The 72,089-nt window shown below is 35.3% G+C and overlaps 6 protein-coding genes and 1 pseudogene across 8 annotated transcripts in view; 4 read left to right on the top strand and 3 right to left on the bottom strand.

Annotated features, from left to right (window-relative positions):
- The window catches only part of LOC123660688 (glutathione S-transferase 2-like), a 7,587-nt gene extending 7,146 nt beyond the window's left edge, over positions 1 to 441 (top strand). The window contains exon 5 of the mRNA XM_045595738.1: positions 132 to 441. Coding sequence (XP_045451694.1) covers positions 132 to 302 — 171 coding nt within the window. The 3' untranslated portion in view covers positions 303 to 441. The remainder of the gene's footprint in view (positions 1 to 131) is intronic.
- Positions 442 to 12,223: 11,782 nt separating this feature from the next.
- Positions 12,224 to 22,122, top strand: LOC123660689 (glutathione S-transferase 2-like). Its single transcript, XM_045595739.1, has 5 exons — positions 12,224 to 12,419; positions 14,477 to 14,613; positions 16,282 to 16,449; positions 16,869 to 17,011; positions 21,813 to 22,122. Exons 2-5 carry the CDS (start codon positions 14,481 to 14,483, stop codon positions 21,981 to 21,983), a joined length of 615 nt encoding a protein of 204 aa, XP_045451695.1. The 5' UTR covers positions 12,224 to 12,419; positions 14,477 to 14,480; the 3' UTR covers positions 21,984 to 22,122.
- A 2,525-nt stretch (positions 22,123 to 24,647) lies between these two features.
- Positions 24,648 to 26,102, top strand: LOC123660432. The gene is made up of 3 exons (XM_045595516.1): positions 24,648 to 25,084; positions 25,313 to 25,608; positions 26,052 to 26,102. The coding sequence occupies exons 1-3, from the start codon at positions 24,981 to 24,983 to the stop codon at positions 26,063 to 26,065; spliced, it is 414 nt and encodes a 137-aa protein (XP_045451472.1). The 5' UTR covers positions 24,648 to 24,980; the 3' UTR covers positions 26,066 to 26,102.
- A 1,331-nt stretch (positions 26,103 to 27,433) lies between these two features.
- On the top strand, positions 27,434 to 59,460 carry LOC123660271 (glutathione S-transferase 2-like). 3 transcript variants are annotated; one of them, XM_045595366.1, is made up of 5 exons: positions 27,434 to 27,442; positions 44,454 to 44,590; positions 46,253 to 46,420; positions 47,430 to 47,572; positions 59,175 to 59,460. In XM_045595366.1, the coding sequence occupies exons 2-5, from the start codon at positions 44,458 to 44,460 to the stop codon at positions 59,343 to 59,345; spliced, it is 615 nt and encodes a 204-aa protein (XP_045451322.1). In that variant the 5' UTR covers positions 27,434 to 27,442; positions 44,454 to 44,457; the 3' UTR covers positions 59,346 to 59,460. The 3 variants fall into 3 exon arrangements, with proteins under 3 accessions (XP_045451322.1, XP_045451321.1, XP_045451320.1); XM_045595365.1 differs by lacking the exon at positions 27,434 to 27,442 and adding an exon at positions 38,834 to 38,847; XM_045595364.1 differs by lacking the exon at positions 27,434 to 27,442 and adding an exon at positions 40,557 to 40,709.
- Positions 28,336 to 31,937, bottom strand: LOC123660190 (glutathione S-transferase 2-like). The gene is made up of 3 exons (XM_045595290.1): positions 31,912 to 31,937; positions 30,097 to 30,270; positions 28,336 to 28,519 (listed from the first exon to the last, which is right to left on the bottom strand). The coding sequence occupies exons 1-3, from the start codon at positions 31,935 to 31,937 to the stop codon at positions 28,336 to 28,338; spliced, it is 384 nt and encodes a 127-aa protein (XP_045451246.1).
- Positions 32,555 to 34,404, bottom strand: LOC123660189 (annotated as a pseudogene).
- A 10,252-nt stretch (positions 59,461 to 69,712) lies between the features above and the next one.
- LOC123660457 (zinc finger CCHC domain-containing protein 24-like) overlaps positions 69,713 to 72,089 on the bottom strand; it is an 18,110-nt gene continuing 15,733 nt past the window's right edge. Inside the window, exons 3-4 of the mRNA XM_045595534.1 lie at positions 70,744 to 70,908; positions 69,713 to 69,989 (exon numbers count right to left, since the gene is read on the bottom strand). Coding sequence (XP_045451490.1) covers positions 69,876 to 69,989; positions 70,744 to 70,908 — 279 coding nt within the window. The 3' untranslated portion in view covers positions 69,713 to 69,875. The remainder of the gene's footprint in view (positions 69,990 to 70,743; positions 70,909 to 72,089) is intronic.

Here is a 72,089-nt window from a genome sequence, read left to right as displayed (position 1 = left end):
ATATGTACCGAGTATAAATCCAATATGTATTTAGTAAAAAGCGGTTATTACAAACAGACACTCCAATTTTATTTATTTGTATAGATATAGATTTAATGTTGTTTTATTTTTGTCTATTTTCTGTTCTACAGCTCACATGGGCCGATTTCGTGTTCGCCGGTTTATTCGATTACCTCAAGTCGATGCTTCGTATTCCCGATCTGGAGAAGAAGTACCCGAGCTACCAGCAAGTCATCGACAATGTTTACGCCAATCCTAAAATAGCAGCCTATAAGGAAAAAGCGCCAAAGTCCGATATTTAAGCATTTGCGACATTATTTGTCTGTAATGTTTATAATTTTGCCCTTTTAGTCAGTCATTTTTGGATCATAGTGTGAATTATTGTGATCCACGAGTGATTTTGACATTAAATAAGGTATAATACTTTATAAAATAAAACAACACATAATAAGTATAAAAGTAAATGTAAGAAATATTGTTACTAATTCTGCTTTACAGAGCTGTTATTTTATAAATAAAGTTTCAAATATTAACGTTAGTTTTTTATTTGTTATTTCATCACTTTATCGTAATGTTTTCAGTTTTAAACTTTTATCAGTTCTAGTAAGGTCAGGACATTAATAAACAAATATCATGAGCTACATGCCTTAAAGGCTTAGTTAACTCTCACCCCCTGAGTCGGATTTATCCGACAAACGATTTTGGGCTTATTCCGCCTGAGTCGGATTTATCCGACACAAAACCCTGTGTACTATATATTTAATTTCTAAACGTATTATGATGTTTTAGCCTAAAATACATTTTTTTCTCGAAAGTTTATCTATTCAACATTTTAATTAGTGTTACAATTCAGATTTACTATATCAAGAAACAAAATAAAATACTATTTCAATTAAGGTAAATTTACTAATATTGTCCCGGAGAAAATTGACTTCCAACGCCTATGTCGTATTTATCCGACAGTAGTGATGAGACATAATGTTAGAATTTATAAGATATGGAATATTCATAAACAAAAATATTATATTAAATACCAAGTTATTGAATAAAAAAAGTACATTAAGTATTTAATTGTTATATGACAACTATAAATGCTAATTCACATCCCTAGACCGAGTCCTTTACGCCAGTATAGCCAGTACATAGCCAGCGCCTGTGTCGGATAAACACGACCGCTCATGACGTCACAATCGTATGGAATTCTCCATTAGTGTTGCGCCGTGCGCGTGTTTTTGTGATATAGTAGTGAGTAAGTTTTACGTTCGTGTTTTTAAAATTAAAATGATGACTGCTGAATGATTAATACGAAAGGTGATGACGATGACGAATTTGTGCCAGACGAAGAATTTGATATTGATGAAGAGGTAATTATATCTTTTATTAAATTGTTTTATTTAAATTTATTGTGCAGTGAGAAACAATAATCTTATCTATTCTATCTTCACAAAAACGGTGAAAACACGAGTTATACCTACGTTACTCGAGTTTAATCATGTCATGACATGAATGCTCCGACGCCGCACCGCCACTGAAGTGATAGGTACCTACAGACATCCGATTTGTGAATGTTTGATTGTAATAGGTGTATGAATGATAAAATTAGACGAAATCGGTTATACCTACTTCCTATTATTGTAAAATGTTACTTGTAATTGTTAGACTGATAAGGTACTACTGAGAAATGAAAAGGCAAGGTTCATTCAGTATAGTTATAGTTCAGTATAAGAATATTTAATTTAATTAAATAGATACCTACTAATAAATCGATCGATGTTTTATTTGCTCACAAAAAATGTTGGATATTTTCATAGAGTATTATAATACAGTAGTAGGTAAGTATAAATTTGTAAAAAATATCCTGGTTTCTATCAAACCATCAACTAAATTATTACAGCCTATACAGTCCACTGCTGGACATAGGCCTCCACAAGTTTACGCCAAAAATAACGTAAACTCATGTGTTTTGCCCATAGTCACCACGCTGGGCAGGCGGGTTGGTGACCGCAGTACTGGCTTTGTCGCACCGAAGACGCTGCTGCCCGTCTTCGGCCTGTGTATTTCAAAGCCAGCAGTTGGATGGTTATCCCGCCATCGGTCGGCTTCTTAAGTTCCAAGGTGGTTGTGGAACCTTGTTATCCCTTAGTCGCCTCTTACGACACCCACGGGAAGAGAGGGGGTGGCTAAATTCTTTAGTGCCGTATCCACACAGCACTATATATTCATTAAAATTTCATAGTTTTTTAAAGACTATTTTTTTTTATTCAAAATACAATAAGCTTAAATGAAATAATATTCAGAAATCAACAAAGAAATATAAATTAACGTCACTAGTGCAGGCGATCCGAGAACACCATCACCGTAATTTTACGTGCGGCTCAAGATCAACTCATATTATCACTCATATTTTGAATAAACATCGCGCGTCGGTTGCGCTAGCGCCGTCGCCGTGATAACACGTGCACACTTATGATTAGTTCTTTGCTAGTGTCTAGTAGTTGTCGATGATGTTATACGATGACGAAGAACTAATAAATATAGGTTAAAAGAACTTAACATTCACTTAAAATGAGATATATTTCAGAAATCAAACAATGCTATTTGTAGTAGTGGCAATTCAATGGAGAGTGATATTGAATCGGTAGGTTTTTTTCCATGTCTGTCATAGGTGTAGGTCAAAGAGCAACACGGAGGGGAGTAGCCATGAACAGGCGTTCCCCTCTGTCAAGGTATAAGGCCAAATGGCCATATGCAAACAATAAAACTAGTTGCCGCCGCACTGATCACTAGACTAAATCTAGTTGCGCGATTGAATCAACGTCCTTCAAAAAATGCCAAATTGTTCTGTTTTTTACTGCAAAAAAAGATCTGCCACGTCAAATTTACTAAAACATAGCGTTATCTTTCATACGAAAGTATTTTTTAATCACATTATTACTTGTATACTTCTTTTAAACCTTTTTTAAACTTAAAAATTACAAATATTATCGTTCGTGTTGACTCGATTTGTTTACCAACACAGGCCGCTCGCCCGCATACAATATGCGGATCAGGCGAGCGACTGATCGGAGTCTATTTCCGAGAAGTCACTGTCGCCGAGCGATAGTGTTGTTACCGGTTTGTTTGTAGATGGTTATCGATAAAAAGTGCAGAGGCAAAAGAGGAGACAGACATTTTTGAGATTTTGATTTATTATAATATTATATTGCTAGCTTTTTTTAATAAACATAGTTATATAATAAAATTGAATTAAATTAAATATAATACACGTATTACTTAATGTGAACTTCCACCATAATGTTTTATATAAAAATTTGGCAGGTTTTCTAAAAATCCAAATTTAAGGGATACATGGAAAAAAATTGTAATAACAGATTAACCTGGACGCCCACAAAAAATAGTGTAACTTGTTCAGATCATATCAATACCACTAACTTTTAAGTGTTGGCGAACAATAGAAGAATTAGTTGAGGGCACCAAACCAACACTAACGCCACACTGTTTTTGTCCCGTAAGTTTTTTTTTTGTCTCATGTACAAGGTAATCAAGATATGGTTCACCTTAGTCATAGTAGTGAAATGAAGCTTAGATTTATCAACTTTGAAAATGAACAATGTCCATCCTTTCAGAGTCATCAACAAATCATTAAATCTAGCAGATGACAAGCTATCATCTTATGATGCCATTAGTGTTACGCTCCTTACTCCCGATTCGTTGACATCACCGTGTACATCACCAACTCCTCAAAATGTATGTTAACTTTAAATCGTTTATTGTAGAATGGCATTATTTGGCACAACAACGTTGCACCAAACGTATTGTGACATAATTATAATAGTTAGACATAGGCTGTCGCGACACTTTTTAACTGACTTCCAAAAAGGGGAGGTTCTCAATTCGACTGTATTTTTTTATGTATGTTACTTCAGAACTTTTGACTGGGTGGACCGATTTTGATGATTTTTAATTCAATAAAAAGCTGATGTTTATCATGTGGTCGCGTTTAAATTTCATCGAGATCTGATAACAACTTTTTGAGTAACCTATGATAACGCGTATATATTACGTATATTGTATTACTTGTCGATGTAATTGAAGTCAGTTTTGTTTTCGTTTGCGAGCAAATACAATTATTGTAGATAATGATGTGTTCTACAAAGTCTTACTACATCTATTATTATATATACTACTATATATTACTATATATTTCTATTATCATTAGTTTTTGCAGCGTACGCAATGTAAGGAATTTTTTAGGTTATTTTTTTATCCCTTGGGTTACATTATTGCAGTTTTAGTAAGGAGGTATTTTTGAAAATATAGTATAACCTATGTCGCTCAAGGATTATGTAGCTTCTCAACGGTGAAATAATTTTTTGAATCGGTCCAGTAGTTTCGGAGCCTATTCAATGCTAACAAACAAACAATCAAATCTTTACTCTTTATAATCGTTTATTTTACATGAAGATGTTTGATTTGTAGTATATAATAAATTAACCCTATTTTTACAATAACATCTTACCTTTGTATCACTTTAAAAACCTTATTTCCCTAACCGACTACTTGAATTTATCGATAATGGATATCGACAGTTGTTACAACCATGGCTCTAAGAAACTTGTCAGTGTAGTTGCGGCGTGTCATTATACTGTAATGACACAGAATGTATCTATGTGTGTGTGAAAAATGTAAGTGTGATTTTAATTTAGTATGTGTGAGTTTCGTAGTGAGAGACGATTATTTTTGTGTGGGAATTAGATAAAGTGTGCATGTGTGTAATTTTCCCCCGCAAAAAATGACAGAAGATTTTGTATCGGTAGCAGACGCAATGGCTACTCCCGTCCGTGTTGCTCTATGGATGTAGGTATATGAACATCATTTTAATACGTAATGCTCGTGCACAAATTAACTCAAAATCAAGAGACTTTCAGCCCGTGCCCATCTCCAGAGCATTATTTTTTTTTTATGAAGAAATAACAATCAAGACTGATTAGGTGTGTTTAAAGACTAATTAACGTATGTTTGAAGATTAATTTATGTGCGGTACTATACTTTATAAAGAAATCATACCCTTGATTACAATTTTGTAATCTATAATCTATACATATATAAAAGCGAAAGGTCACTCACCACGAAATCTCCGAAACTATAACACCTACGAACTTGAAATTTGGCAGGTAGACTCCTTATAGGCCGTCGACATCCGCTAAGAACGGATTGTACGAAACTCGACCCTTAAGGGGGTAAAACGGGGGTTGGAAGTTTGTATGAAAGTCCTATGTTTTTGAAGTAAGAGACTTGAAAATTAAAATGTATGCTCTATATAAGATGAGAAGGTGTACAAATAATTTATCTTTAGAAATCAACTCCCTTTTGGTGTTAAAACGGGGAATGGTAGGTTGATTCACTTATCACGAAATCTCCGAAACTATAACAGCTACATATTTAAAATCTGCAAGTAGGTAGGTAGGTAGGGCGTAAACATCCCTAAGAATGGATTTTACAAAACTCAATCCCTAAGAGGGTAAAACGGGGGTTGGTAGTTTGTATGAAAGTCCTATGTTTTTGAAGTAAGAGACTTGAAATTTGAACAAAACTAAACAGAATAAAGAATAAAATAGAATAGAACAGAATAGAATAGAAGAGAACAGAAAAAAATAGAATAGAACAGGATAGAATAGAACAGAATAAGAACAGAACAGAATAGAACAGAACAGGCCAGAATAGAATAGAACAGAATAGAATAGAACAGAATAGAATAGAACAGAATAGAATAGAATATAACAGAATAAGAACAGAACAGAATAGAACAGAAAAGAATAGAACAGAATATAATAGAATAAGAACAGAACAGAATAGAATAGAACAGAATAGAAGAGAAGAGAACAGAACAGAACAGAATAGTAGAGAACAGAATAGAACAAAACTAAACAGAATAGAGAACGAAATAGGATAGAACACAACAGAACAGAATAGAACAACAGAATAGAAAGGAATAGAACAGCATAGAACAGAATAGAACAGAAAAGAACAGAATAGAACAGAATAGAATAGAAGAGAACAGAATAGAACAGAACAGAATAGAACAGAACAGAATAGAACAGAATAGGACAGAATAGAACTGAACAGAATAGAATAGAATAGAACAGAACAGAACAGAATAGAACAGAATAAGAACAGAACAGAATAGAACAGAACAGAATAGAATGCAATAGAATAAGAACAGAATAGAACAGAAGAGAACATAATAGAACAGAACAGAATAGTAGAGAACAAAACTAAACATAATGGAGAACAAAATAGGATAGAACAGAACAGAACAGAATAGAACAGAATAGAACAGCATAGAACAGAATAGAACAGAAAAGAACAGAATAGAATAGAAGAGAACAGAATAGAACAGAACAGAATAGAACAGCATAGAACAGAATAGAACAGAATAGGACAGACTAGAACAGAACAGAATAGAATAGAACAGAATAGAATAGAACAGAATAGAATAGAACAGAATAGAATAATAGAGAACAGAAAAGAACAAAACAGAACAAAAATAAAACAAAATAGAGAACAAAACAGAATAGAACAGAATAGAATAGAACAGAATAAGAACAGAACAGAATAGAATAGCATAGAACAGAATAGGACAGAATAGAACAGAACAGAATAGAACAGAATAGAATAGAATAGAACAGAATAGAACAGAACAGAATAGAATAGAACAGAATAGAATAGAACAGAACAGAATAGAATAGAACAGAATAAGAACAGAACAGAATAGTAGAGAACAGAAAAGAACAAAACTAAACAGAATAGAGAACAAAATAGGATAGCACAGAACAGACTAGAACAGAACAGAATAGAACAGAATAGAACAGCATAGAACAGAATAGAACTGAATAAAACAGAAAAGAACAGAATAAGAACAGAGCAGAATAGAACAGAAAAGAATAGAATAGGACAGAATAAGAACAGAACAGAATAGAACAGAACAGAATAGAATAGAATAAGAACAGAATAGAACAGAAGAGAACAGAATAGAACAGAACAGAACAAAAATAAAACAGAATAGAGAACAAAATAGAATAGAACAGAACAGAATAGAACAGCATAGAACAGAATAGAACAAAACTAAACAGAATAAAGAACAAAATAGAATAGAACAGAATAAGAACAGAACAGAATAGAACAGAACAGAATAGAACAGAACAGAATAGAACAGAATAGAACAGAATAGAACAGCATAGAACAGAATAGAACAGAATAGGACAGAATAGAACAGAACAGTATAGAATAGAATAGAACAGAATAAGAACAGAACTTGTGGAGGCTTGTGTCCGGCAGTGGACTGTATAGGCTGTAATAATTGGCAGGTAGGTTTCTTATAGGACGTAGACATCCGCTAAGAAGGAATTTTACGAAACTTGACCCCTAAGGGGATAAAACGGGGGTTGGAAGTTATGAAAGTCCTATGTTTTTGAAGTAAGAGATTTGAAATTTATACTCTATAGTTAGTGAGAAGGTGTCCAAATAATGTATCTTTAGAAATCAGCTCTCTTTTAGGGTTAAAACGGGAGATGGTAGGTCGACTCACTCATCACGAAATCTCCGAAACTATAACAGCTCCAATCTTGAAATTTGGCAGATAGGTTTCTTATAGGGCGTAAACGTCCGCTAAGAACGGATTTTACGAAAGTCGGCCCCTAAGGGGATAAAACGAGGGTTGCAAGTTTGTATGAAAGTCCTATGTTTTTGAAGTAAGAGACTTGAAATTTAAAATGTATGTGCTCTATAGATGGTGAGAATGTGTCCACATAATGCATCGTAATCTATATATATAAAAGAGAAAGGTCACTGACTAACTCATCATGAGAACTCAAAAACCGCTGGATGGTCCATCCATCCAGGATTGACAAAGATGAAATTTGGCAGGGAGGTAGATTATAGTTAGCAGACGTCCGCTAAGAACGGATTTTGCGATATTTCACCGCTAATAATTTGTAATTGGTAATTGGGGGTTGATAGTTTGTATGAAACATATACAGCAGGGTCGGTTTAAAGGAAAATAGCCGCGTTTGCAACCCTATATGTTCAAGAAACATTTATATTGATCACTTATAAGTAATAAAATAAAAATAAAATTACAATATCTAACGTTTACGTTACTAGAATACTTTTTTTTATTCCTGTTGTCACGGAGGAGCGTACGTTACTCTATTCCGTAGCATATATTTACGTAGAACCATATTAAAAACTAAATTGCATGCAGTATATTTTGAGCATATTTACACTACAATACTATTATTTAATTATTACTACATTGTTTCAGACCACAATTCTGACGAATTCAACGAACCATTTTGTTCGACGTGACGCGCGCTTCATGCGGACGTAGTCGCGGGCAACAGTTAGTGTATTATAAAACAAAGTCCCCAACAGTGTATGTGATCGATTCCCTCAAAATGTACTGAACGGATTTTCATGCGGTTTCACCAATGGAGAGAGGGCTTCAAGGCGAAGGTAACGGCTAAGCCGATTTTGATGAGAGTTTCACTGGAAATTTGCCGGGAAAATTTGTGACACACTGATTTTGATCTGTATATATATATATTAAAATAAACATTTTAAACAAATGGTAACAATTACAAAAATTCACTTATGTGTATATGCACAGTGTGTATACACAAAATTTTTGAGTTCAGACTGATCTCCTATATGGATTATAGATATAATCTGTGTTAAGGATGATCAAATATATATATATATATATACATATTTAATGTATGTTTGGGGATAACTTCGTTCTCAGAGAAATCGAGGGAAACTCAAAAATCCGCATAACTTTTTACTGGGTGTATCGATTTTGATGACTTTGAATTTAATCGAAAGCCGATGCTTATGATGTGGTCACATTTAAATTTAATCGAGATTTGATTACAACTTTTGGAGTCATCTTTGATAATGCGTATTTACTTGACTATTTTTTCGTTTACCTACGTTCTATTACTTGTCGATATAATTGAAGTCGTTTTTTTTTTCGTTTGCCTGCAAACACAATTAATAGTTTATCATCATCATCATGCATCAGCCGTCATCCACCGAGGTACCACGCCGGAGGCGCGGTCCAGGAGTGTGGTGGTGCTGTTCTTTAAGAGAGGCGATAAGTCTCTGATAAAGAATTACAGACCGATCTCACTTCTGAGCCACGTCTATAAGCTGTTTTCAAGGGTTGTTACGAATCGTCTCGCCTGAAGATTCGACGAATTCCAACCACCGGAGCAGGATGGGTTTTGAAATGGCTACAGCACCGTAGACCACACCCATACTGTTCGGCAGATTATTCAAAAGACAGAAGAATATAATCAACCGCTGTGTATGGCATTTGTGGACTCCGAGAAAGCCTTCGACTCTGTCGAGACCTGGGCTGTCCTGGACTCTCTGCAGAGATGTCATATCGACTGGCGATATATTGAGGTACTGTCTATGTACAACGCGGCGACGATGACCGTTCATGTCAATGACCAAAGAACAAGACCGATTTCTCTCCGGCGTGGGGTAAGACAGTCATAATAAATAAATCAGAATCTCAAATATATCTCTCTCCTCCTTTGCCTTTGCCGTTTTTATCGATAATTATCTACAAACAAACCGGTAACAACACTATCGCTCGGCGACAGCAACTTCTCGGAAATAGACTCGGATTAGTCGCTCGACCGATCCGCATATTGTATGAGGGCGATAGACCTGTGTTGGTAAGCAAATCCGAAACAACATGACCGATAACATTTGTAATTTTTATGTTTAAAAAAGGCTTAAAAGAGGTATACAATAATAATTTAATTAAAAAATACTTAGATATGAAAGGTAACGACATCTTTTAGTAATTTTGACGTGGGAGATCTCTCTTTGCAGCAAAAAAAACAGAACAATTCGGCATTTTTGAAGAACCTTGATTCAATCGCGCAACTAGATTTAGTCTAGTGATCAGTGCGGCTGCAACTAGTTTTATTGTACGCGTAGGACCATTTGGACTTATACCTTGACAAAGGAGAGCCTGTGCATGGCTACTCCCATGCGTGTTGCTCTATGCGAATGAAAAGTAATGACACTATCGTATTCGTACTAATTTTTCACCATTGAAATTTGGGTCCCGTTGCAAGACCTGTATACAATAAGACCTTGCATAAACGTAATGAATCCGATCAACAGACTATAAATTATTTTAGTTATTTTTTTTATGTAGAACTTAAAAAAAATATTTAATGTTGTTTTAAAAAACAGCAATTCTTATGTAATATAATAAAATATAAAATAAAATGTCTTGGATGCTAACCGATTGAAATCTGTCTATTTTGGCCTCGCTCAATCGGTGCTAACTTATTATATCACGTCCTTGGGCGGTACACCGAAAACCAGACTGATTGACCTGGTGAGAGCACAAAGAGCTATACTGAAGGTATCATTATTTAAACCGTATCGTTACCACTGTATTGTTATACAAAGAGTGCAAGGTCTTAACGGTGCGCCAATTGTTCATACTTGACACCCTACTAAGACAACACACACTTCTTGAATATCACCCGTCAGTGTCAGACGCCGTCTACGACGAAGGCGTTACAATCCTGCACAGTGTAGCAAGTTTTCCACAAGGTTCTCAAAGTGATTCTTTTGCAGCTTGGGTGGCTTTTTGTACAACAAAATCAATAGATTTCTACCTATATACAACCTCACTAAAAATAGGTGTAAACAGAAATTAACTGACTGGTTACAGAGGTTGAACTATGATGACACGAAAGCGATTCTTTCTGCCCTGACTTAGAGTACTTCTAACATACTAGCACACACACACACACACACACACACACACACACACACACACACTCACACTCACACCACCTAACCCATATCGTACCACGAATAACATAAAATATACTAGCCTTAGTTATATAAAGTTACTCATATAATATTGTTTACAACAAAATTGTGAATGCCCATATGATGATAATTGAAATGTACTTTTTTAAGGGGTGGAGACCTGGTGTCCTGAAACACAGGCCTCGAGCCTAGCTTAGGCACCAGTCTCCCACAATATTATTGCTCATGTTATTATGTACCTATCTAATGTCCTGTTAGCAATATTGTGGTAAGAAAATAAATAAATCTTATTATTACTTCTATACTACAATTCTATTAAAATAAAATATTTTACTTACTTTGTATTTTACTTATTTTGTTAATTACCACGCGGACGAAGTCGCGGCCACAACTAGTATATCTATACAACTGAAGTGTCTGTTTGTAATATTAAAATAAGCGCTTTTTACCAAATCCATATAGATACATACACGGAACATATACCATACTAACATTTTTTTCAATTTTTGTCTGTCTGTCTGTCTGTTTGTTGCGGCTAATCTCTTAAACGGCGGGACCGATTTTTACGGGACTGTCACTAGCAGATAGCTGATGTAATAACGAGTAAGTTAAGCTACTTTATTTTAGAATTTTATTTAACTCTGTGAACTGAAAAATAACTTTTTTGATAAATTCAACAATTAAATTCAATTTGTGCCTTCGGACGAAGCCGCAGGCACAGCTAAATAAAAATATAGTTTCATAGGGTCAGTAATATTTATATATTTTAATTGAGTTGAAACAGGCCCTACGAAATTTATAATAGATTAGAACCGATTATATATTTTAAGAGGATCTGCAACAAACCGGTTCTTATAATTTAGTTTTACATTATTCTTTTGTTTCTAAGTCTAATTAAGGTAAGTGGTTACGTCAACGGTCAAACTATAAATTAAACTTCGGTAACTCATGAGTGAGTGATACAAATGAAATATATCTTTTCAAGTGAGCTAGTCTCTCATCGGCTCACTTGTGTTTCAAATATATCTCTAGCTCACTAGGCTTATGATTCATTTTCGAGAGACTGACGTACTGAGCGGGAGTAAAAGAGACTGAGCTAGTGAACCACTCGATCGGATGATGGCGCTTATCATGCGAAAGAGAGAGATAGTTAGCTATGGCTCTGTATCTTTTCGATTCATATTTCACAAGGTCATAGACTCAATCGTCTTGCTTTGAACAAGCGAAAAAGTATTTTCTAACGACAACACAAGGTTGCATTTTGGTTGCATTATAAAATTATTTCACTGAGCTAAATGAGCTGAAGAGCTAAATGAGTGATATATATCCTAAGATTAAAATGATATATATCTCTCTTTTCTTTTCAGTGATATAAACTTTGCAGGGCTACTATAAATACAAAGATAAACAGCAATAAAACTTTAAAACATCTGGTCTGAGGCCGTCTCACTTGTACTTCTCATTCTGTGATCGGCTGTCACTGCGGTGGCTTGCGTTTTCGTTTATTTATAGCGTTTTGTGCATTATCTACGCCATATTTTGTATAAAAAGTAAGTAGATACAATATTTTGTCGAAAATTTACAAAATTATCAATAGCTTTTTTTGAATTTCGGGTATATTCATTACTAGGTATATTCATTACTAGACGAAAAACCGTTTAAAATAAAACGTATTTACATGCCGGCGAACCGGCGACGCTCTTTGAACAGTTAACAAAATAAAAATGAATACATACATCGACAAAATTTTAATGTATTTGTTTTATTTGTAAATAAATGAATGGCTTTGTGCTCCCGAAGACATACAATTGTAAGTTGGCCGACTATCGAACAACTAAATTGCGTACTTTTACAATTTAGTTGATCAACTTTATTTTATTGGTTACCAGCCGCAGACTAATCGATTTAATCAGTGACAGTGTTGCTAGCGCGGTGCGTGTGCGTGAAAATGCGAAAAAAAAACGCTCTAATAATAAAAAGAAGACGAAAACAAACGATAAAATTTTGGGTGCACCTATATTAAGTAATGGATTAGAATATGGAAGCATCATACATTGCATTTTAAACTCAGATGTTATCCAGATAATTTTTTTCATACTACAGAATGAGTATTTTTGTCTTTTGATGAGCCCGTATATCTAATCGGACCAGCAATAATCAAACAGGACACACCTTTCCGACTCCCTATAGCCGTTGAAGAAAGGATTTTTTTTAAATATAATTAATATACATCCACGGGCTTTTGAAACCCATGTCCTTTGTTGTTTCTAAAACATGATATTTTTTTTTTAAATCAAGGTAGGCATTATTCAGCAACATCATTGTTTAAGTTATGAAGAAAGGATTGGATTAATTCATCTATAAGTTCTTCAACTTTTTCGTTTGCAACAAGTGATTGGGAGGCAGTGGTTGTACCCGTCGACGAAGATCCCGGGCGTAGGGAAATCACGCGCACGCGTGTAGCCGTCTTCCATCTTGCCATGCGACCACAGAGTACATTGCAATAGTAGCGTGCACAGAGTACTATGGTATAAACAGGGTAGCGTGCGACTGACCAACAAAGTTGGATAGTCAGCGAGCTTGTATATGGTAACCGTGCTAACGAACAGTTGGCCGATAGTTGGACAACTTTTTAATTGTGCGTAATCGGAAGGGAATTTCGATTCTGATGCGGTCGATATCCAATTAATTAGTTGGACAATTTAGTTGGAAAAATGTGCGGGCTAGCATAATATGTCACTATACCTATTAGTATACTCTCCGATTTACTCGGCCAATTGTATATCTGCGGGAGCACTTATGAATTATTAACACGGTTTAAATATTATAAAAGGAATTTTGGGACTTAGTTATTGTCGAAGACCTTGTTTTTATTGAAACGAGTTTTCTATTTTTAACAGTTGTTTTGCCTATGTAGCCTAGGTATCTGTACCTACGTGTATATTTTTTTATTATTTAAAACAGAATACATCTACTGCTAACTCGTAAAATAGTAAACATTCTTCTTTAAGGGTAACATTTTTTTAGTCATTTTTACTTGCACAAAAAGGGTAGTAATATATATAATAGTATAGTAATGTATAGAAGGTAGGGTATTAGTAGATCACACAAAACCACAAAAACTGTTTGAAAAAATCGATATAAGATATTAACAGAATATTATAATATTAGGTCCCTTACATATGAAATTGGCGTTTTGTATGGTCGGAAGATAAAATCGATTTTTTATATATAATATATTTAATTATCAAAGTATGTACCATTGCTATCTATGTACTTTTGCCATTTTATAGGTAGTTCATTCATACCTTTACTAAAGTAGTAGTTTCTAACTTTGTTTGTTCGTAGGGTAGGTAGGGTAATCTTCGCTAATATTGATCCGATCATGAAAATTCTTTTACTAACAAAAAGCTACACTATTCGGGAGTGATATAGGCTATATTTTATTGTTGTGGAACAAAAAAAATCAGTAAAAAATAATAGTATATCAAGTCGGAGAAATACGAGCGAGATGGAAACTGCAATGTTGGTCAGCTAGTCTTTAATATAAAAATGGAAACGAAAACGTGTCATTCTAATTTTTTTTTATTTTTTTTTTCCTTCATAGCAAAATGCCGAAAGTAGTTTTCTACTATTTCCCCTTTAAGGCTTTGGGCGAAAGTGCTCGTCTGCTGCTCACATATGGCGGCCAGGAGTTCGATGATCGCCGCATCTCTATGGAAGAGTGGCCGGCTATCAAGCCGTGTGAGTACTTATTTTATTATACTAGCTGTGCCCTGCGGTATTTAGTTGAAAAAAAAACTAACTAAAATATTATATATGGCCTTCATTGATAAATGGACTCTCCAAAACATAATTGTGTTTGCTCGCAAACGAAAAAAAACCGACTTCAATTACATCGACGATTAATACAACGTAGATCGACGAAAAAATACTCAAGTAACTGCGCGTTATCAAAGATTAATCAAAAAGAAGTTATCAGATCTAAATGAAATTTATATGTGACCACATGACAAACATCAGCTTTCGATTAAATTAAAAATTATTAAAATCGGTACACCCAGTAAAAAGTTATTGCGGATTTTCAAGAATTTCCATCAATTTCTCTGGGATACCATCATCAGATCCTGGTTTCCTTATCATAATACCAAACTAGGGATATCTCCTTTCCAACAAAAAAAGAATTATCAAAATCGGTACATCCAGTAGAAAGTTATGCGGTATAATACAACGTAGGTCGACGAAAAAAGCGTCAAGTAAAAACGCATTATTAGATATAGCTCGAAAAGTAGTTGTTAGATCTCAAATAAATTTAAATGGGACCAATTAGCACACACCACCTTTCGATTAAAACAAAATTTGTCCAAATCGGTCCACCCGGTCAAAAGTTCTGATGTAACATACATTAAAAAAAAAAATACAGTCGAATTGAGAACCTCCTCCTTTTTTGGAAGTCGGTTAAAAACAAAAAATTCAATTCGAACTAGTTTTTACCTAAATGAGCGCGTTCACACAAACAAACTTCAGCTTTATAATATCATTATAGATTTGTATATTATAAAAAAAGTAATTAGGTTACTGTTTCAATTGTAATTTTAAGGCTTTCCCCGAGTCCCACGCATAAGTCAGTCGGAACATAATATTTTTAATCAATGCTATTATTTCTAATTGAGGAATATGTACTTAGGTCCGGTTTCACTGGTTACGGATAAGGTTTATCTTGCACATAAATTACGAATATGCTTTAAAAACAGGACGTAGAATAGGTCTTTAGGATCTGTTGACTGTAAATGTAGACTACCATTTAGAGTTTATTAATTTATGTTTATTTCATTAAACATTAAACATAATTACAATTCGCAACTTAAGAAATTAATATATACAGATGTATCCGTGGTATTATGTCATCTATTTTATCATCTAGATTAATGTTGCGAACAAAAACAACAATTTGTATCACTATTAATTCTGAAGTTCTAAAACATCTTAATATTTTGCAGCTAAAAAAAACATATCCGAATGCAGAGAGATTTGTTAATTGGAGAGTTTTATAATACCTAACTATAACATTCTGTTGTTACCTATAACACAAGCATTAATTTGCTTACCTTAAGAATAGACGATCTTATGTGTATATAATAAATATTTATTTATATAATATTTAGCGACACCTTTCGGCCAAATGCCGGTACTGGAGATCGATAGCAAGCAATACGCTCAGAGTATGCTGCTCTACAGATAAAAGTTACGCATTATACATAATCTTGTCATGCTTAATGATTTTGTTTCATCTACATACTGGTACTTAAATTTAGTTACATTAATTCATCATTTCAAGCGGTAGTCATAAAGTAAAATAGTCAGAAAAGCACTTATGAATGATTAGGAATCTAATTAATGCTAAATATTTAGCGATGCCATTTGGCCAAATGCCGGTACTGGAGATCGATGGCAAGCAATACGCGCAGAGTCTGGCCATCTCTCGTTACCTCGGACGCAAGTATGGACTTAACGGCAAGGACATCGAAGAGGCATTCGAGATCGATCAGAACGTGGATTTCCTGAATGACATTCGTGAAAGTAAGACAATATATTTTAAGAAAAATGTTTATACTCTTAGGAAATTAATGTGAATAAGACTGAGAGAAAAAATTGGAACGACCATCTAAAAGATCAGGACTCTTAGCCTGTCGAAGAAGACCTGTATGTTTATAAAATATTAAATCTAGCTAATAAGCATAAATATTAATAGTACGATAGTACCGTGTGTAGCACCGTCAGTGACGAATTTTTCCGTACTTATTATAGACAAAAAAGATTGTCTCTTCTTCTTAAATTTTTATATAAATCTAGTGTTCATAATCTTTAACCGTTTATTCTCACTTTTTATCAGATGTGAAGAAAACAATTTATAATATTTTGGTTATATGTCATGGCATGTAAAACCGTCTGAAATAAGTTGTTAAACAGTGGTACAAACAATTTTTATTAATAAACAGAAGCGGCAACAGTACAGTACGAGGCTGACAAGGTTTTAAAGGAAAAGAAACACGAAGATTACTCAAAGAACGTGTACCCAGCAATGTTGGACAAACTCGATGAGATTATCAAGAAGAACAATGGACACATCGCTGCAGGAAAGGTAAGAGTGTCTCCATAAATATCACTATACTGTCTGATCCTACAGACATTGTTTTGTCCTGAAAACTGTCAAACACGTGAAGTCAATATCATCGTCACATATTCTAAAATTTTAATGTTTTTTTTTAAATTTGACCTTACTCTAAGAGCTAATCTTTATATAATATCTATAACCTTTTGACCGCCGTAGTCACCTATACTTGACAAGGGCTCGCGAGTCCTGTGCGCCAGCGACGTCTATAGGTGACAAAAAACCCGGACCACAAAAATATTAAATAAAATTATTAAATAAATATTTCTAGTATTTTAATTACAACATTTATGAAAATAGAATATCCCCGCAACATTTGAGTATAAAAAACAAGTCTTTTAGAGCTACACGTACTGAGAAACATTGAAATAAAAACATGCATTTTTCTTCCACGTAAATGATATGTCCAGAACGCCGAAGTCGTCTATAGTTGACCGCTAGGGATGTGACGCAAGAGGTATAAATAAATAATAAATAAATAAATATTTACAACATACACACACGGTCATCTGTTCCTAAAGTAAGCAACTTAATGCTTGTGTTATAGGTAACAGCTGACTGGTATAGCTATTTTTTTTTTTTTTTTTGATACGCATACATATAAATAATACACATATAAATAATACACATATAAATAAATATATATTATACTCAGACTCGGGGTGGGAATCAAACCCATAACCACCGGAGCAGAAAGCACCGCCGACCTGTAGTCACTACAAACTGCGCCAACGGGCTAGTCAAAATGGTATAGATGATTTATATATTCTTTATTGCACTTTAAAAAAATCATAATTACAAGTCATTTTTGCAATTAGCTATTCAAAATTCAACTCAAACGTGTTATATTTTCTATAAATAATTTAATATTTGAATAAAACAAAAGGTAAAAAACATAAAACTATCATCAGCTAATCAAACTAAATAGCAAATGAATAAAAAATCAAATCAACTAAAATCAATTAAATCGCCATAATAAATCTGATATCTCAAATCTGGCGCATCTCTAGCGCGTAGTCATTAATCCGTTCTCTACACGCCGTTGTCAAGTATAGACGACACGCTGATGACGTCATAAGCGAATAGCGAGAAAACTAGTGAAGTGCAAGACGAGCGATACCTTAGAACATCGTCGCATTTTGGAAGGCATCGATGATTTTAATAATATACAATGAAAAAAAAAATTTTTTTTCATTTTTTTTATCTAAGGTTAAGAGCGAAATTACGATTTTCTTTCTCATTCTCAAAATCATCTGGCAGCATCAATATCATCTCTAACCCCCACTCTCATAAAAGCTTTTTTTCTAAGACCCATGTCGTGTCGTGTGTCGTGAAATATTTGATTTGAAATATTGCTACTTACTCAGTACTGTTTTAGTACTATTTGCTACCTAAGCAAAAAAATATTTAACGCATGTAAATATTTCTTTTAAACTAAGGCTGGCATCGACCGCACCGATTATATTAATTTGCTTCATCGGATCAACTACTGAGTTGGGGAACAGTGGAACACGGGGCACTATGGAACAGTGTTGATAAAAATTTGGATTCTAAACTAATCCGTGTGGTAACGCTTCGACTAATTACAGCGCGTAGGGAGTCTTGCAAAACCGTAATAACTTTTTACTGGGTGTACCGATTTTGATAATTTTTAATTTTATCGAAAGCCAATGTTTATCATGTGGTCACATATAAATTTCATTGAGATCTGATATCTACTTTTTGAGTAATCTTTGATAACGTGTAGTTACTTGACTATTTTTTCGTCGATCTACGTTGTATTCGAGCAAACACAATTATTCTTGTTCAAAAGTTGAGATTTCTTTTCAAAGTACTTTCTTTTTAGTAAAAAAGTTTAAAGAATAGGTAAATGATATTTTTTTTCCATTAATTTTAATCATTTGAGACAATTGTGTGGAAAGTTCAAAAAATAACCTAACTTTTTATAAAACTCGTTTGAAACGTTGGCCTTATGGGGCACTATGGAACGGGGCACAGTGGAATACTGTTTTAATGAACCTTAGATAATAAACTATTATCTATTAAGATAATAATTGTGTTTGCAGGCAAACGAAAAAAACTAACTTCAATTATATCGACAAGTAATACAACGTAGGTAGACAAAAAAAAGGCAAGTAAATACGCATTATCAAAGATCAATCAAAAAGTTGTAATCGGGTTTGGATGAAATTTAAATGTGACTACATGATAAACATCGGCTTTCGATTAAATTAAAAATCATCAAAATCGGTGCACCCAGTAAAAGTTATGCAGATTTTTGAGATGTCATTATCAAATCCTGCTTTCCTTAGCATGGTACTACACCGGGGTTATCTCCTTTCCAACAAAAAAAGAATTATCAAAATCGGTTCATAAACGACAAAGTTATCCCCGAACATAAATAAAAAAATATAAAATATATATCGAATCGGTCGAATTGAGTAACCTCCTCCTTGTTTGAAGTCGGTTAAAAAATTACAAATTTGAATTTGGTTAATTTTTTTCTAAATTACTTTTCATGTATATATCGATTCGATTCGAAATCGATATATAGCCTGCGGCTTCCTTGCGTGCGACACAGCACGTCTCTAAAGAGAGTTTCAAAACCGTAGGTCAGCTGCGCCGTAGTCGTCCAGTCGTGACAATGACGTCATGGCGATAGAAAAGAGTGTTGTGCTTTACTACGATTATTTTTGTAATGTTTGTTTTTTATTTATGTTGTTGTAAGTATATATAACGAGTACAAGATAACACAAGAAAAATATTAAAAAATAAACCTTCCTAGATTATATAAGTAGTCATTTATTGCATAAAAACCAGCAAAAACAAGTCGCTGTGTGGTACTCGATAACGACTCTTGGCAGCACTATTTTTTTCGTAGGTATTTTTGTTTATTTTATGCCTTGGCGTACAGGGCACGGGAATGGTTTTGAGGCGTGGCGGTCAAAAGGTTAAGGTATTAGAAACATTACCGAATCGATTTATTTTATCGCGGTTCATTAAATTTAACCATGCCATGGTTACCATGGTGACCATGTCACGGGAGGACTAATTTATTCGTTTTCGAATTTTGCGCACAGAATCACACTGCGATTCACTTTTCTTTATATAGACTAACTGAACAGATGGTTATCCTGCGAACTATCAAATGCGTGAAACAAATGCAATCATTTTCACTCCTTATAAAATGTTCTGCGCCATTTGCTTAATTCATCATGCTCAATACGAATCTTCTACAAAGTTTTAGAAAACTTATGAAAAATTAACCGAATTGAATTAACCGCTTTCTTATCTTGCGCATGTCTTGCGCTTAGCAACACCTTTAGCTGTGTATTTTTATTTATATAAGTAGACTAGCTAGCTCAACGGACGTTGTTTAGTCCTGCGAACTGTCATACCTGCTATGTTTATTATACCTAATTGTGTTTGCTAGCAAACGAAAAAAACCGACTTCAATTACATCGACAAGTAATACAACGTAGGTAGACGAAAAAAGTTAACATACGCACTAGTCGCCACTACAGTTTTTGAAGATTACCCTCGATTTCTCTGGGATGCCATTATCAGATCCTAGTTTCCTTATCATGGTATCACTCTTAGGATATCCATTTTCTTACAAAAAGAATCAGCAAAATCGGTTCATAAACGACGAAGTTATCCGCGAACACACTTAAAAAAATATGTAAGGTCGAATTGGGCAATCTCCTCCTTTTTTGAAGTCGGTTAAAAATCATTAGATTTATTAAAATTTATAAGGAAATAATTGAATTGAAAACATTTTTGGCTAAAAATAATGGTGTTTCTCATTAATACAATTACAATACGTCAAACTTATTTATAAGCTGCGTGTTTACGGTAGTAAATAATATAGCCACCCTCTCTCTTCCCATGGGTGTCGTAAGAGACGACTAAGGGATAACACAGTTTCACTACCACCTTAAAATTTAAAAAGACGACCGACGGTGAGATTACCATCCAACTGCTGGCTTTGAAATACACAGGCCGAAGACGGGCAGCAGCGTCTTCGGTGCGATATACCCAGCTCTGCGGTCACCAACCCGCCTGCCCAGCGTGGTGACTATGGGCAACACACATGAGTTCACGCCATTTTTGGCACGAACTTGTGGAGGCCTATGTCCAGCAGTGGACTGCGATAGGCTGAAATGATGAAGCTTATCTATACAAAGAATTAAAAAATAAATCGCTGAACCAATTTGGCTTTCAAATATTTTTAGAACGTTCTTATGGTCTAAAAATTTAAGAAAATTGCGCAGAAAGTTTTGAATAACGTAAAGATTGTTTTGATTAAGGTGGCAAGACAGGACAATGTCAATCGGCTTAGCTAGTGATTGATAAAAGAATGCGTATCTATTTTACTTTGAATCTAATTTTAACGGTACACTAGCTGTGCCCGCGACTTCGTCCGCTTGAAATTTAACAAAAAAGTTATTGTTCAGTTCACAGAGTTATAAAATAAATAAATTTCTAATATAAAAGTAGCCTAACTTACTTCTTATTACATCAGCTATCTGCCAATGAAAGTCCCGTCAAAATGGGTCCAGCCGTTTCAGAGATTAGCCGGAACAAACAGACAGACTACTAGATATACAGACAAAAATTGTAAACTATATTATTTTGGCATATGTACCGAGTATAAATCCAATATGTATTTAGTAAAAAGCGGTTATTACGAACAGACACTCCAATTTTATTTATTTGTATAGATATAGATTTAATGTTGTTTTATTTTTGTCTATTTTCTGTTCTACAGCTCACATGGGCCGATTTCGTGTTCGCCGGTTTATTCGATTACCTCAAGTCGATGCTTCGTATTCCCGATCTGGAGAAGAAGTACCCAAGCTACCAGCAAGTCATCGACAATGTTTACGCCATCCCTAAAATAGCAGCCTATAAGGAAAAAGCGCCAAAGTCCGCTGATTAAACATTTGCGACATTATCTGTCTGTAATGTTTATAATTTTGCCCTTTTAGTCAGTCATTTTTGGATCATAGTGTGAATTATTGTGATCCACGAGTGATTTTGACATTAAATAAGGTATAATACTTTATAAAATAAAACAACGCACAATAAGTATAAAAGTAAATGTAAGAAATATTGTTACTAATTCTGCTTTACAGAGCTGTGTATTTTATAAATAAAGTTTCAAATATTAACGTTAGTTTTTTATTTGTTATTTCATCACTTTATCGTATTGTTTTCAGTTTTAAACTTTTATCAGTTCCAGTAAGGTCAGAACTCAGAGGCTTTGTTCTGATGTTATAAATATGCAAAAACTTTTTTCCATTATTTATTATTATTATATATTCAAAAATCTTTATATTTTGATGATTTTCTCGTTATCATTACAACTGATTTAATGTTACAACCTCATAAACACGAGATCTATAATTGTGTTTGCTCGCAAACGAAAAAAAAACCGACTTCAATTACATCGACGAGTAATACAACGTAGATCGACGAAAAAATAGTCAAGTAACAACGCATTATCAAAGATTACTCAAAAAGTAGTTATCAGATCTCAATAAAATTTATATGTGACCACATGACAAACATCAGCTTTCGATTAAATTAAAAATTATTAAAATCGGTACACCCAGTAAAAAGTTATTGCGGATTTTCAAGAATTTCCATCAATTTCTCTGGGATCCTATCATCAGATCCTAGTTTCCTTATCATGATACCAAACTAGGGATATCTCCTTTCTAACAAAAAAAGAATTATCAAAATCGGTACATCCAGTAGAAAGTTATGTGGTATAATACAACGTAGGTCGACGAAAAAAGCGTCAAGTAAAAACGCATTATTAGATATAGCTCGAAAAGTAGTTGTTAGATCTCAAATAAATTTAAATGGGACCAATTAGCACACACCACCTTTCGATTAAAAGAAAATTTGTCGAAATCGCTCCACCCAGTCAAAAGTTCTGATGTAACAAACATAAAAAAAAAATACAGTCGAATTGAGAACCTCCTCCTTTTTTGGAACTCGGTTAAAAATAGGTAGGTAACTTAATTAGGTCAACGACATGTTAAAAGCAATCAGCTTTCGATACATAAATAAAAATTCTACAGTGTTAAAAGTTTCATAAGAAACCCTATAAATATAAAGAAAGCAACAATAAACACTTATAAAAACAACAGAAAATTTATAACAATAATCAATTTTTAGCTTACATACGGCAGTTGTCATGTATGTCTCGTGTAAGTGACGTTGATATTACAACGTAGGCGTGGCAGGCGGTCTACAAGATTACATAATTTACTACAAGCATAAATAATTATCATAATACATCGACTTATTCACCTTTACTCATGTTTACGAGTCGAGATGATGAGCAGTAAACTTTTATTTATGGCATTGTCTGCATAAAAAATATATACAAATAAATAAAATTTGAGTGTCTGTAATATTAAAATAACCGCTTTTAACTAAATTCATATATATGTGTACACGCTACATACCATACCAAAATAACATTTTTTATAATTTTTTGTCTGTACACTGGCAGAGGCTGATGTACTAAGGAGTAACTTGGGCTACTTTTATTTTATAGCTCAGTGAACTGAACAATAATTATATTGTTAAATTCCATGCGGATAAAGTCGCAGGAACAGCTAGTTTATAAATAAAAACGATACACTGAAATGATTGTACGCGCGTGAACTTCGTACGATTGCACCAAATTGGGTAATTGTTTGTTTAATGGTTATTTTCAGGACAAGATTTATGTAAAATAAAGAAAAAAATTAATATAATTATTCACGAAAAGAAATATGAAGTTCACAAGGTCAAGTGGGTTAAAATAAAGAAACAAGAAATCAAAAAAATCCACTATATTTATAGCGTATTTCTATTCGCGTTTGTGAATCTAAAAGTTGTTTCTTGAGACGAAGCAGGTTCTAAGAGCAGTTCTAAGAGTAAACAATCTAAAAACATGGACGAATGCAGACCAAATTCTCATTGATCACACTCTCATAACTCGGTATGAGAATTTGGTCTCCAATTGACCATGTTTTTATGAGGTTAGATTAGGTTAGGTGCAGGGTAATCCCAGGGGACCAATTAAAGCGGCTGAAGGCTCCCGCAGGAGTTTGGTCGGTAGTGCACCCCCAAGTGTTGAAGCCGACAAACGGTCTAGGACTGCCTACCCGGGCGTCCTGGATATCACCCGTAAATGGGTTCCACTGCGGTAACAAAAAAAAAGGTGCAGGGTAATCTCTATCCACATCTGATAAAACAGGACCTAACACTTATTGCTGGTGTAGGCAAGTGACAGCTGTGGACGACATCATGTTACTGATAAAATAAGCAGTTCCACAAATAAGCAGAACTGCCGTCATTTGACAAAGGCTATAAAAACAACTTGTATGACTGAATTTGCTTATATAGTGTTAACCGCTCACGAATCATAAACGTGAATCTTAGCTAGATTAAAACACTCCATAGTAGATAGAGTTTTATATCATATTGATAATTTCTTATCGCGAGGACGGGGAGGATGTGTTAACATTCTCCCAAACAAATAATTGATGGTAATAATTTTTTTTACATAATACGAACCAAAATATATAGCGATAGTTGAGTCGTCTAGTATCAAAATCCGCCAGATCCATTTTTATTAAAAAAGAAGTTATTATGCTCAGTGGTTTCTTTTTCTTAAAATCTATGCTTCCAAAAAATAAATTCGTATCAATCCCAGACACATCTATAGTAAGTTGAGGTTAAAAACTTGTATTTAGTATCAAATCCCGCCAGATCTTTGACAATTGAGGTTCATTCGCCGCCAGATCCAAATAGGCCAATTAGAACACAGGATTTTGACGGATAACTTTCATGGCGTCCTCGATCTCAGTATGGACGCCCATACATTTTTTTGTGGTTTTCTTGCTGCGTTTTATGGTGAATTTAATAAGAAATAATGGCCGATTTCCTAAAAAAAATAGACAAAGTTCCGCCAAATCAGGCAAGGAAGCGAGGTGTGAAGAGAGAAAACTGGAAAAGAGAAAGAAAACGTCGAGAAATGTGAGTAAAAATTTCATTGAAATTGTTCTTATTAGGCTGTACAGGCTGTTAAATTAGTAACCGTTTTTGAGTCAAATTATACGTGTAATTTATTTTATTGGATTTGGTCTATCATAACAAAAGAGTCGATGACATTCAAATTGAAAAACGATGGTTAGGTTACGTGGATTTGCGTTTCGTCCGTAGTTGCTGACTCATTAAAATATTTACATTTTTTATACTGCGCAGGGGTCGACAGAACGTTAGCGTGCAAGGTGAAGAAAACTATCGGAGTGAAATTGGGCAACCTAAATATGTAACGAAACGAAGAAAGAAAATCTCTGACTTGGCACCCGTAATTTTGCCAAGAGGCAATAAAGTAAACATTAAGAAAATACTTGATGTTGCAAACCTTTTAAAGAAGCACTTCGGTGAAGACTGGTGGATTGTCGACCCTTTGAAATATTATAAAGACATAGAAGAAAATAATAACAATTTTGCAGAACATGAGTACATTCAGTGTGTCGCACTAGAAGAAAGTGAAAATTTTATTTATTTATTTTATTTATTCTTAATGTACACCAAAATACAGACACATATAAAGAAAGACACAATAGAAGATGTACAAAGGCGATCTTATCGCCAAATAGCGATCTCTTCCAGATAACCTTTGGGTACAGGACACGATACAGTAGCAGCGGTTAAGGTGTGCACAAATTAAGGAGTAAAGATCAATTATAAATAGGTAAAAACTACGATATGATAAACTTACATAATTATTAAAAAAAAAAAAAAGAAAAGAAAAAAACATATAAATAAGTAAATATTTTAGTATATAATGTATGAAACTCATATATACACACATACATACATACATACATATAACATACACATACATAATTACATTGAGGCATACATATATTTACATAATAATATGCATAAAAAAAAAATTAGATACATAAAATATACATTAACAATAATTATTTACATTTTATATTATAATTAATTACATTAATACAATTTCTTAATTTTCATTAATACGTTAATAGTTTTATTTATGACTTCTCAATGACTATTTCCTAACATCACTCATTAGTTTCACTTTTTAACCGACTTCCAAAAAAGGAGGAGGTTCTCAATTCGACTGTATTTTTTTTTTTTTTTTTTTTTTTATTTATGTTACATCAGAACTTTTGCCCGCGTGGACCGATTTCGACAAATTTTGTTTTAATCGAAAGGTGGTGTGTGCCAATTGGTCCCATTTAAATTTATTTGAGATCTAACAACTACTTTTCGAGTTATATCTAATAATGTGTTTTTACTTGACGCTTTTTTCGTCGACCTACGTTGTATTATACCGCATAACTTTCTACTGGATGTACCGATTTTGATAATTCTTTTTTTATTGGAAAGGGGATATCCCTAGTTTGGTACCGTTATAAGGAAACTAGGATCTGATGATGGGATCCCAGAGGAATCGAGGGAAACTCTCGAAAATCCGTAATAACTTTTTACTGGGTGTACCGATTTTGATAATTTTTAATTTAATCGAAAGCTGATGTTTATCATGTGGTCACATATAAATTTCATCGAGATCTGATAACTACTTTTTGAGTAATCTTTAATAACGCGTAGTTGCTTGACTATTTTTTCGTCGATCTACGTTGTATTACTTGTCGATGTAATTGAAGTCGGTTTTTTTTTCGTTTGCGAGCAAACACAATTATTGAATCTATAATGCTCATCATCATCATCATCATCATCATTATCATCATCATCATAATCATCATCACCACCATCACCATCATTTCAGCCTATCGCAGTCCACTGCTGGACATAGGCCTCCCCAAATTCGCGCGAAAAATTGGCACGAACTCATTAGGGGTTTTGCCCATAGTCACCACGCTGGGCAGGCGGGCTGGCTCCGTCGCACTGAAGGCGCTGCTGTCCGTCTTCAGCCTGCCACTTTGAATACTTCCTGTATATTAAGAAAGTGAATGTCAAAACCCGCTACATCCATTGAGTTGAGTAACGAACTCCGTCAGATCCTTATCTCAATATCAATATCCGCTACATCCATTTTTTTTACTTACATTTAGTTGTATAATTTAAAAGTTAAAAATAATTTTGCTTAGATGAGTCGGAGATTCGAATCAAGTAAATTTACTTTAAATGTTTAAAATGAGATGCCACTTGTAACTGTGACAGAAACGAAAAGTCATTTATTGTAAAATTGACCTTTCTGGATCTGGCGGATTTTGATACTAGACGACTCAGTTATTCAACGTAAAAAAATAACTTGGAACCAGCATATAAGTTGCTATTTCAATTAATGTTCAACAACGCAGGACACCAAGATATTGTGACAAGTAATACAATGTAGATCGACGAAAAAATTGTCAAGTAACTACGCGTTATCAAAGATTACTCAAAAAGTAGTTATCAATGTGACCAACATGATAAACATCAGCTTTCGATTAAATTATCAGAATCGGTACACCTAGTAATGTTAGTAATAGTAGTAAGTAGTAGTTTGCGGATTTTCGAGAGATTTCCTCAATTTCTCTAAATAAAAAAAAAATACAATCGAATTGAGAACCTCCTCCTTTTTTGGAAGACGGTTAAAAATAAACTTTTACTTGCATGCAACTAAAAAGTGTTAAATACAGCAAAATAGTATAAAGTATCTCTTCAAAATACAAGTACTTACTAACGGGAATATAAGATTAATGTTATTTTTATCTTCACTAAGCTCAAGTACCAGTTCAAGTAATGTGTTAGATAGTTTTCGTATTGTATAAATATGAGTTATTACATTATAAATTAGAAAGGAAAAATATTATTTGTCAGTTCAATTAATATTTAAACTCAACATGATCTCAACAGAGAATAAATTTGTCCAGAGTGGAACGGTTACTCAGAGCAACTACCTACTACAGTTTTATTATTAAAAGAATAATGAGATATCCTTTGAGCGTCCTCAAAGATAAGAAATTTAAGAAAATGCCTCTTTCAATCTCCCCTTTCCATTTCTCGTATTACCTTCTTAAAATATGAATTTATATATTTTTTATATATAAAATTCTCGTCTCACAATGTTAGTTACCATATTCCTCTGAAACGGCTGGACCGATTTTTATGAAATTTTGTGTGTATATTGAGTACGTCCGAGAATCGGCAAACATCTATTTTTCGTTCCCACTTAAACCCTAAGTTATAAGGGGGGAATTAAGGGGGTTAATAACATATATGGCAAAACAACGTTTGCGGGGTTAGCTAGTAACGTATATATTTACCATCTCATCAATACTATTCGGGTAATCCACGTTTTGGTCGATCTCAAATTCTTCCTCTATATTAGCACCATTGATTTTGAACTTCTTGCCGAGGTAACGGGCGATTGCCACGCTCTGAGCGTACTTTTTGCCATCGATCTCCAACACTCGAAGGGCATTGCTGCCAAACAAAAACATTATTGACTGGACTATCAGTGTCTTGAATATTGTCGATCTGATCTAACGGTATGAGCTTTAATGAGCTATTAGACTTGTCTCAGGCTTTGTGAAATAAACGAATTTTTGTTACCTTTTGTTTAATTTATTTGGCTTAATTTGTTAAATTGTAATAATATCTTTGGTTTATAATAATATCAGATTATATATAATAGGTCAGATTTTAGAATTTTACATGGCTTACATAATTTCATACATAATTTCATATTAAGTTTGCAGTTGAATTTTTTGTCTTATATGTTTGATTTATAGCCCCTTTTGCACACATACAAACGAAGCCTTAAGACCGTTTTTGTACAAAAATAAATATTTATTTAAAGAAGAGAATAAGCCGCATGACTTTGTGTACCAACTCAGTATTTTTATCTTTCTGTGGCAGTATAAAATTCAAACAAATCGCTAAATCGTTTCGCCGGCGTTGATCCAGCCAGACCCACTAAATCGTATCAATTCAGCCTTCGTTGTCAATTGGTATCGCGATGTTCGTACACCGAATTATTCTATTACGTACGCTATTTGCAAGCATTTGTTGTGTAGTTCATACACAATATATAGTTTAGCAGAATAAAGGGTCACGTTTGATCTATTTCAAGTTCAGATATAACATTCAAACAGCAATGCTTTTGAGTTGTTTTTGATCCGCTTGTAACATTCCACTGCTGGATATAGGCTCCATGTAAGAGAAGGATTGGAGCTTAATCCATCACGCTCCTTTACTGCGAGTCGAGTGTAAGATTGTTTTTTTTTTATTAAAATGAGAAAAATATTAAATATCTCGACACTTTCTATTAAGAATTAGATTTTGACTAGCCCGTTGGCGCAGTTTGTAGTGACCCTGCTTTCTGCTCTGGATGTTGCGGGTTTGTTTCCCACCCCGAATCTTTGTGTAATATATATATATTTTGATTTGACTTACATCTTCTTTTTATTTTTTTAGGAGTTAGATTGCATTATTTTCCCATAATTTTCCACTTTCTAAAAATCTTAAATGAAAAAGCCTTAGATAAAATCCAGCTACACAGATTTTTGTTATATCTTCAATATTATTGATTATTACAAGTCATGCTACATAAATGATTTATAATGTTATATGTATAAAATTATAAATGTAGGTAACGATAAGATAATTAAAACACTTAAGTGTCGGACGCACGTAACATCAAAATTTACATCATTATTCATAACGAAAATAAACAGCTAAACTCAAGGTCAATTTCGATAGTATCGTGTGCTTATCCTTCAAACTACTCTGATTAGTGATTACAGTCATGTCGAGTCCTGTGAACCGATGACTGCTTAAGAAAGCTAGGTGACGTGGTTCAACGCTGATAGTGTTATTATATTATATTGTTTCATATCCCTATTGGTCATTTTTCCATTTTTTTCTTGGATAGCTGGCTGAAGCCAGGTCATAAAAATATATGCTAATCTTTCGATTGTTTTTTGCTGAAAGGTACTCAATCAGAGCATCAGAACTTATGCAGATTAAACTATAAGGCAATTTTTGTGAAAATAATAAACTTACTCGGTTTGAATGCTTCCCAATCTTCTTCCTCTACTCGATGGTCTTCGAACTCCAATCCCCCATAGGCGAGCAGAAGACGAATACTCTCACTCAACGCCTTCGTGGTAAAATAATGCACCACAATATATCTATATATATATATAGTTTCTTCCGAATCTTCTCTGCAGAATCTACATTCCGAATTGGTGGTAGCTTCACTTTTACAAAAATAATAATTTATTTTTAAAGTTTTAATTTATAAAATGACGATTCGAAAGTGCTCTTGGAGCCTATTTGAATAAAGCTATTTTTGATTTGATTTGATTTACAAATTGAGTATTACAAAGCTATAAATTTAGCTCGATATAATTGCGTTTGCTCGCTAACGATAAAAACCGACTTCAAGTAACGTAGGTAGTCGAAAAAAATAATACGTATTATTATAGATAACTCAAAGTACACGTCAGATCTCGATTGAGTTTAAAAGAGACCACATTACTAGCACCAGTTTCCAATTTTAAAAAATCATCGAAATCGGTACAACCAGAATAAAGTTAAGAGGTAACACACAAAAATTAGATTATACTTTATACCTGTATTTGAAGATATTCTAAAAATTTTAAGATTCTTAGTAGATATCAAAAAATACACATGATTTTGGGTCGGGTGGGGGGTTAGTATTAAACCTCACCAAGTGTCACCAAGGGGGAAGGGGAAGGTTAAAAACGCTAAATAACATCGCATGATTAATGGACGGCCCATTATCAAAAAATCCGTTCTTAGTGGACTGAATTTTATCTATTTAGTAGCTGACCCCGCAAACGTTTCTTTGTCATATATGTTATTAACTCGCTTAATCCCCCAACCCTTATAACTTAGGGATATGAAAAATAGACGTTGGCCGATTCTCAGACCTACCCGATATGCCCACAAAATTTTATTAAAATCGGTCGAGCCGTTTCGGAGGGGTTCAATGTTTAACACCATGACACGAGAATTTTATATATTAGAAATATGCGTACAGCGGATTTTGAGATTTCGTGATGAGTTGATGGGCTAGTCACTCGTGATTTTATATATGTATATATAGAAGAAGATATAAAATTTGACAAATATATTGAAGGAAAAACGTGTGTTATTATATTAAATTAAAGCAAAGAAGTTAGTGCTTTATAATTTGTAGATAATATACTTATTTCCTCATTCCTCAACACATTGATTTTATCATTAAAATGCGTTGTGTACCGTTGTTGTGCAATGATAAATATTTATGTCACGTAGTAGGTATTGCTGCTAATAGGGTACTAAATATTAAACTCTGTCCTTGATAACAATACACGAACAAAATGGCATCACTGATGTCTACTACCAAATATAGCTAACCGTTAATTACTACAATCAAGTTATGTAACTAAACATTTTTTGTCTTATATTCCTACAATAAAAAAAAAACCTCTGCTATTCCCTGCTAACCTTACCTTTAATTTAAAGTTAAACGATCCAAATCAACACTTTATTCTTACTCGATCACTAGTAAAACGAACCGAAAATTAAAGGTTCGTCTTTGCCGAATTTCCCCGATTTAATAGATAACCAATAGAAGATAATACGTTTTTATCAAAATATTACTTTCAGAAGATAATAAGTTTTATCAAAATGTTACTACCTGGCTGTTTGTCTTTTTTTCGCGCGGATTTAATAAATATGATAAGCATTTGTAGCGTTTTTTATGAGAAAAAACAACGTATACAAATCGATAACATATATATACGATACGATATTAAAAATAGATGTATGACGAATATACGAATAGAATGAGTGAAACTGTTAACCTTGACTTATCGTATATTGTGAGCATTATGACAACTCGACGCCATCAAATTACATGGGATTAAATATATGATAGGTTTGTGTGCTTAGGTATCATGTGTTTGCTCATCTAGGTATGTGTGTCGCGCTCCGAATAGCGCTTATCTCCATCCCGACGACGAGATGTTCTAAGCCTATGTGGGCGCTCCCTAAGAGTTACCTTCTTTCGTCCGATCACAATGGTATTTTGAGATTCAGCGCCTAGTGTCTACGTATTGTCGGCTTGCACCGCCCCTCGTGCTCGCCTTGCACAGTCCCTCGCAGAACACCAAATAATAGGCATGTGTATCAATGCATGTGTGATCCCCATTCATAAGAAATATCTGTATAGGTCATATAAATTTTTGTCATTGTCGGGGCGTTTGCGCTTTCGTTGTGTATGTTTTTGAATAAAGATTTTCATCCTACTGAGGACCTTTAAGTCTAAAAACTTATGATGAATATGTTAATGTTTCTTAAATCTTCAAAAAAGTCGTTCTTTTATTTAATATTATTGCTTCTTATTGGTGTGTTGCTAGGACAACGTTGCCGCATCATTATCACATTTATAATAACGTAATAAATTAAAATGAAACAACAATCGTTTTTATTTTAGGCTTTATTTTTTAAAACATTTAATTAACAAACGTCACAAATTTACTTTTACTTACGAATATATAAACATCTAATATATTTCATATTGTGCAACAATTTTCAACAAACTGTGACAATCTTTGAAACAAATCAAAAACCACTCGCAGATCAAAGTGATGACTAATGACTGTTATGGTGTTTACATTTCTGTTCTGCAGCATTATCGCTGTAAGTTTTTACTTGAGGGATGGAGTAAACATTGTCGATCACTTGCTGGAAGCTTGGGTACTTTTTGTCCAGATCAGGAATACGGAGCATTAACTTTAAGTAACTGATCATACCGGCGAACATGAAATCGGCCCAAGTGAGCTGTGTAAAAAAATTCGAATGAAAACAAAAAAACTAATTCCAAATACTCATTTTACCTATAGGTAGTATAAATACTAAGAAGCTATCATTAATTGTAGGCAAACTAAGGTACTTATTAATTGTAAAAACTAATTAGAAAAGCCGATTACAAAAATTGATACGATTCTATTTTTAGCTTACATTTAAAAAACATACCTACATAATATTTTTTACGAATCTGTTCCAATTTTTGTCCTGTTTACTGTCGCTTAGCAACTGAGCAAATATTAGTCGTTATAAAATCGATTGATAAAACTCACTGAATAATGTAACACAAACATTTCGTTCTAACGTTAATGGGGGCAAAGTAAAATAAAATAACCTTTAAAATATTTGATTACTTAAATATATAAATAAAGTGTGTTTTTAACATGATTATGTCGTTAAACAAAAAAAAAAGCTTGAAAGTTTTTGAAGTATCATATTTTAGAAGTATTGTTTTTCGACTGTGTCATGCATATACGTATTCAAATACGCACCTTTCCTGCAGCGATGTGTCCCTTGTTCTTCTTGATAATCTCATCCAGTTTGTCCAACATTACTGGGTACACGTTCTTTGAGTAATCCTCTTGTTTCTTTTCTTTACCTCTGCGTCGGCCTCGTACTGTACCGATGCCGCTTCTGTTTACAATAAATAATGTTTTATGTAGTTCATTATATGCTTGATAGAAATTAAAAATATTACAACTAAGCCTTACAATAGATCATTTATATCACAAACATCTAATTTAATAATAAGAAAATTTATATAACTATGCGGTGCTGAGGAACAGGGGAAACAACTACTTTACGACACTTCATGTTGCTAATCATACAACTCACCATGTATGTTACTGTTACATCTAATGGGGACAACTGTAATTAGTTTAAAGGTCATTCACGCTCTGATGCATTATAAACAATATTTGAGCTGATTCTTACACCGTCTATACTTGAATGATCTCGTTTATTTATTATTGATAGCACTATGTTTCTTTTTAAGTTTTACAAGTCCTATTTGCACGAATATCGTTCAGGAACTCCATGTTCTGGTCGATCTCGAAGTGATCTTCCTCGGTGTCCTGACCGTTAAGTCCATACTTCCGTCCGATGTTAAATGCTTAAATGTTAGTCCAAAATATTTATTGTTATGTCCATCACTGTTACTTCCTTTTGTGATTGGTTCCGATTTTGCAAATGTCACAGTTAACAAAAAGAAAAATTAAGCTTGTAAGTAGCCTTAAGCACATGTTTGTTTAAGTTAACTAGAGTTTAACTTCCTTAGTATCAGAACAACAACCTTTGTACAAGTCATGAACATGCCATTCAGATATTTCCTAAGAATGGGCCCAGTGTTCTTCATTCAAGATAAACTTCCTATAGGCGCTATTGTATGTAACGAGTAAACAACGAGTACTCATCACCAGTAATTCGTACGATAATTATTGAGTTGTATAAAACTAACATCGTGGGTAGGTTTCAAATATTTGATGCATTTATGTTTCCAATACTCATTTAGAGACAATACTAAATGACTAAAGGCTTTGTGAAATTTACTATATCATTTTTAATAAATAATTTAATATGATATTTATCCAAGACATTGTTTCTTTATCATCATATCAACCGTTGCAATGTGGTGGTGCAAGTAATCGCTCTTAACGTCTCGGGTTTGATTTTCGCTCTGGGTACCGATACCCTTTTGGGACAGCTATATACGTATTGTATATAAAATTATAACACTTAGTCAACTTAATCGGAGAAAAATTGTAATTAGTTAATATTATATATTCTGTACTTCTTTTAAGAGAACTTGTACTGTTCTTATGATATATAAACCTATTTAATCCCTATTATCTCTATTTCTTAAAAAAAAGAATATATCAATAATAGAACGCCATCTTAAGGATCTGTGGATAAGCTTGTAGCTATTGTCACAAATTGACAAGAAGGTATGATAAAATTTTAACTTCGGTGTCCATTTCCGAATGCGCAAAGTAAACGTATTCTTTCTTTTCGCATGTCTCTCAAACGATTTTGCAATTGCCAGAAATAAATTTAAAGTTTATATTTAGAATAATTTGTTACAGATGTGTTGTGAATTAATGGCGCTGTATTTCAAGCAAGACTAATTTTATAATATAACACAGGTTTTTAAATAGTAACTGCAGAGTTTCTTCTCGATTCTTCTCTGCACAATGTGGATTCCGAATCGGTGGCAGCTTTACTTTTAAATATAATTAATTAATTAATTAATAATACAAATGTAATTTTAATTTCTATAATGAGTATTCAGAAGTGCGTTTGAAGCTTACTTGAATAAGGCAATGTTTATATGTACTAATTAAACAACATTAATTTATTTTGTACTTAGATACTGATTAAATTAGTAAAATATATAAATATACTATATACAAACAATGAAAATGTAAGCCCACTACTACTGAAATAAAGATGTCTTTTTTCCCCTGCTGAAAATTCCAAATATAAAACGATGATTGTATGAGAACTTATTGTAAACTATTGTGTGTTTGAAACAGATATTCCAAAATTTTCAAACAATTTTTATCTGTTTTCATCTGGGTTATCTGGATTCAGACAGATCTATAGAGCCCAGATAAAAACAGATAAAATCGTGACACACAATACTTTACATGACTTTATTCAAATAATCTTCAAAAGTAGGTAGGTACCTTTGAATCGTCATTTTCCAAATAAAAATTATATTTGACTTAATTAATTAACTATCGTTAAAAGTAAACCTACCACTAACGGAATGTATGTTCTGCAGTGCGGAATTGGCAACATACTTCGCAGTTACTCCTTGAAAAAAAATATGATTTATTATCAAATTGGTAATACCTATCTTGCATGAAATAGAGTGTCACTAAATCCACACATCTTTGTCATTAATATAATAGTAGTTTCGTTTTAATACAAACTTTCAATTTTAAATTGAATGGCGTGTTAGATTATGTTAATATATAGAAGTGACCTCTGCCTAGCAACGGAGCATTAACAGGCCCACACCATTCATTTTTATTTAATATTTAATTAAAAGTACACATAATTATTGTTTAAGTACTAGATGTTACTTAAAGATAAAAAGACGATTTTGAAATGATATTTTTAATCATGTCATGGTTTTTAAATATTCTCTGCTATTATTGTAACTTCCTTATCAATTATCGTATATTTCTTCTTTAATAGGTATATAAATAAAATATAGCATAAGTATGACGTATCTATATATACTCATCATGACAAGCATATTTTTATGCCATTAAAGAGATCGATGGTCGATCATCGAACGTCGATGACCAATTTGACAGATATTTGTGGTTGGTCTTTTCTGAGGCCAAAGCTGGCCTTGCGAAGTTTATATCACTGAAAAGAAAAGAGACATATCATTTTGATCTTAGGATATATATCACTCATTTAGCTCTTCAGCTTATTTAGCTCAGTGAAATAATTTTATAATACAACCAAAATGCAACCTAATGTTGTCAACAAAAAATACTTTTTCGGTTGTTCAAAGCACGACGATTGAGTCTATGACCTTGTGAAATATGAATCGAAAAGATACAGAGTCATAGCTAACTATCTCTTTCTTTCGCATGATAAGCGCCATCGTCCGATCGAGTGGATCACTGGCTCAGTCTCGTTTACTCTCGCTCAGTACGTCAGTATCTCGAAAATGAATCAAACCTAGTGAGCTGGAGATATATTTGAAACGAAAGTGACATTCATTGACGAGTTACCCGAGTCTCGAAACAGAGATAATATTTTGATTGAGGTAGGACAGCAGGAAATATCTTGCTCAAAATTTGAAGCAGCCCGACTAGGAAAGTACCTCAACCTTACAGAAGATAACAGCTTAATAAAACTTTTCTTCTGTAGCGTTGTGTTCCTGAGGGACTAAGGCTCCTGGAGGGGGTCGGAGTTTAGGGTCGGCAACGCGCTTAAAGTCCTCTCCGTAGAACACCAACGTTCTGTTATATCCCATTTTATAACGTAGTAAAAGCTTCATAAGCATTTATATTATACACAGTATTTTTCCTTTAGTTTTATCATTGCTCAGCAACTGTATTGTTCCTTTTCTTCGTTAATATTATTTTATTTTAAAACAGTCAGTTAGACTCAGAGCCCCGAGTAGATCGGACATCAATTAAAATTCGGAAGTCAATTATCCAACATTGTGTCCAATCTTTTGAATAAAGCAGTTAGCGGTGTAGAGTAGTTTTTTTTTTTTTAAAAGACAAACAGGGTCGGCATCCTAACAGTTCGACATGCGGTATCTATATTGGAGGTGATCTGTTGGTGGGTGTTAGTTAAGAGATTACTACGGACTTCCTAGTGTCACAGGTGTCCATAGGTTATGGCCCGCAACACCTCATACAAACAACAGTCATCGTCAACCAGTTGCTATGACCTTGTCCCAAAGCGTCATCAAGTAGATAATAAATAAATATTCATAGACTGCCTTGAATTTTTTCTGTATAGATGAATATTTTACAACATAATGATGACTCAGCTTAAAATATCAGTGTCATGATGATGTGCAACTTTCGTGTCCAACAGATTACTATTTCTGACTGTACGTAGATAAAAAATTTTTTTTTATTTTATACCTACTCAGTGATTCACGCAGTGTTTAAAATTTTGTTCAGAGTTAATAGGTACTTGCGGTTTTTAACCGACTTTCAAAAAAGGAGGAGGTTCTCAATTCGACTGTATTTTTTTTATTTTTAACCGACTTCCAAAAAAGGAGGAGGTTCTCAATTCGATTGTAGTTTTTTTGTTTTTTTTTAATGTATGTTACATCAGAACTTTTGACTGGGTGGAGCGATTTCGACAAATTTTCTTTTAATCGAAAGGTCGTGTGTGTCAATTGGTCCCATTTAAATTTATTTGAGATCTAACAAGTACTTTTCGAGTTATATTTAATAATGCGTTTTTACTTGACGCTTTTTTCGTCGACCTACGTTGTATTATACCGCATAACTTTCTACTGGATGTACCGATTTTGATAATTCTTTTTTTGTTGGAAAAGGGATATCCCTAGTTATGTACCATGATAACGAAACTAGGATCTGATGATGGGATCCTAGAGAAATCGAGGGAAACTCTTGAAAATCCGCAATAACTTTTTACTGGGTGTACCGATTTTGATAATTCTTTTTTTGTTGGAAAGAAGATATCTCTAGTTTAGTACCATGTTAAGGAAACCAGGATCTGATGATGGGATCCCAGAGAAATCGAGGGAAACTCTTGAAAATCCGCAATAACTTTTTACTGGGTGTACCGATTTTAATAATTTTTAATTTAATCAAAAGCTGATATTTATCATGTGGTCACATATAAATTTTATCGAGATCTGATAACTGCTTTTTGAGTAATCTTTGATAACGCGTAGTTACTTGACTATTTTTTTGTCGATCTACGTTGTATTACTCGTCGATGTAATTGAAGTCGGTTTTTTTTCGTTTGCGAGCAAACACAATTATACTAAATTCAATAGAAAAGGAAAAAATACACATACGTCTTGGTATGTATGTATCAAATCTAACAATGCTGACTCGTTGAGTGTTTTTATTCCATTTCTTTTAATTTTGTAAATTTAATTGAATATTCTGCTCCCTCGTCTAAATGATGATAGACCTCTATCACACCGATTGTGTGACAGACAACGGAGTATTTACACCTTTCGAGCAAACGAGCCGCCAATACTTGTTGTTGTTCTTTGTAAACCTTTATTCATATTGCTTCAATCTCGAAAATCCCGGGACTGAGTGTTTTCAAATTCCTTTTTTCTGAATTAAGAAATTGATCCCGAATCCGGGATACGTATATCAAGTGATATATATTGTATTCGCCAGTGTAACTCATGTGCTTATAAAGAGAAAATAATTGTCCAAATATTTGTTCGAGCGACATCAGTAAGCGAACTGTTTTTCTCTATTATATTAAAATTTACATTAAAGCATTTTAATATAACATAAAACCACTGAAAATACTAATTTCATTAATTTTTGTCCACACATCTATATTATAAGAATAGATAAAAATAGGGTGTGACTGTGTCATGGACACGGTCGTGTGTACTACGTACATACGTGACCACGCCTCGTAACGGGCAATCTATACAAATAAATAAAATTGGAGTGTCTGTTTGTAATATTAAAATAACCACTTTCTTCTAAATGCTTAAAGATGTATACACGATACATAAGTATAACAAAATAACATTTTTTTAAAATTTTTGTCTGTCTGTTTCTTTCGGCTAATCTTTGAAACGGCTAGGCTGTTTTTGACGGGACTTTCACTGGCAGATAGCTAATGTAGTGAGAAGTAGCTTAGGCTACTTTTACTTTAGAAATTTATTTATTTTATAACTCTGCGAACTGAACAATAATTTTATTTTAATTCCACGCGGACGTTTGAAGCCCTTCCTAACTATATCTGATCTCTGTATTTGGCTTTTCGACACGTGTAGTCCAACATTATATATCTTCTTTGATATTATTAACCGACTTCAAAAAAGGAGAAGGTCCCCAATTCGATTGTATTTTTTTATGTATGTTACTCAGAACTTTTTACTAAGTGAACCGATTTCGATAATTCTTTTTTTAATCGATAGGTGGTGAGTATCATATCTTATTTAAATATGACGATCTAATAGGTTCGAGTTTTATCTAATAATGTATACCTAATTACTTGACTATTTCTCCGTCAACTACGTTATATTTATTATACCGCATAACTTTTCATTGGAAATACCGATTTGATGATTCCTTTTCTAGTCAAAAGATGTTGTTTGTTTTGTAGTCCCATTTATACAAATTGTACAATACATACAAAAAAAATTAAAAATTAAGTCAATTCATTAAAAATAGTCATAACAACACCATCTATCAGCGAATAGCAAAACTATCTACAAGCTGCAAACCAAATCTCTCTGCAAATCTAATCACTTTGGCGTGGCGTCATCTATCGGAATCTGATAAAACTACTTCGGTGATTATCGACCAAATGAATCTACTATAACGCAGTGAGCTATGTTATCCACTAAAGGGCAGTAGCAGATTTATTCTTAATAAATATATTTGAACGTTTAATTTTTGAGTTGTCACTAAACTACCTATCTAATAAAAATAAAAATGAATGTTGCTAAGCGTATATCTCGCGAATAGCTCGACCAATTCAATTAATATTTTTGCAAATTTATATTTTTGTATGTTTCTTAAGGCCTACGGAAGGTTTTAATACTAAAAAAAAAAAAATTACTATTTACTTGTGACAGAACGAAGTCTGTCCGGGCATTTAGTAATAGATATTTTTAATTTACTTGAGTACATATTTTTATTTACGTTAACGTACGTTGTATTATATCTATATATAATTTTATAGAGATCTTTTAACTTTCTGAGTAATCTTCGATAACACGTATTTACTTAACTATTGTTTCTTCACCTAGTTGTGTTAATGTTTGTCGTTTGCAATAAAACACAATGCCTCTCTGTGAATTAAGTTTAATTAAGTATAAATGTCAACAAATAAAGACGCAAAAGATATGCAGCATACGATTTATATTTCTACGATACTCGAGTGTTATCTGTGGAAATAGTTATGTTCGACCGGCCCCTATTGTTGATTCACTTGATTCACTTGATTGTTGATTCAGTACTTATTCGGTCATTCGCCGTTCAGTGTATTGGTTGGTCACTCTTGCGTAGTAACTAGTTTACTGTTCGATTAAACTGTATTTTTATATCGTTTAGCCGTGTGTATTATCACCAAGGTAAGTAATTAAAAGTATTCGATTAAAATTATAACATCTTTTAAAGACGAAATATATCTTGCTCACACTGGGGTAAGTTGTAGTAAAGTTGACCTTAAAGAAGGTACAATACTCAAGGAAATTACAATACAGAGATCACAGCTAAACTTTCAAGTAGAGTTGTGTTTCTGTGGTATGTTAGGTGGCCAGAGCTCCTAGGGTCCTCCTCTCCTGATGTTGTTGCGCCTATAGGCTACATATACGGTATCCGTTTACTATCGGGTAGGCCGTACGTTTGTTTGCTGACCTACTCGTATAAAAGATTTCTAGCCATCTCGGTGTTTTTAGATATCTGTTTTATACTCGTATTGTTAAAAAATATTTTTAAACTAGTATTTTTTTTAATATCCAATAATATAATTAATTCAGTAACTGTTTATAAAAATAAAGTAATTTTAAATCGAAACTTCGATTAGTTGGGTAATTAGTATAATATACGCACGTCGTGTTAGATTGTATACTAGCTATGCCCGCAACTTCATTCAATTTAACAATAAAGTTATTATTCCGTTCGCAGAGTTATAAAATAAATAAATTTCTAAAATAAAAGTAAGCTAAGTTACTCCTACTACTACTGTTACTATATCAGCTATCTAAGTCCCGTCAAAATCGGCCCGGCTGTTTCAGAGATTAGCCGGAACAAACAGACAGACAGACAAAAATTGAAAACATGTTATTTTGGTATATGTAATGTGTATACATAGTAACAAGAGGTTATTTTAGTATTAAAAACAGAAACTCCAATTTTATTTATTTGTATAGATTTATTTTTTCAACTAGATGACCTGGTGAACTCGGTATCACCTATATAATATGTATATTTTAGTGAACAAATATGGTCAAAACTTACTAAAAAAATTATCTACATTATTACATATAATATAGACATACACTTAATTATAATTAAAAATATTAAAATATATTTAGTAAACTAGCTGTGCCCGCGACTTCGTCCGCGTAGAATAGTGACCTTGCATAGCATTTTTTTCATATATCTTTTGGTTTATTTTGGATTATAAACACCGTCGTTATACGTGTTCAACGTGATTTATTAAATTGGCATAACTTTTTAATTTATGAACCGATCGAGTTGGAACAAACATTAAATATTAAGTGAAGCCTACCAAAATATATCAGAGAAAACCACACCTAAATCGGATAAACCGTTTCTAAGATTAGCGTGCAAAAAAGCACAGACAAACATACAAAAAATCTAACAATCATTGTTTTGGGTGCTATTTGCGTTGATAAAGGTCCCGATAATATTTTTTCTCATATATCTTTCACGACCAGACAGTAATCTGTTACATCGTTATATACATATATATTTATTTTATTGTATTAATTGCATTTTTATCATGTATTTAATTGGATTTTATTTTTATTGACTAGGTTTAAATTTATTTATTGGTTTAAATTTATTTTATTTTTCATGAAAATTATTGAATTGACGAAATTATTATAGTTTTTATTAATATAGATTATGTAATTTGAATTTATGTGAACTATGTAATGTGAAGTTTTAGTAATAACTTAGTTTTGTTTTGTTAAATGAAATAATGGAATTGAATATGATATCAATTTTTGTATTTTTATCTGCGTATGACATGTATTTAATACGACAACGACACTAACGCATTAGGATAATATCCTGTAATGTTAGATGTATGATGGGATAAATAAATAAATATAATAATAATTGTGTTTGCAGGTAAACGCAGAAAAACCGACTTCAATTATATCGACAAATAATACAACATAGGTAGACGAAAAAATAGTCAAGTAAATACGCATTATCAAGGATTACTCCAAAAGCTGTAATCAAATTACGATGAAATTTAAATGAGACCACATGATAAACATCGACTTTCGATTAAATTAAAAATTATCAAAATCGGTACACCCAGTAAAAAGTTATGTGGATTTTCGAGAGTTTCCCTCGATTTCTCTGGGATCCCATCTACAGATCCTGGTTTCCTTATCATGGTACCAAACTAGGGATATCTTCTTTCCAACAAAAAAAGAATTATCAAAATCGGTTCATAAACGACGGAGTTATCCCCGAACATAATTTAAAAAAATATACGGTCGAATTGAGTAACCTCCTCCTCTTTTTGAAGTCGGTTAAAAAAATATACGGTTGAATTGAGGAACCTCCTTTTTTTGAAGTCGGTTAATAAAAATATAAGCTTTACTTAACATTTGGTGTTTGTTTCACTCAACTATTATTATGCTGTAATCCTTTGTAAGGTACTTCCCCAGTCAGGCTGCATAAAATATTTAGTCAGATATGTCCTGTTCTGTCTTACTTCAATAAAAATGCTGGAAGAAGCAATCGGTCTCATGTGTGATTATCGTTATTTTTCCGCTCTTAAGTTGACTATATACCACTTTATCGCCTTACCTTTGACGATAAACATCATCATTTCAGCCTATCGCAGTTTACTGCTGGACACAGGCCTCCACAAGTTCGCGCCAAAAAATGGCGTGAACTCATATATTTTGTTCATAGTCACCACGCTGGGCAGGTGGGTTGGTGACCGTAGGGGCAGGCTTCGTCGAACCGAAGACCCTGCTGCCCGTCTTCGGCCTGTCAAGCCAGCAGTTTGATAGCTACTTCGCCATCGGTCGGCTTTTCAAGTTCCAAGGTGGTAGTGGAACTGTGTTATCCCTTAGTCGCCTCTTACGACACCCAAACATACCCCATAATGTAACCTAATTTGAAAAACATTATCTTGAAGTTTTACTGCTGGATTCTAGGATTTTTTTCAAACCCTTTATATTTGCATACATGCCTATTTGAATAGCAAGGTATAGTTTATCGACATGGATATTTGGATTTATCAATAAAATTTCCATGTTTTTTTCCCTTGAAGACGAGTACATTCCACGATATTAGATTATTTCCAGCTCAAAATTGAATTACGGCAATTTGTGTAGTCTTAGCAGACCCGACACACTTCTTGTCTTTGTGAATTATCAAACGCATTCAATAGACATACATTTAAACAAATTCGTTAAGTTTTTTGTAATTTTCCAATTTTCCCTTAATGATTTTTTTTATTCCGTTAGAACCTTTTTTAAAGTATTAGAAAACCGCACAAAAAAAGATGAATGTACGAGAAGGGGAAAAAAAGTCGTTCTCAAGTTATGGTGGGATCAGGAGGATTAATGGAAATGCTATCTTTACTGCGTTTATAAGTAAGTCTTAGTATGTTTAAAGCGTTGTTTGCGATAAGATTTAGTGTCTGGGTAGTTGAGATTCTGGTCTACTTGTTTTTCTCTTCTTGGGTAATCGCTACTTCATCACTTCAGCCTAATACAGTCCACTGCTGGACATAGGCTTCCCCAAGCTCACGCTAAAAATGGCGTGAATTATGTGTGTTTCCCATAGTCACCACGCTGAGCAGGCGGGTTGGTGACCGCAGGGCTGGCTTTGTCGCAACGAAGACGCTGCTGCCCGTTTTCGGCCTGTGTATTTCCAATCCAGCAGTTGGGTGGTTCCGCCATCGGTCGGCTTTTTAAATTCCAAGATGGTAGTGGAACTGTTTTATCCCTTAGTCATCTTTTACGACACCCACGGGAAGAGAGCAAGTGGCTATATTCTAACTGCCGTAACTCCACATCGTTACTTAAATGGGTATAATAGAATTACAGGTATATTTTAAGTTTTAATAATTTTTATAATTTATCATTACATTTCAGAACCATGCCAGAAGTCAAGGTCTACTATTTTCAAGTGAAGGCTGTTGGTGAACCCATTCGTCTGTTGCTTGCCTACGGTGGCCAGGAATTTCAAGATATCAGGCTGTCGAAAGCAGATTGGCCAGCTTTGAAACCGAGTTTGTATAGATAAATCAATTTATAAAAAATACTTATTATATTTATTTGTACATTCGTAATGAAAGTGAATTTAAATTTGAACATTTATGAATATAATTATGAACATACGTTATAGGTGCATCATCAATAAGAGCAGTATCTATATTTTTTTTTTTTTGAATATGCTCTAAGCACTTGCAAATTTCAGTAAATTTCGGTTTAAATTTTATTAAAACTTGAACAACACTATAACTCTTTGCTTTGGTAGTGCGAATTTCGATAAGATGTGTTCTATAATACAGTCAATTTGTAGGTATTCTTAGGGCCGCTAGTAGGAAAGTTTTGGGGTAGTTCTGATTTCTTTGATGCCGAACGGTTGGTCTGAAAAAAAAAAACCATATAGTGATTTTTGTTGAGAATTTTAAGTACTTTAATTTCTGTAATGCTAATGTTTAATTTTTTGCGATTTTTTCAATGTTGCGTCACGAAATTTTTTTACCCGCAAACCTCACATTTGAACACCACACCGCAAAATACATATTATAGAATGAAAGAAACCAGAACTACCCCAAAACTTTTCTATTAAAAACGCAATTTAACTGTGTTATCTATGTTAGGGCCAATCAGTGTATACAATGACAAATAAGGCCAAAATCCTAATCCACAAAAAGTGTTTAGATAAAACAGTCACAACATCCAAATACTTCATAACGATAAAACAAAAATGAAATATAAAAGTGATGAAACTATTTTAATATTAGATTGCGTTATCTTGTAAATACTGACAAGTGTAGATTAATTCTATAGACTTTATCTCGAGAAGCTGTTATTGTCAATATGATAAAGAACTAACAATAAATAAAATTTAACTGAGGTAAGGCACAGCAGAAAATATCCTGCTTAAAATATGGAACAGCTCGACTGAAGAAGTACCTCGACCTTACAGACGATCGCAGATAAATAATACTGCTTTCAAGCATAGTTGTATTATTGTGGAGAGTAAGGTGACCAGAGCTGGTGGCTGGCATACGCTTGCGATGCTTTTGGTGTTGCAGGCGTCTACATGCTACGGTAGTCGCTTACCAAGTTTCTATCAGAGTGCCTAGCGCGTTTATACGTGAAGATTATTTTGGTACAAGAATTTAAACAGTGCAGCCTAGACGATAAAGACTAGTATACGATACAATCGATACAGTCATCTAGCGGCAAACGCGAGAACTAGCTTGAAATCCCGAATTTCTCATACAAAATGAAGTTAAAATTTACGCGCGTTATTGCGAGACGGATTAAACAAAACTCGCACTTAACTAGGCACTCAGATGAGCCGTAGACTTGTATGTCGATCTATAAAAAAGTAATATTATAGTTGTAGTTATATAAAAAAGTATATTAATTTTGTACATATTTTATCATAATTTATAAGACCACCTACTTTTTTTCAAGTAGGTATGCGTGCGTCGTTTATTTAGTTTATACAATTGAGTTTTTTTGAAACATTAATTGCGGAGTTCCTTACCGATTCTTCTGTACAGAAACTAAATTCCAAATCGGTGGTAGCTTAAGCTAAGCTTAAGCATTAATTGTGTTTAATTTATTAAAATAGAATATAATTTTAATTTGTAAAATGACGATTTAAAATACTTTTACAGCCTTATTGAATAAAGAAATTTGTATATTTACAGCGATGCCCTTCGGCCAAATGCCGGTCCTCGAGATCGACGGCAAGAAGTACGCGCAAAGTACAGCCATCGAGCGCTACCTCGGCCGGAAGTACGAGCTCGCCGGCAAGGATATCGAGGAGGATTTCGAGATCGATCAAGTCATGGACTTTTTCACCGACATTCGTCTCCGTAAATATATTTTTGGAATATTCTCAAAAATGAAATTCATTCATTCATTCATTCTGTCACTATGGGCCAATGGCTAATTAAAGCACGTATTTAAACGGGTAAACAAAATGTGACGTTATGTGACACGAGTGAATGTGGGAATAAAAATTAGAATTAGAATTAATAAACGCTTCACACTCAACGGGATCCCCCAGTAGGATTTTCTCTTGTGTTGGGGTTCCGGAAACACACACAGCATACAAATATAACGCCCAGACCACGACTAACATCTATATGGTCGATATAAATGTCTGACGTGAGCAGGAATCGAGCCCGCGACTACCAGCGCAACAGCCAGTGCAATTATCGCTGCGCGAACGCGTCGTCATGATAAAGTACATATTATACAAATTATGGTATTTCCTCAGTAGTAGTTTCTTTCTTATACGGAACATTCCGCGATTGTTATTTTGACACTTCCGGAATACGCCATCTATAATATAAAAATGAGTCGCTGAATGTGTTGCTAAGCGCAAAACTCGAGAACGGTTAGACCGATTTCGCTAATTCTTTTTTTAAAATATTCCTTGAAGTACGAGGATGGTTCTTACGGAGAGAAAAATTCAAAAAAAAAATTAATAAAATTAAAGAATCGACTGTTAGGCGATACGAAGTTCGCTGGGTCAGCTAGTATTCACATAAAAACATGGCTTTTTTTAATTTTTATTGTACACCATTAAAAGATACAAAAAAAAATAATAGTAACATAAAATGTAAGATGTACAAAGGCGGTCTTATCGCTGAAAGAGCTGAAGAGAGGCGTTCCGTGTAAGTAAAATACGAGCGCATTATTCACCATCAAAATTTATACTGTTTGGTGAATTTATAGTCAGCACAAAATTTATAACTATTTTAGACAAAAATAAAAAAATAATAATAATAAAAAAAATACATTTGTTTGTATCAGTTTTTTATATAAAAAGTAATGTATTGTATTTAAATGAATTTTATAATTATTTATCTTTTGCAGGAGCTGCAGCTGTTTTCAAAGAGTCAGATGAGGCACATAAAGCAAAAATGCAAAAGGAAAACGAAACAAACCATTATCCGGGTATGCTGAAGAAGCTAAATGAAATAATCATCGAAAACAATGGACATTTGGCTCTTGGGAGGGTAATGTATATTATCATATTATCATTTGAATGTTTGTGTAAATAAATTTTAGCTGATATGAGTCAAATCCAAATAACGACGTATGTACTTATTAATCGTAATAAATAGATTTAGAAAACATAGTTCGATGCATAAACTTTCATATAAATAGCTCTGATATTTCTCATTTTGAGCAGTGCCAAAGCTGTGATTAATTTTCCCGCCCCGGCTACGCACGGTTGCAAAAACTATCAGTGTTCCTCTATTATATTATGCATGTATTATACATATAAACCCTCCTCTTCAATCACTATTTATTAAAAAAACTATTTATCAAAATTCGTTGCGTAGTTTTAAAGATTTAAGCATACATAGGGACAGAGAAAGCGACTTACACCTAGAAACTTGAAATTTGGCAGGTAGGTTCCTTATAGAGCGTAGACATCCACTAAGAACGTATTTTACGAAACTCGATCCTTAAGGGGGTAAAACGGGAGTTGGAAGTTTGTATGAAAGTTCTATGTTTTTGAAGTAAGATGATTGATATTGTTACGTGTTAGGGTTCGAATGATTTGGAGAGAAAGACCTGCTGACTCTTTTCAAGACTTTATTCACTAGCACTAGGTCCAACACAAAGCACTAGGTTCAAACACTAAGCACTAAGTTCAAACACTAAGCACTCACAATGTCCTCAGTCGTAGCCAATGTCGTAGGTTTCGCTGGTACCACTCTTGATCACTAGTTTTCACTCTTGAAGTCACCTCGAAGATCGCTCAAACTGAACTGTACTCGCTCGCCTACCTGCGGCTATTTATATCGGCCGACGCGAGGCCCAGACCATTCTGGAAAGTTCGCGCATGTACCCGGTTTTCGAGACTATACTTCTATATAGTTCCACAGTAGTACCTCTAACGCCATCTAGTATTGAGTAGAGAGTTTCATGCGGTCTCTGTATTTGCGTGGTTTCAATGGTTGCCGCTAGATGGCGCTAGTTTCTTTGTGTGTCCTTAACACTACTCCCCTCTTAGAGATGCTCGTCCCGAGCATCGTTGTTACTGCCATGGTAACGCGCCAGACGGTCTATGTGTACCACTTTGAATGTTCCTTTTGGTTGTTTTTGAATCCTGTAAGTCACATCATTCAGTCGGGTAACCACTTTGTATGGGCCGTCCCACTTGGTCTGCAACTTTGGCGATTTCCCTTTCCGGCGGGTTGGGTTATGCAGCCACACCAGTGACCCTTCCTTGAAGCCGCTCGTGTTCGATTTCCGGTCGTATCTGGTTTTCATGTTCTCGCTTGAATGTAACCCATTTTCCCGAACCAAGGCGTGTATATAGCGCATTTTTTCCCTTAAATCGCTGATATAGTCTTGTACGGTATTTGGTTCCTCCGGTGACCCTCCAGTCAATAGGTCTACTGGTATTCGTAATTCTCTACCGTAATTGACATACGCCGGGGTAGCTTTTATGCTCTCGTGCTCGACAGAAGGAAGAGTGGTATATACTTGTCCCAATCTTTTTGTTTGTCGTCTACCAATTTCGCCAAATGCTTCTCCAGGGTCTGGTTAAATCTCTCAACCATTCCATCAGACTGTGGATGGTACGCGGTGGTCCTCGTCTTATGCATGCCCAAAATTCTGCACACTTCCTGGAATACTTGCGATTCGAAGTTCCTGCCCTGATCGGAATGGATTTCTAGAGGCACGCCAAAGCGACATATCACTTCTTCGACTAACTTAGAAGCAACTGTTGTAGCTTCTTGGTTTGGTATGGCGAACACTTCGGGCCATTTGGTGAAGTAGTCCATGACGACCATAAAATACTTGTTTCCCGATTCCGTTACAGGAAATGGCCCCGCTACGTCAACTGCAATTCGTTCCCACGGTGCACCGACGTTATACAATCGCAGATTCCCACGGCTCCTGGTCTGTGGTCCTTTTACAGCAGCGCAAGTAGTACATTTGCGGCACCAATCCTGTACATCATCTCGACAATGCAACCAGTAGAATCGTTCTCGCACTTTTGTTAACGTCCTCTTGACACCTAGATGACCTCCTGATACGCCATCATGTATTTCACGGAGAACATCTGGTACTCTCGTTCTTGGGACAATTATCTGAAGGTGGAACTCTCTGCCGTTAGTCTTCTCCCATTTCCGGTAGAGTATTCCGTTTTGAAGTATCAGACTGTCCCATTGAGCCCAGTACGCCTTAGTGACAGCGCCAGTGGGTGCAACCTCACTCCAGATTGGTTTTACGTCACCCCGTTTCTTCCATGTGATGATGTGCCGAAGGTCGTCATCTCTTTCTTGAGCTTCCCTCATAGCATCACTCTCCCAGATACCCAAAGGACTTGTTCTTGTTAGCTTTAATGTTACTTCATTAGATTCTTGCTTAACACAGTGTTTGCAGTCTTCCGAACACGGCCTTCGTGAGAGTGCATCGGCATTCCCATGCATCTTTCCGCTGCGGTGTTCCACCTTGAAGTCGTACTCCTGAAGCTGCTCAATCCATCGAGCTACTTGACCTTCTGGGTTCTTGAATTGCAGTAGCCACTTCAAGGCTGCGTGATCAGTTCGCAGTAAAAACTGTCTGCCGATGAGATACTTGTTGAAATGTTGTAGCGTCTTTACAACAGCCAAGAGTTCTCTTCTTGTCACACAGTAGTTTCTCTCTGGCTTGGATAAAGATTTGCTGAAATATGCAATAACTACTTCTCTTTCACCCTGTTTTTGAGATAACACCCCTCCAATGGCCGTGTTGCTTGCATCCGTGTCGACTATAAATCGACCTTCGGTTTGTGGATATCCCAGGATTGGTGTTTCACACAGATGTTTTTTCAGTTTCTGAAAAGAATCTTCACAAGTCCCATCCCAACTAAATTGTCGTTTATCTTCTGTCAGCCGATGTAATGGCTTGGCTATCTCTGAGAATCCCTTAACAAAACGCCTGTAGTATGAGCACAGTCCGAGGAATGCCCGCACTTCGGTTTTGTCCTTAGGGGTAGGCCATTTTTGGACTGCTTCCAGTTTCTCCGGGTCTGTCTGGATTCCATCACTGGAGATAACATGGCCGAGATAACTGACCTTATTCCTGAATAAACGACACTTTTTTGGGTTCAACTTTAATTTGGCCCCCTCTATTTTAGCGAAAACTCGCTCCAAGTTTTGCAAATGGTCCTCGAAGTCACGGCCAACAATGATGACGTCATCTAAGTAGACTAAGCAAGCCTCTCCAACTAAGCCTGCCAGTACACACTCCATGAGTCGCTCGAATGTGGCAGGTGCATTGCACAATCCGAAGGGCATGACTTTAAATTGCCATAATCCTTTACCGGTCGAGAAAGCTGTCTTCTCCTTGTCTTTTGGATGAATTTCCACCTGCCAGTATCCAGATTTTAGATCTAGAGTTGAGAACCAATTCATGCCACTCAAGGTATCCAAAGTGTCGTCGATTCGAGGTAACGGGTAACTGTCCTTCTTAGAGACATCATTGAGACGCCTATAGTCCACACAAAATCTCGTGCTACCATCTTTTTTTTCACTAATACAACAGGTGAGCACCACGGACTTGCAGACGGTTCAATAATCTTATTCCTTCTCATGTCCTCCAAAAGGCCTTCAACTTCTTTTTCCTTTGCGATTGGTATCCGTCTTGCTCGTTGACGAATTGGTCTCTCGCTTCCGGTATCTATTCTGTGCTGGACCATCGACGTTCTTCCAAGGTCCCCTTCGTGACTGGAGAAGATATTCGCGTAGCGCTGTAAAAACTTCTTGGCTTTCATGCTCTGCGAATAAGTAAGATTACTCTTGCAGTCATCGAGTAGCTCAGTCACTAATTCGTAGTTGTTGCTCTTTGCCAAGTCTGCGCCTGTCATCGAACTACACTTTTTCATCCAGACAACTTCTTCACATTTTCCAATGACGTCACCTTTGTTCAAGCAGATCTCGCGATCATCAAGGTTCAAAACCTTGACCACAGCGTTACTGCTTCCACTAACAAGGGTTCTCGCCGTCATCAGTTTTTGCGCCGATGTCTTGGCAGGTGTGTCTTCGATCAATACGCATCTGTTTGACTTTTTCTTTCCAGTTGTCGGTAGTTTCACCAACACCCGAGCTTCCGCTCTTCCAGGTATAATGACTTTCTTTACACATGCAACTTTCCCGCAAGCACCACCAAGAATGAAGATTTCTTCTTCACCACACTTGAAAACTCCGTCAGTGACATTAATTCTGCAGTTGTGTTTCTTCATAAAATCCAAACCCAAGATGCAATCATCCATAATCTCAGCCACGATAACGTTATGAGAGTATGAGGACCCCCCTACATACATCGTAACTGACATTTCTCCCAGGACGGGTATTGGCTGACCGGAGGCCGTAAGAAGCCGACAGTTAATTCTCCTCTTGTGTCCCCTTGTGGCTTTTACCAGCTTTGGGTTCACTATTGTTCTAGAGGCGCCTGTGTCTAGAGTCATTTTGCAATCCGTCCCGTTAATAGTCCCCTGAATTGCAAGACTATTCCCGCTGCATGCCTGGGAGATAACAGTTATTGGGGCTTCCTCCGCGTCAGCCAGTACTCGCCCCTTAGTCCTGGCTTTTATTCGTTTCCCTGCTCCCGGGCAGGGGACGAAGCCCCTTGTTTCTTCAGCTCCTCTATTTGTTCCTCAATCCTTTTCATCCTTGCTATCTGGGTCTCCTTCTGCGGGCAGTTGAGCTGAAGATGGCCTCTTTCGCCGCACTTGTAGCACATGACTCCATAGCTTTTCTTCGTAGGAGCCTTGACCTCCTTAACTTCCTCAGAGACCTCGCGGATCTTATGGGTCTGCCGTATGTCATGGCGAACAGCCTCTACTTCCAAAGCATGCGCCAATGCTTCCTTTAGCGAGGTATGGTGTCGAAGTCTCACTGCAGCTCTGACCTCCAGGTCTTTGATTCCGTCGACAAATGCTTGAACAATATTCGTGTCTACCATCTTGGTGTCGGCTCCTGGGTGGGCCTTCCTGACGAGTTTTTCAATTTCCAACGCCCATTGTTGTAGTCCTTCTCCTGAGCGTTGGACTCTGTCACGCAGTTGGGCACGGAACACGTGTTCCAGGTGTCGCTCTCCGTATCGGGATTCAAGTGCCTCCATCAAGCCGTGGAACCCGTTTCCTGTATGTGGCAGTGCTTCCAGAACCGACAAGGCTTGCCCTCTGAGCGCAACAGTGAGAGCGGTCAGGCATTGCTCTTCCGTCCATCCGTTGGCAGTAGCAACAGTCTGGAATTGTTGACGATAAGCGTTCCACGGAGTAGTGCCGTCGTACGGAGGCACTTTCACTCTCGGTCCTTGCGCCACTCCGGTACTTCCACTAGACATCGCGACTCCCGTGGTTTCAAGGCGCACTACTTTCTTCTGTAATTCAGTGAGGCCGGTTTTCACATTTTCGACATCCAATCCTAACCCGGTAACTCGTTCTTCCACTACGTCGACATCTTTTCGAAGCTTGGTCACCGCGTCACTAACATCTTTTACAGCCCCAAGCGTTTTTTCTTGGAGCTCTTTTTGTTGCTCTTGTAATTCTTGCAAAGCACCACGAATTTCTGCCTTTTGTTGCTCTTGTGATTCTTGCAAAGCACCACGAATTTCAGCCTTTTGTTGCTCTTGTGATTCTTGCAAAGCACGAATTTCAGCCTTTTGTTGCTCTTGTGATTCTTGCAAAGCACCACGAATTTCAGCCTTTTGTTGCTCTTGTGATTCTTGCAAAGCACGAATTTCAGCCTTTTGTTGCTCTTGTGATTCTTGCAAAGCACCACGAATTTCAACCCTTTGCTGCTCTTGTGATTCTTGCAAAGCACGAATTTCAGCCCTTTGCAGCTCCATTAATTTAATTAAACTTCCTAATTGAAGAGCCACTTGAGAGTCTGTAGAAGTTACGGTGTCACTGGTGGGCGCGGTAAGGTGGGCGGGTCCGGTGGGCGGGGCTTGAGACAAAGTGGGCGGGGCCTGAGCCTGAGTAGGCGGGGCCTGCGTCCGAGTGGGCGGGGCCTGCGTCCGTGTGGGCGGGGCCTGAGCCCGAGTGGGCGGGGCCTGGGGGGCGTGATCAGTGGGCGGGGCATGATAGGCGGGGTCAGTGGGCGGGGCTTGGTCCATGGTGGGCGGAGCTTGGTCCCTAGTAGGTGTGGGCTCCGCAGCTCGTTGTGCCCTTGTCCTGACGCCCTTGAAGTCCTTGGAGTCTTCTCTCGGAGTCAATGGCATCTCCAAATCTCACTTCCGACACCAGTTGTTACGTGTTAGGGTTCGAATGATTTGGAGAGAAAGACCTGCTGACTCTTTTCAAGACTTTATTCACTAGCACTAGGTCCAACACAAAGCACTAGGTTCAAACACTAAGCACTAAGTTCAAACACTAAGCACTCACAATGTCCTCAGTCGTAGCCAATGTCGTAGGTTTCGCTGGTACCACTCTTGATCACTAGTTTTCACTCTTGAAGTCACCTCGAAGATCGCTCAAACTGAACTGTACTCGCTCGCCTACCTGCGGCTATTTATATCGGCCGACGCGAGGCCCAGACCATTCTGGAAAGTTCGCGCATGTACCCGGTTTTCGAGACTATACTTCTATATAGTTCCACAGTAGTACCTCTAACGCCATCTAGTATTGAGTAGAGAGTTTCATGCGGTCTCTGTATTTGCGTGGTTTCAATGGTTGCCGCTAGATGGCGCTAGTTTCTTTGTGTGTCCTTAACAAAAATGTATGTTAAAATGTATGCTCTATAAATAATGAAGAATGAAGAATGAATGAAGGTGTTCAAATAATGTATATCTAGAAATCAACTCCCTTTTTGGGTTAAAACGGGGGATGGTAGGTTGACCCACTCATCAAGAAATCTCCGAAACTATAACACCTAGAAACTTGAAATTTAGCAGGTAGGTGTCTTATAGAGCATAGACATCCGCTAAGAACGGATTTTACGAAACTCGACCCCTAAGGGTAAAACGGGGGTTGGAAGTTTGTATGAAAGTTCTATGTTTTTGAAGTAAGATGCTTGAAATTTAAAATGTATGGTCTATAGATGGTGAGAAGATGTCCAAATAATGTATCTTTAGAAACCAACTCCCTTTTAGGGTTAAAACGGGGGATGGTAGGTTGACTCACTCATCACTAAATCTCCGAAACAATAAAACCTACATACTTGAAATTTGGCAAGTAGGTTTTGTATAGGACGTAAACATCCGCTAAGAACGAATTTTACGAAACTCGACACCTAAGACGATAAAACGGGGGTCGGAAGTTTGTATGAAAGGCCTATGTTTTTAAAGTAAGAGACGAAATTTAAAATGTATGCTCTATAGATGGTGAAAAGGAGTCCAAATAATGCATCGTAATCTATATACATAATAGAGAAAGGTGACTGACTCACTCATCACGAGAACTCATAAACCGCTGGATGGTCCATCCGTCCAAGATGGACAAAGATGAAATTTAACAGGGAGGTAGATTATAGTTAGTAAACGTCCGCTAAGAACGGATTTTTTGATATTCCACTGCTAAGGGCGTTTGATTGGGGTTGATAGTTTGTATGAAACATATACAGCAGCTATAAGTTCGCCTGCTAGGTTATTTATGCTGCAGCCTGAAAATAAAACTAAAAATGTGGTGTATAGAGAGGTTTTATAAAAATAACTAATAAATTATACTAAATTGTGCCTTTTAAAAAATTACTCAGCGTGATAAGCATTTCAAGTGACTAAAATAAAAAAAAATAATTTGCTTAAACATCTTGATAGTAATGCATATCTTCATAACCACGCGAACGTAGTCGCGGGCAACAGTTAGTGTATTATAACAATAAGTCCCCAAAAGTGTATGTAATCGATTCCCTCAAAATTTACTGAACGGCTTTTCATGCGGTTTTACCAATGGAGAGAGGGCTTCAAGAGGAAGGTTTACGGAACGACTAAGCCGATTTTGATGAGATTTTGAGTTTCACTGGAAGTTTGCCGGGAAAACTTTGTGACTCACTGATTTAAACGTGGGCGAAGCCGCGGGCACAGCTAGTAATTATATGTAAATATATTGTTATATTGCGGAAAACCGGGATATCTTGCGCGAACTCAGTGAGGCCTTTGTCCAGCAGTGGCCTGACTGACTTGATATAACGCTTGAACAGATAGTCGATTCCGTGTTCATCATCATCATCATCTTCACTTTAGCTTGATACAGTCTACTGCTGGACATAGGACTCCGCAAGTTCAAGCTCCTCATGTGTGTTTGCCATAGTCACCACGGTGGGCAGGCGGATTGGTGACCGCAGGGCTGGCTTTGTCGCACCGAAGACGCTGCTGTCCGTCTTCAGCCTGTGTATTTCAAATCCAGCAGTTGGATGGTTATCCCACCACCGGTCGGCTTTTTAAGTTCCAAGGTGGTAGTGGAACTGTGTTATCTCTTAGTCGCCTCTTACGACACCCACGGGAAGATAGGGGGCGGCTATATATTTTATTGCCGTAACAACACAGAGATTTTGTCCAAATGAAAGTCCAGTAATAAAATAAAAAATAAAAAATAGATAAAACAACTACCGCAGGCTAGCTGGAAGAGACTTCTTCTAGAGTTATCTCTACCGGCTTTCTACATATAAATTATATAATGTGTATAATGCCTGACTGAGCGCAGTAGTCAGTGGTCGTCGTCCGGGCTACATCTGACGCTCGTTAGCAATAGTTTTCATTCATTAGTTTTGTTTCATTGCATATTGGAAAATTACTAAAATCGGAAACATCGACATTTTTTTTATTGTTCGCTTAACTTAAACACGCCAATACGCCAACACTCAAACATGCCAACACGTCAACACGCCAATACGTCAATGCGCCAACACGCCAACACGCCAATGTGCGAATACGCCAACACGCCAACATGCCAACACGCCAATACGCTAATGCGCCAACACGCCAATACACCAATGCACCAACACGCCAACACCCCAACATGCCAAAACCCCAACACGCCAACATGTCAACACGCCAATACGCCAATTTGCCAATACGCCAACACGCCAACAGTCCAACACGCCAACATGCCAACACGCCAATACGCCAACACGCCAACATGCCAACACGCCAATACGCCAACGCGCCAACACGCCAACACGCCAATATACCAATGCGCCAACAGTCCAACACGCCAACATGCCAACACGCCAACACGCCAACACGCCAATGGGCCAATACGCCAATACGCCAACACGCCAACACGCCAATACGCCAATACGTCAATACGCCAACACGTCAAAACGCCAACAGTCCAACACGCCAACATGCCAACGCGCCAATACGCCAATGCGCCAACACGCCAATGTGTCAATACGCCAACACGCCAACACGCCAATACGCCAACACGCCAATGCGCCAAGACGTCAACACGCCAATACGCCAACACGCCAACACGCCAATGTGCCAATACGCCAACACGCCAATACGCCAACACGCCAATGCGCCAACACGCCAATACGCCAACACGCCAATACGCCAACACGTCAAAACGCCAACACGCCAACACGCTCGCACGGCAATACGCCAACACGCCAACACGTCAACACTCCAACACGCCAATACGCCAACACGCCAACACGCCAATACGCCAACACGCCAATACGCCAATGCGCCAATACGCCAACACGCCAATGTGCCAATACGCCAACACGCCAACTCGCCAACAGGTCAACACGCCAATACGCCAATGCGCCAACACGCCAATGTGCCAATACGCCAACAGTCCAACACGCCAACATGCCAACACGTCAATACGCCAACACGCCAATACGCCAATGCGCCAACAGTTCAACACGCCAACATGCCAACACGCCAACACGCCAACACGCCAATGTGCCAATACGCCAATACGCCAACACGCCAACACGCTAACACGCCAACACGCCAATACGTCAATACGCTACCACGTCAAAACGCCAACACATCAACACGCCAATGCGCCAACACGTCAATGCCAATACGCCAATGCGCCAACACGCCAATGTGCCAATACGCCAACACGCCAATACGCCAATACGCCAACACGCCAATCCGCCAACACGCTAACACGCCAACACGCCAATACGTCAATACGCCACCACGTCAAAACGCCAACACATCAACACGCCAATGCGCCAACACGTCAACGCCAATACGCCAACACGCCAATGTGTCAATACGCCAACACGCCAATACGCCAATACGCCAACACGCCAACACGCCAATCCGCCAACACGCCAACACGCCAATACGCCAATGCGCCAACACGCCAACACGCCAATGTGCCAATACGCCAACACGCCAACACGCCAATACGCCAACACGCCAATGCGTCAATGCGCCAACACGCCAACACGCTGATGTACCAATACGCCAACACGCCAACACGCCAACACGCCAATACGCCAATGCGCCAACAGTCCAACATGCCAACACGCCAACACGCCAACACGCCAACACGCCAATGCGCAAACGTGCCAACGCGCCAATGCGCCAACACGACAGGAAGCCAACAAAAATAACAAACCTGTTTAATAACGAACCGTTATTTATGATATTATATCTGTCCAGATCCGGAAGAAGCCACTTCGCCATCTAAGGACATCGTGGCAGGATAGGAAATTGACTTACCCTTTTTGCGCTTGATAAAGCTCCAAAAAAGTTTAGGGTTTGAAGACAAAGTTGTTTCCAGGCTATTCAAATACAATTTATAGTTTAGATTATGAAGCTTCGCGCAACGCTCCATGAGCAACTTAAAAATAATTAAATCACGAGGGTTGCCATTTTTACGATATTTAAATTTTTCATTGATGACTTTTATCAGTGCTGCAGAAAACCATAGCGGATATTTACTAGAGCGTGTTTTGGATTTGGGCACATGTTTAGCAATGATAATTCTCAGAACAGCAATCGTAACTCGACAATCTCTTCTCCCAAGAATATTATTCAGGGCACTTGTAATTTTGTCACAGTCAGCTTTGTAGAAGCGGAACCTAGCCCCTATACAAGATTCGAGCTTTTCCTGAAAGTTAATTTTAACGGAAAACTCAATAAGAGGGTGTAATGGTTCTATGCCGGAAATAGGGTCCTTGCTTTCGCTCAATTGGGAGATAACCAGAGAGCTAATTACTAGGTCTAAAACGCGATTTTTATTATTTTTACAACAATTATACTGTGTAAGAGCATTTAATGACAATTAATCAGTAATCATGTTATTTCAACAAATTATTCGTTGTTATCGGAGTCAGTGCAGGGCCAGTCGTCTAGTATATATAGGTATATAATAACGTGTACGTTCGGGACAACGATTTATACGTTGCAGTGATGGTATAGTACGTATTGCTTTCTTATTTGAGCAGGGGTCGTGTTTATTTCATTTTTGCACTCGACCCTAATTTCAACTAGAAATTTTAGTAAAAAAATCCCACTATTGGCATCCCATTTTGCAACTTCTTTGTCTAGATGAAAACCATAACTCAACGTGAACTAATTTAGAATCAAATCACTCAAGCAATTATTTCCTGAGTTAGTTCAAAACACTTAAGATTACTTGAAACTACATAATGTACTCTACAATATATACATGGATACACACGTTTTATTTTGTTTCAGCTTACCTGGGCAGACTTTGTGTTCGCTGGTATGTACGACTGTTTAAAGGTTTTAGTCCAAATTTCTGATATTGATGAACAGTACCCTAGCTTCAAGAAGCTACAAGAAAGTGTGCTGTCCATACCCAAAGTGAAGGCTTTCTGTGATCAGGCTCCTAAGGCAGATTGGTAAACAGAAGAAAAATTGATTTATTGTTATCTAAATAATGTTAGTCTAATAGTCTTTTTATAAGGATATACGTTTTTTATATAACTATTAGCTGTACTTCAATTACAAATTCATCAATTATTTTGCCTTTTATTTCTTTCCCGAGGGAGCTGTTCTGAATTTCGCTCAATTAGTTTAACCTTTAGTGACATATATTATGCCAAGTTTCATTCAAATTCGTTTCACTTTCGTGTGTTGTGTGGACAAAATACAGATACAGAGATACAAATGAAAAAAAAAGTATCGATTCAACAACATATTTTTTAAATAATTGACACAATTATTGATTACAATATGAGTACGAGTATATAGACAGTAATTATAATGTTTCCTTAACTGGTTAATTAAAGTCGTGAGGCTAATTGTTTTATAATTTTGAAACTGTAAATGGGCTAACTATTGTTTTCGTCAGTTGATTGATTTGGGAATGTTACGACAATATTACATTAAAGAAACACGTGGGTTTACAGTTTTCGTATGAATTGAACTGCTTTATTAGGATGTGGATCTGTGTTTCCGGAAAATTATAACCTGGGGATCTTTAAGTCGCGAGTGAATAGGTTACTTCTAGGTAAGCGTGCTCCATCTTAGACCGCATTTTCACTTATCATCAGGTGAAATAGTGGTCAAACGCAAGCCTATCATTGTATAAAAAAAAAAAAAAATGTGGATGTTTTAATACTGCTAGCGACATCTAGCGTCCATATCGGCATACCGACTTCGGCGTATAAAATAATTATGTTGTAAAATTTTACAATGTTAAAGGCTGATCCTTTATCAACTTAGTAAATATGTAACTTAGTAATCATAAACAATTCTTAACAATTTAAAACCTGTGTAGTGTACACCCACAATTAATTATAAGTATCTAGGATTGACAACAGCTTTAACTGGAAGTGGCACATTAAATAGGTACGTCTGCAGCAAACTCCGCTAGTTTTTAGGTTTTTAGATTTTGATGTTAAATAATTGTATTTGCTCGCAAACGAAAAAAAAATCGACTTCAATTACATCGACGAGTAATACAACGTAGATCGACGAAAAAATAGTCAAGTAACTACGTGTTATCAAAGATTACTCAAAAATTAGTTATCAGATCTCGATAAAATTTATATGTGACCACATGATAAACATCAGCTTTCGATTAAATTAAAAATTATCAAAATCGGTACACCCAGTAAAAAGTTATTGCGGATTTTCAAGAGTTTCCCTCGATTTCTCTGGGATCCCATCATCAGATCCTGGTTTCCTTATCATGGTACCAAACTAGGGATATCCCCTTTCCAACAAAAAAAGAATTATCAAAATTGGTACACCCAGTAAAAAGTTATTGCGGATTTTCAAGAGTTTCCCTCGATTTCTTTAGAATCCCATCATCAGATCCTAGTTTCTTTATCATACTAAACTAGGGATATCTCCTTTCCAACAAAAAATTATCAAAATACCGATTTTGTACCGACCGTAATGTACCGACATTCAGTAGAAAGTTATGCGGTATAATACAACGTAGGTCAACGAAAAAAGCGTCAAGTAAAAACGCATTATTAGATATAACTCGAAAAGTAGTTGTTAGATCTCAAATAAATTTAAATGGGACAAATTGACACACACCACCTTTCGATTAAAATTTTTTTTTATCGAAATCGGTCCACACGGTCAAAAGTTCTGATGTAACATACATAAAAAAAAATACAGTCGAATTGAGAACCTCCTCCTTTTTTGGAAGTCGGTTAAAAAGAGGATACCGCTTAAAATAATTTTTTTATTGTACAATGCAATTGCTGGATCTCAGATACAATCTAAGTACGTAGCTACGGACGGACTTATAAAACGTACATTGAAAGAATCTTAAAACTTCAAATAAAAATAATTGAAGTCATTTTAAATTTTAAGGACAGACATAAACACTGTGATGATGACCTAAAATTTTTTAAACATTGTAATATCTTACCAGTTAAAATTCAATTTAAGTATATAATGTTAAAGGAAAATTATTTATATCAAAAATTCTGGCAACATGTTAAACACCCTACTTTTTTTACTTACTTACCTACTTACACCCGTGCTATCGCAAAAAACCGGTTATGGACTACCTACTAGGCGCATACACAACACATATGGTGGGCGAACTACAGCTTATTTAGTGCCTAGACTAATAAATGATCTACCAAAATTGGTTGAAAGCATTAAAAACTATATATTGTTTTTTAAACTATGGGCCACCCAGGTCCTCCTACGTTTTTTTTATACCACAGGTGCTCAAACTTTATCATAAAAAAAGAAACAGTTGTGGCTAGAAATATTTTGTAATGTGCGTTAGTAAGGCTGATTATCCATGGTTATTTCCAGAGAAAATCAATTCCTTATTATTGAATTTGCAGCCGTAGTGCCCAGAAGTTTGAACAAAGGTATCGAATTTCATACTTAATTTTTTTTTTAAATAAATCCTAGACCGTTACAGATAGATTTTTTTTTCTGGGTTGGCCCTGTGCCCCTCCACAAGCACCTGCGGGGTTATCCATTAATTACCGTACAGCCTCTATATATATTATTATTTTTTTAATTAAATATATAGGTATAAGTAATTGATTAACGGTATATAAAAATATTTTGAAGTTCTAAAAAAAATGAAGAATATGCACACAAAAATAATCAAAACACGAAATTTAAAATTCATTTTATATCAGCGTCGATACCTTCGAAGTGTCGGAATAAAATATAAAGTTATTTTCTTTTCATTGTTTTTATATATAGCTTAAATTGACTGTGAAGAGTTAAACTATGTTATAATTCGAAAGCGAAAAATAAAATAATGTTCTTCGATTGAATACAAGCGTAAATATAAACTAGTTTTAAATTAACGATGTTTGAATGAAAAAGGAACTAATAAATTACTAGCAGAACATATCCAATGTTCGCTTAGTGACAGTTTCAAATGCAAAACGATATATCAGAGTGACAAATTTTTAACACCCTACTCAAAAAGAGGGATGTTATAAGTTTGACGCCAATGTCTTTGTATGACATCGCTCTGGTATAAGTGGGGCATGTGCCGTGTCGGCGATGCCTAAACACCAGCGGGCGCGGGTTCGATTCCCACTTGGAGTGGATATTGCGTTTATAAAAATATTTATTTCCGCTCTGGTTGTCTATCCTTTTACCATAAATATAGTAATTTGCCTGAGGTGCCATTAAACATCAGATCAGTCCGTATTATGATGATAAATACTACTATGAAAATTTTAAAAGCCTAACTTGAGCCAGAAGTAAATACACAAACACATTAAAGAGCATTACTACATGATATTGTTGTAAGTGCTACTCTTTTAGTGTTACTCTTTTGTAACAAAGAGGTTTCTTACAACAGAACAAAACTCCTTCTTCTCTTAAAAAGAAACGTAAGTTTTCATTACCCCGTCACACTTAGCTAACATTAAGAACGCTGCAAGTAAAAATACGTTTAAGTTCCCATTTTAATAGTTAAATAAATATATGATTATTGGGTTATTCAGGAATCAATAAAAATGGTTATTAATAAGGACAATTTATTAAATAATAACTTCTAATTTTATTGTTCAGCATGGACCATCTTTTATTTTCGTGATATGTCCCTTAGGACAGTCTATACATTTCTCGTTGGCGTAAGTAACTCCATCGGAACCGCAGACCGGGTCGTACGGGTAGTTTAAGGGGCATATACAGAGATCCTCAATTATATCAAGCGATTCCCCCTCATTTCCAAATAACGCCATTAGAAGCGTCATCATTAAGACTGAAAAAGTATATAAATAGTCACTTATTAAGAGCCTCCCTGTGGGTGTCGTAAGAGGCGACTAAGGGATAACACAGTTCCACGACCACCTTGAAGCTTAAAAAGCCGACCGATGGCGGGATAACCATCAAACTGCTGGCTTTGAAGTACACAGGCCGAAGACGGGCAGTGCGACAAACCCAACCCGCCTGCCCAGCGTGGTGACTATGGCCAAAACACATAAGTTCACGCCAGTTTTGGCGCGAACTTGTGGAGGCCTGTGTCCAGCAGTGAACTATATTAGGCTGAAGTGTGAGTGATGACTTACGTTGTATTACTTTTCGATGTAATTGAAGTCAGTTTTATTTCGTTTGCTAGCAAACACAATATTATTATTTCTTCTTTTTTAAAAAAGATAATGAAATCAGTAAAGTCGTTCGTTAAAAGGAAATAGAGATTCATTTTTTGTGCTGATACTTCAGCCTGTAATATCTCAATGCTAGGTATAGGCCTCTTTCCCCATGTAGGAGAAGGATCTGAGCTTAATCCACTACGCTGTTCCAATGCGGCTTGTCGGATATATTCCCTACTATGAGTAACGACTAACAGGTGTACATGATAACAACCAAGACCGACGGCTTAACATGCTCTCCGAGGCACGTTGGGGAGACCCACAAGGACTAACAACCAAACCAGAAATAAATATTTGTATAAATACAAATATACATTCCGAGCGGGAATCGAACCCACGTGTTTAAGCGCCGCCGACACGGCACACGCACCATATTACCTGGCTGTTTAGCTAAATTGGTCAATTATTATAGCTTGGATATTGAAATATTTACTTTTTTTACAGTAGAACTTAACAGACACAATATTAACTTCAAAAAAAAAATCGGTTAAGACTATTACAGAGGTGATGAAAAAGTATAATAGAAATATGTGGCTGTAGTGAGCTTTCTCGGATGACTTGATATTGTGAAATTACTATTCTTATGCAATCATGATTCGTAAAAATATGACACAGTATTAAGTTGTCTGGGGGTAAGTATCATACAGTAATGCTGACAATAATACTAAAAACTTTTTATAGAAAAAAAACTTTTTTTAAAATCATATTTATGATTTTCAAAATTGTTAAATAAATAAAAAATCACTTCTACTCACAGCCTCTGAAATTCATTTTGGATACAACGTTGTCTTTATAGTACATAAATAAACTTACAATATAAATTATCAACTCGCTGCGAAGAATTTATAAATTTGAAATAATAATATGGGTTAACATATAATAATTTCGTTAGTTACACGTCTACCAATATATAAAAATGAATCGTTATGTGTTTACGCGCATAATTTTCGAACGTCAGCACCGAATTTAATAATTTTTTTTGCTGTGTTCAGGACAAGGGATATATCAATAAATTTAAAAAAAACCTAAAAATGGTGGTATCACAAAGTTCGCCGAGTCCGCTTGTATAAATATATACAATTAACCGTAACGTATGGTTACATTTTTGATTCAGTGGTAGGCGTTTATGTGCACACACACACATACAGTCTGAGACAATTTACTTAACTGCTAAAAAACCTTATTATAGTAAAACGCTGATATCAAATCAAGAAAATTAAATGCGAAACTATGGATTCGCAAAAAAAGGTTATTTATAATAACTATTATATGTATGAATAATTGTGTTTGCAGGCAAACGAAGAAAAATCAACTTCGATTATATTGACAAGTAATATGTAATACAACGTAGGTAGACGAAAAAATAGTCAAGTAAATACGCATTATCAAAGATTACTCTAAAAGTTGTAATCAGATCTCGATGAAATTTAAATGTGATCACATGATAAACATCGGCTTTCGATTAAATTAAAAATCATTAAAATCGGTACACCCAGTTAAAAGTTATTTTCGGATTTTCGAGAGTTTCCCTCGATTTCTCTGGGATTCCATCATCAGATCCTGGTTTCCTTATCACAGTGCCAAACTAGGGATATCTCCTTTCCAACGACAAAAGAATGATCAAACTCAGTTCATAAACGACGGAGTTATCCCCGAACATATATATATACACACACGGTCGAATTGAGTAATCTCTTTTTTTTGAAGTCGGTTAAAAAGAAGGTAGTATTATGTTTACAAAAAAATAATATATAACAAGTACCGAAAGCACATTCTGAAGGATGGCAACCCCGACTTCTGTCGAGCCTGTCGTCATCCCGGTGAGTCACTCAGGCATGTGCTTTCGGGTTGTTCCGCTCTTGCTAACACTGAGTACTTGCACAAACACAACTAAGCGGCCAAGATTCTCCACCAAGAGCTTGCTCTTATGTACGGTCTCCTGGAATAGAGGATGCCGTATTATCAGTACTCACCGGTGCCAGTACTCGAACGCGACGGACTCCGCCTCTACTGGGACCTGCCTATCGCCACAGACAGGACGATACTGGCGAAAAAGCCTGATATCATGGTGATGAACAGGGAACGGTCGAGGGTATATTTGGTGGATATCACCATTCCGCATGACGAGAACCTCGTGAAAGCCAAAACTGAGAAAAAACGTAAATATCTGAATCTAGCGCACGAGATTGTCGACATGTGCGATGTGAGGTCCGCTGAAATTATACCTATCGTCATATCTGCCAACGGTTTGATCCCGGTTAGCCTCGCTCACTTACGTCACGTTTTTGGTTTCTTAACTCGGCTAGGATTATCCGCCGGTTTCTCAGCCTACAGCCCTAAACCCGGCCGTTTGACTTCCCTGCCGGAGCGTAATCCCCCACCCGCTTATATTTATGTATGTAAGAATACGTAAATTTATTATATTTTTTATATAAGTATTTATTATATTGTATCTATCTATTATATATTAAGCGGATGGAGTGACATCTAGTCAGATAATAATAACAAAATGGGTAGCGACTCATTTTACTGACGCAAAAGAACTGATATATAAATAGTAACGTCAGAATGTAAGCAAGAATTGAATTAGAGCATTATCTCTAAGTAATCTCAAGAGACAATATTTTTCGTATCATCGCGTGCTAATTCGCAGATAATACAACATGCTTTGAATTAACGTTACAGTAATAATTGGAAAAACAAAGTGTGTTGCAATATAAAGGACGATTATATCGCGTTTTAACAATATACATAGGTACCGTCATACTGTCAAGCCTCATTCCTATAGCGTAGATAGAAGAAAATGGCTTTAATAGCTAAATTGACAGTGATAATTCTTTTAATGTGCCATGTGATAGTATTAGCCGGAAGATTGAAAAGTTTGAACGACATGCGTAACAGTGAGTCTATCGGCTGCCATTTTGTGAAGCGTTCGTTGCGATTTCAAGATGGCTATAATATTATTCGACCGGTCTACGAGAACGCGTTCGAAAAACCTCACAGAATACGTACATTCCCTGGTTTTCTTCATTAAATATAAATTATTATAAATATTTTAAAAATAATTGTATTTATGAGTTATGTGTTTAGTGGTATTTAAAGGAAAGGAAGAAATTTTAGGTTAATCAAAAACATATTAAAAATTAAATTTTATTCGTAATTTAAAAATCTCATACATTTGATACAATTAAGTAAGTAACAGATTGCAATAATATGTTCATCAATAATAAATCAAAGAAAAAACATAATATCCATATCATACTTATCTCAAATTCTTAGAATAATAAGTAAATTAACAAATATTCATATTATTTTATAATAACTAGCATTATAAATTACAACTCAAGGTAATGATGGATGGGAAAAGAAGTACCTATTTGTTAAAAATTGCTTGAACTTTACTAGAAAAATGTTTCAGAATTATTTGCTACACTTTAAATATATTTTGTATGGCATTTAAAAACTTATTTTTAACTGTGAAATAAATATAGTGATGAAATTAATTTATAATGTAATTTAAAACGATTTGTATAATTTATATAGGTATTTTGTTAAATTAAACCGATTTTCTAAAAATAAAGTTGGTAATTTTGTTTGTATTATACTGTTTATATATTTAAAATATTTAAAAACATATATTTTACATTCTTAATCATTTTTTATTTCCATTATATTTTTATGAATATTGAGAGGAGCGTTTAAACGAAAATACTACGTAAGAACCTATACAACATTTATAAATACTAATAATTTTAAAGTATTACATGATCTTATTTTAAATATTTTATAGAAAACATTTCCCTGAATATACGATGCCTTTTAAATGATTTTCTAATCTTAAAGCACCTTTATTTCAGCGTGTTTACTTAAAAATACATTTTGGAACTTATTTAAGGCCCGGTTTCACCGCTTGTGGGTAAAGTTTATGTTACAAATAAGTTACAAATGGACTTCAACAGTAACCCGTTTCTTCTCCATAATAAATAAATAAATAAATAAATATTTACACAATACACACACGGTCGTCTGTTCCTAAAGTAAGCAACTTAATGCTTGTGTTATAGATAACAGCCGACTAGTATATAGCTACATATTTTTTTTTCGATAAACATACTTATAAATAATACATATATAAATATATAAATAAATCTTTATATTACACCCAGACTCGGGGTGGGAATCGAACCCACAAAACTCGGAGCAGAAAGCAGGGTCACTACAAACTGCGCCAACGGGCTAGTCAAATAAGTAAACAACAACTTTTATATTCACATTTGCGAAAAGAAATATCTTATGAATGTAGTGAAATTAAACAGTAAAAAGTATCATATATTATAAACTTTTATCAGTAGTAGTATACTGTCATCAAATAGCGTTATCCACAGCTGGTGAAACCGGCCCTAAAGGCAAACAAAAAACAGAACTAAAAACTTATTTAAAAAAAAGTTAGAGATGCAAATAAAAAAAATTCTCATTTACATTAAAAAAAATGTATGTTGTTTGTTTTTAAATTAAGTCCTGAGTAAGTGACAAAAACGTTAAAATACGATATATACGACCAGTGATGATTTGTATAACTATTGTCAAACATAGTCTACATTATAAAGCGCAAAGTTACAATAATTCTATTTTACAATTTAATTATCCATATTAAAATACAGAATTGAAACTTGTCACTAATTTGGCATAAAATTATATGATGTTACTTTATTACATAAAGATACTATTATATAATGTAACTTATAAATTTAACTTATTATCTACGTTTGGCACAATGAGAATTCACTGGATCTTTGGATTAGTTTTTGGTAGTATATTTGAAATGTTAAACTTAATAATATTTTTATATAATTATATCAATGATATATGTTTTTGTGGACTTTTGCGAACGATACATTTCAATTAATATTAATTTGATCGCTAAGGTATATCTATATTATATTAATTTAGTAGACATAGAATTTATATTAATAATGAACAACAATTTTTATTTAATATTAAATATTGAAATATTGACCTATATGCATTTGTCTGCCATTCTTAAAGAAACTATGAAATATGAAAAGGTACCTACTTTACTGACAAACTAATTTTCGGTCAAAATATCTAAGCCGAAATGTTATATTTATTGATAACTCAAACTATTACTGCAATATTAACTTAAATACAAAAAATATGTATTTATATTACCTTCAAAATATCAGGCTTTAGCCTTGACCGTACTAATTAATCTCCATCACACATGATACGAAAGAGAATAACGGTGTTGTAATAACACTATTGATAGACATAATTTTATCAACCAAATTATTCAATTAAACATACACTTTATAAATATTCTTTATTGTTTTATCAGTTTTGATTATCAGCAGACTACCAGTGGGATTAACACTATGAAGAATTTGTACATAATACCGCGAAGTCCTTCTTAAAGATATACCATCGGGGTGTGGTGTTAATATAATGTATAAATAAGAAATGTTTAACAAATACCTCATATACAAATAAATACAAAGTATAATCAATAAAAATAAGTCGAGGTTTAACTAGAGTGTATAAATCTGTATGCGCAAAATGTATGCACATTATTTGTACCTTGTCATGGAGTGACATTCAACACAGCGATTGTAATGGCAAGATTAATTAATAATAACTAAAACTTTAATTTATAAAATACTATAACGGTAAATGTAAGTTTTGTATCATTTTAGTAGAGTTTGAACAATACGTAAACGATGAAAACGTAAAGCAGCAAATAATGTTAGATTTCACAAAAAAAAAAAATCTTTCCAGGCGTTTTGAAACTCTATGACGATACTTGTTCGAATTGAATGAAACCTTATTGTTTTTTTTTCAACTTTACTCGTGTGAAACTGCGGTGCAAGCTATTACATCTATACAAATATGTGTGTATGTCTGTCTCATTATCGCATCGTTTACGATTTGTCTAAAGTGTAATATACTTAAATCTAAAATTTTGTTAATTACACATTTATGCCTAATATACATATAATTGTTTATAAGTAACTTTAATGCCATTTGGAGTATATACTATAGTTAGACTTATCTTTTAAAACACAATAAAATTTAATTAATTTTCGAAATATACATTATATTTCCAGTTACCTTATAATAGAAAATAATCTGTATATAATCTTAAAATTTATATAAGATAAAACATTTTTTAAACAAATTATATTAAAAAAATAGTCTTAAAATAATAAAATGTTTACGTAATCTTCTAAGTGCTTTTAAAAGAGCTTCTACGTCAATTTGGCATTCCATTTTTTGGTGCATATTAAAATATTGATAAAGAAAATAAAAAAAAAAGTTAATATTCACGTCGGCAGTAATATCCTAGAGAGCGACATTTCTGGCAAAGGTGTTGAGGATGGATCTTTGACTGATCGCTGACATCCAAGCCATCGGGTTTTTCGAGTGGTCTCTGAAAATAATTTAAATTTTGCTATTATTAAAATATGACAAGTATTCTGACGTAGTGGTGCGTATAGGCGCCTAAGCGCCGGAAAATTTGATTTCGCCTCAGTGTTTTAAAATTTAAAGACTTTATTGACCATCAATATAAATTAAAACTAGCCAAATGCGAGTCGGACTCGTACATGAAGGGTTTTGTGCTATTATCTATAAAAACGGAAAAAAAATCACGTCTGTTGTATGGGAGTCCCCTTAAATATTTGTTTTTTTTTAAAGTGAAAACTTCTTTGGCGCACCGCACACACATTTTTTCGTAGGCCATTAAATAGTTATTTTATTCTGTTTTTTAGTATCCGTTGTTATAGCGGCAACAGAAATAGATTATCTGTGAAAATTTCAACTGTCTATCACAGTTCATGAGATAGTCTGGTGACAGACGGACAGACGGACAGCGGAGTATTAGTAACAAGGTCCTGTTTTACCCTTCGGTTACAGAAATCTAATAACAAATAAAATATTAAAAGGTGGACTTAATCCTCTAACAATCAAACTTTAGGACAAACCAAAAAATGTCGACGGTAACAACTAAGCAATTAAAAAATGTATACACATTTATACACATAAATTCGCACAAATACTACACTCAAAAGACGCAGGCAAGTTTGAGGGACTCATAAAATAACAGTCGCGGTAAGTTCCGTAGAATAAAACGAATTCATACAATCATAGTGACTCTGAAAGCTTAAAAACTTATAAAATCTTACCTGTTTATGAGGGAATACGTTGATGCGACACTTAATGCACTCCTGGCCGTTATTGGCCCAGGAGTTACCGCTCATCCACTTGCGCTTGCACTTTGGGCACTTGTACTCGCCGAAGCAACGCTTCTTGCCTTGGTACGGTGTCAAACCCTCGCCTTTCGGTCGGGCCTGGAATCATATTTAAAAAAAAGTGCATGCATATAAAATACACATGTCAGAAGTGAAACTTCATTGGCAAACTAATTTCTAAGTCTCATTTATATTTATACAAATCTAAAGCTTTAGATTTCCGTTCCAGCGCCATCGACAAAAACGTTGCCGTTTCATCAAAACGTTGCCGTTTCATCAAAACGTTGCCGTTTCATCAAAACGTTGCCGTTTCATCAAAACGTTGCCGTTTCATGAAAACGTTGCCGTTACAGCTGTGAAAATTTTACCCTCATGCGCATAAAGAAGTTTCACTTCAAATAATTGTGTTTGCTCGCAAACGAAAAAATATCGACTTCAATTACATCAACGAGTAATACAGCGTAGATCGACGAAAAAATAGTCAAGTAACTACGCGTTATCAAAGATTACTCAAAAAGCAGTTATCAGATCTCGATAAAATTTATATGTGACCACATGATAAACACCGGCTTTCGATTAAATTAAAAATTATCAAAATCGGTACACTCAGTAAAAAGTTATTGCGGATTTTCGAGAGTTTCCCCTCGATTTCTCTAAGATCCCATCATCAGATCCTGGTTTCCTTATCATGGTACTAAACTATGGATATCCCCTTTCTAACAAAAAAAGAATAATTCAAATCGGTGCATCCAGTAAAAAGTTATGCGGTATAATACAACGTAGGTCGACGAAAAAAGCGTCAAGTAAAAACGAATTATTAGATATAACTCGAAAAGTAGTTGTTAGATCTCAAATAAATTTAAATGGGACCAATTGACACACACCATCTTTCGATTAAAAAAAAAATTGTCGAAATCGGTCCACACGGTCAAAAGTTCTGATGTAACATACATAAAAAAAATAAAAAAAATACAGTCGAATTGAGAACCTCCTCCTTTTTTGGAAGTCGGTTAAAAAGCATACACGCACTATCATCTGTTCTTAAGGTAAGTTTTAAAGCCTATGTTTTACTGATACTAAATACCTACACCTTCGATATCAATCCCTCTTAAGAGAACTGTGCCGGCGTTCAGGATAAAAATGCACACTTCTCTAAGCCTGTACTGTAAATTCGTGCCCAGTTTTGTTCATTCATTTAGTGTGATACGATACGACTAGATTCAATAATACTAGCTGACCCGACAGACGTTGTCCTGTCTTAACTTAACTATGAATATTGA

Source organism: Melitaea cinxia, chromosome 15, assembly GCF_905220565.1.
Source record: "Melitaea cinxia chromosome 15, ilMelCinx1.1, whole genome shotgun sequence".
NCBI lineage: Eukaryota > Metazoa > Arthropoda > Insecta > Lepidoptera > Nymphalidae > Melitaea > Melitaea cinxia.
The sequence above is the reverse complement of the archived record's forward strand: the minus strand, read 5'-3'. Positions and strand labels throughout refer to the sequence as shown.

Excerpts from the sequence above, each read along its gene's own strand:
- LOC123660271 (XM_045595366.1), top strand. The coding sequence starts at position 44,458 with ATGCCAGAAGTCAAGGTCTACTATTTTCAAGTGAAGGCTGTTGGTGAA. Across the intron at positions 46,421-47,429 it reads TTTCACCGACATTCGTCTCC|GAGCTGCAGCTGTTTTCAAA; the intron begins GTAAATATATTT and ends TATCTTTTGCAG. Across the intron at positions 47,573-59,174 it reads GACATTTGGCTCTTGGGAGG|CTTACCTGGGCAGACTTTGT; the intron begins GTAATGTATATT and ends ATTTTGTTTCAG.
- LOC123660190 (XM_045595290.1), bottom strand. The coding sequence starts at position 31,937 with ATGCTCACAATATACGATAAGTCAAG. Across the intron at positions 30,271-31,911 it reads ACAATATACGATAAGTCAAG|ATTCTGCAGAGAAGATTCGG; the intron begins GTTAACAGTTTC and ends TTCGGAATGTAG. Across the intron at positions 28,520-30,096 it reads GAAGCATTCAAACCGAGTAA|CAATGCCCTTCGAGTGTTGG; the intron begins GTTTATTATTTT and ends TTTGTTTGGCAG.
- LOC123660432 (XM_045595516.1), top strand. The coding sequence starts at position 24,981 with ATGGCCGATTTCCTAAAAAAAATAGACAAAGTTCCGCCAAATCAGGCA. Across the intron at positions 25,085-25,312 it reads GAAAGAAAACGTCGAGAAAT|GGGTCGACAGAACGTTAGCG; the intron begins GTGAGTAAAAAT and ends TATACTGCGCAG.
- LOC123660689 (XM_045595739.1), top strand. The coding sequence starts at position 14,481 with ATGCCGAAAGTAGTTTTCTACTATTTCCCCTTTAAGGCTTTGGGCGAA. Across the intron at positions 16,450-16,868 it reads CCTGAATGACATTCGTGAAA|AAGCGGCAACAGTACAGTAC; the intron begins GTAAGACAATAT and ends ATTAATAAACAG. Across the intron at positions 17,012-21,812 it reads GACACATCGCTGCAGGAAAG|CTCACATGGGCCGATTTCGT; the intron begins GTAAGAGTGTCT and ends TCTGTTCTACAG.